General features: G+C 41.2%; 1 protein-coding gene across 4 annotated transcripts; it reads left to right on the forward strand.

Moving 5' to 3' along the window:
• Nucleotides 1-289: 289 nt before the first annotated feature.
• On the forward strand, nucleotides 290-53713 carry OCRL (OCRL inositol polyphosphate-5-phosphatase). Of its 4 annotated transcripts, none has more exons than XM_038588264.1 (24): nucleotides 297-533; nucleotides 802-884; nucleotides 6572-6651; nucleotides 10081-10119; nucleotides 18681-18791; nucleotides 19407-19493; nucleotides 20150-20270; nucleotides 20360-20521; nucleotides 21693-21794; nucleotides 22571-22685; nucleotides 23983-24099; nucleotides 24204-24391; nucleotides 26585-26696; nucleotides 28047-28156; nucleotides 29835-29970; nucleotides 35394-35504; nucleotides 36146-36311; nucleotides 36574-36809; nucleotides 44795-44818; nucleotides 47585-47701; nucleotides 48596-48680; nucleotides 49302-49429; nucleotides 50963-51074; nucleotides 51255-53713. In XM_038588264.1, the coding sequence occupies exons 1-24, from the start codon at nucleotides 495-497 to the stop codon at nucleotides 51374-51376; spliced, it is 2703 nt and encodes a 900-aa protein (XP_038444192.1). In that variant the 5' UTR covers nucleotides 297-494; the 3' UTR covers nucleotides 51377-53713. The 4 variants fall into 4 exon arrangements, with proteins under 4 accessions (XP_038444195.1, XP_038444192.1, XP_038444193.1 ...); XM_038588265.1 differs by having other exon boundaries at nucleotides 805-884; XM_038588267.1 differs by lacking the exon at nucleotides 802-884 and having other exon boundaries at nucleotides 290-512.
• The last annotated feature ends 18376 nt before the right edge of the window (nucleotides 53714-72089 follow it).

Raw genomic sequence — 72089 nt, forward strand, 5'->3', positions numbered from 1 at the left:
TCTGAGAGGTAGGATAACCAGTACGGTAGGTTATAACTTTAATGAGGACTTTTTTTTTTTTCCGTATGATGTGGGTCCTATTGACCCAAAACATTTGAGTTCTCTCATAGGTATGGCTGTGTTTTGTTTCTGTGGCAATCTTCGAAGCCCACAGAACAATTCTGGTGTCACAGGGTAGCATTTAAAACGCACTCCTCCTTGGACGTGGTCGAGACGCCCCCGGTCCGTCGGGTCTCTCCCTGCAGTTCCGCAGGTTGGCCGCAGGGGGCGAAATCTGCGGCGGCCTGGAAAACCCGCGCGGGCGCGAGGCGCCGCTCTCTCTCGGGTCGGGCTCTAGGCTCTCGGCTCCGCTCCCGGCTCCAGGCTCCCGTTGCTCTGCGCGGAGCTGTTCCCCCAAACGACGCGCAGCCGAGGACGGTGGGTGAGGACGCTGGAGGCAGAGTCGTCGGATCCGCCCGCAGCCCGCAGCCCCACCGAGCCCGGAGTCCGCAGGGATGGAGCCGCCGCTCTCGGTTGGAGCCCAGCCCCTTGCAGTATCCGCCTAAGGGAAGGGGGAGGGGAAGCTAGCAAGGTGGGGTGGTGGTGGTGGAGTGGGGGTCGGGGGGAAGTGCAGAACGTGGTGGAGTGATTAGGGGGCGGTCGGGCCCAGAGGACCAGCCGAGCGGGGGAAGGGGGCCAGCGCGGGAGGCGATGCCTTGGGCAGTGGGGAGGGCAGGCAGGGGGGTGGGAGCCTCCCTCTACCCCGCACCGCGCCACTTCTCCCTGGCCGCGCATCTGGAGGAGACCCTTGACTAGTGCCTGCATACTATCGAGGGTATGGAGATGAAGGGTACTCTCCGGGAGCCCTGCGCCCTGACGCTAGCCCAAAGGAACGGGCAATATGAGTAAGTAACCACCTGATTCCCACGGAGGAGGGGAGCCTGCCATTACCTCCCAACCCCAAACCGCGACAAGCCACCCATCCTCCTCCCCCTGAAGCCTTGTGGGCAACAGGTTCAGGCACAGGTGTGAAGTGCGAGTGCTGTAGCCTTGGGGTTTTTGTCCCCAACTTCCAAGTCGCCAGATCTCTCCTGGCAGTGTGGCTCAGTGGAAGGACTCAACAGGCGGGCGTTGAAGCAGGAAGCCTGGGTTTTTAGTTCCTGTCTCTGCAACTGACATGTGTTGTGTAACCTTGGGCAAGTCAGTAATGCTTTCGGGCCTTGGTGTCCTCATCAGTTAAATAAAAACATTAACTGCCTTTGACTTAACAGGCTTTGAAGTTTTAACTGGAAGAATAAGAAATGCAAAAGTGGTTTGCAAAAAGTAAAAGTATTATAGAAACCTTACAGAAGTGCCTTAACCCCATTCAACTGGTTCCTCCAGTCTCCCCACCCCCTTATTACACTTGCTTGAAGGCATTTATATTAATTCAGTAATGGTTTAGTGTAGGCCAGTAACTGCCTCACTTACTGACTTGACTGATAGAAAAAGTAATGAAATGTGTAGAAATATAAACAACCTTTGGCACTTTATCAGTGTGTGTTATCTTCCACTCTGCCTTGCATACAGAAGCTCAGTAAATACTGTTGACTGATTGAATAAAAGATTATTTTGAAAGGCTATCACTTTAGCTGCTGATCTCACTCCCTTTCCACTAATGCCTTATCCTGAAAGTATCCATGGTGACCACTTACATATCATAGACCCTATTCCTGTGTGCCCAAGCCACCTGCCTTGGTTGTTGATTGATTTCTCGACATCAGAGTTTAAAAATCGTTGTTCATTTATATCCCGTCTTCTCCCAACGTTGGATTCGGCCTAAAAGCAATTGTTCTCAGTCTCTGCTTTTAGATCATCCAGACTGAGTGTGTCTATGCTGTCTAATTAACACAGAAGAAATTCCTAACTAACTAACCTAGCCTGCCCTTTTCTGAGACTCTTGATCCGACTCTACCTGGACGCCAATTGGGCCTATGAAGTAGCTCTTCCCTAGGTCCTGTTCTGTCAGTTGTTAGCATGGTAAATTCATGTTGTTTTCCCCAGATTTCATCAAACCCTGGAAGACTGGTTTAATAGTAAATGCAACAGAAAAGTGAATTGAAAAGTGGAATACCAATGCCACTTCCAAAGGCTAGAATGAGATGGAGAGATGTGACCCTTGGATAAATCAGTAAATTTTTTGCACCTTGGTTTCCTCTTCTGTAAAAACAAAACGAGGAGTATTAAATAAAATTCTGTGGTTGAGAAGACCGCAGCCTAGGATGTGGTTCCTTGATTTGATAGGTTTAGAGCTCTAGTTAGCTATTACAGAAGTGAGCAGCTGGCATTGAGATAAATGCTTGGTTCTATCTGGCCTCCTGTACTTGGAGAACTTTTAAACTTGGAGTGGTAGCTCTCTTATTTGTGTCCTCTTCACAAAGAAATCAAAATCTTATGTTCCATTTCTGCTTAAGGCACGAGGGTATATCAACTACTAAGACTTAATGGCTTTGGTATCTGCCAGGTACTCTTCTAAGCACTTGCTTCTAAGCACTTCATTTAACTCTCCTGTGAGGGTTACTGTGAAATTATAATATTCTCATCATCATCCCCCTTTTCTAGATATAGGAATTGAGGCACAGAGAGATTAAGTCACTTGTTCACAGGAAGTAGCATACTTGAGATTCGAAGCCATGTAAAATTTCAGAATTACACTGAGAAGTTTCTTTTGAAATAATTTGTTGGGGACACCTAATACTGTCATACTATCTATAATCCTCAGATTCTTGTCTCATGGATACCTTCCCTGATTTGGGTTCTTCTCAGAACTTTTTTTACTTTTGGTCTTTTTATCCCAGAAATTGAAGCCTGTTATAATCTTTGGTTCTGTAGTTCCTGCTGTCAACCATTGGAGAAATTTGGTTGAGGGAATAAAATTATAATTAAAAATAAGGGTTTTTTTGTGATAGAGAGTCAAACAGTATTCATTTTTTCTAAGGAAAATGGATTTTGATGCCACCTGTTGTTTCATCTTTAACATTCCTTGAACAAAGTAAAGTATTTCTTATGGATAATGCTGTCCGCGTTCACAATTTGTTACTCTTTTCTGTTTAACAACTACCAAATTCTAACTTCTATTTTTTTTGCCATATACCTATTATTTTTCATCTTCCTGTTCTGAAAGTAATGATTACATTTAGGAAGAATTTTTATACTTATTTTTAGCCCTATTCTTGTTGCAATTTATTTGGTGACTAACACATAGCAGAAATTAGGGAATTGACTTAAATTCCAAGTTTATCTTTGTTTTGTGATGGATTTTGGGGAAGTTGCATTTTTAAATTGAGGCATAATTGACATATTAGTTTCAGGTGTACAACATAATGATTTAATATTTGTATATATTGTAAAGTGATCACAATAAATCTAGTTAACATCCATTACCACACAGTTACAATTTTTTTCTTATGGTAAGAATTTTAAAAATCTACTCTCTTAGCACCTTTCAAATATACAATACAGTGTTATTGACCGTTGTCACTATGCTGCATATTATAGCCCCATGATTTATTTATTTTATAATTGGAATTTTGCACCTTTTGACCTCTTTCATCCATTTAACCCATCCCCCCCTGACAACCACTGATCTGTTCTCTGTATCTGTGATTTCAGGGATTTTGTTTTTGTTCTTAGATTCTACATATAAGTGAGATCATATGGTATTTGTCTTTCACTGACACATTTCACTAAGAATAATGTCCTCAAGGTCCATCCATGTTGTCTGTTTCATGATGGCTTTTATTTTTATTTATTTTATTTTATTTATTTATTTTTTAAAGATTTTATACATTTATTCATGAGAGAGAGAGAGAGAGGCAGAGACACAGGCAGAGGGAGAAGGAGGCTCCATGCAGGAAGCTCGATGCAGGACTTGATCCCAGGACTCCAGGATCACGCCCTGAGCCAAAGGCAGACACTCAACTGCTGAGCCACCTAGGCATCCGTCATGATGGCTTTTAACAGTACAATCCAGTCGATGTTTTACTGCTAATGTCCAATACTGTATTTCTCATCTTCATTTCTTTGAGATTTATATTGTTTTGTGTTCTTTTTCTCCAAAGTAAGCTCTTCTTCCTTCACTCTTGCCTTGTCAGTCTTTATCTCGTTTCTGATATTCATCTGGGTTTATAGAACTTTTTGCTCAACTCATGAACTTTGTGGGCTGAAAGGAACCTGCCCAAGGGCTCCTGGGTGGTTCAGTTGGTTAAGCATCTAACTCTTGATTTCAGCTCAGGTCATGATTTCATGGGTCCTGAGATTGAGTTCCATGTCCAGCTCTGCCCTCAGCAGGGGAATCTGCTTGAGATTCTCTCTCTTTCTTTCCCTCTGCCCCTCCTCCAACTCATGTGCACATGTTCTCTCTAAAATAAATAAATAAATCTTTTAAAAAAGGAGCCTGCCCCATATTCTTCTAGTCACCTAAAAATATGAACTCATGCAAATTAGATAAGCAGAATCAGAGCAGAAGGACAGCATTAATATTTTTATTTCCCTTAGTTTGTCTAAGCAATTACTTTCTCCATGATATCTCCTTTAAAGTTAACACATTTGAAAAAATTCATTAAGCTAAAATTCATAAAGCTGAAAAAATTATTAAATAAATAATTCATAAAAATTCATTCATAAATATATATATTGTGAAATGATCACAATAAATCTAGTTAACATCCATCACCACACAGTTACAAATTTTTTCTTGTGGTAAGAATTTGTAAAATCTATTCTCTTAGCACCTTTCAAATATACAATACAGTGTTATTGACAGTAATCACCGTGCTTATTTATTTATTTTAATCACCCATGACTTATTTATTTTATAACTGGAAGTTTATAGACAACAAACTAGAAATAAAACCCTTCAAACAGTGACATTTTTTAATGTCAGATTGAACAAATTATGTTAAGAAATTTATCTCTTTATAGTTTAAACTGGCTCATTTATTCAACCAATATTTATCAAGCATCTATTAGCAGGAGGCAAAACAGTATAGTAGGGTCTTTGTTTTCAAGGAGCTCAAATCAGTGAGGGAAATAAGTATAACTGCAATGGAGGGTATAAATACTCTATTAAAGGGGCAAACAAAGAGGATCAGGGTACTGGTTCCTCTTTGGGGAATTAGGAGAAGCTGCTAAGAGGAGGTGATATTTGAGCTAGGTCTCAGGGAGAAAAGAAGAGTGTTCCTGGCAAAAAGAACCACCTGAAGACTGCTTGATTTGGGGGAGCTAGGAGATGTTCAGAATGGTTGTTTACCAGTAGGTCATATCTCGAATCTGGGCCACTAAGGATAAGTACTAAATGAAAATTAATATTTCATGGGATCCCTTGGTGGCTCAATGGTTGAGCATCTGCCTTTTGGCTCTGCGTGATTCCGGGTCCGGGAATTGAGTCCCACATGGGGCTCCCTGCTAGGAGCCTGTTCTCCCTCTATGTCTCTCTCTCTCTCTCTCTCTCTCTCTCTCTCTCTCTCTTCCTCCCCACCCCCCCTCCCCTCCCCCTCTCCCCTCTCCCCTCTCTCCTCTCTCCCCTCTTCCCTCTCTCCCCTCTTCCCTCTCTCCTCTCTCCTCTCTCTCTCTCTCTCTCTCTCTGTCTCATAAATAAATAAAATGTTTAAAAAAATTATTTCAGGAGTACATAGGAATTTAGAAGTCTTTTATTTCATACTGTGTGGGGAGGGCAAATTCAGTCATGTTTACCTAGAAATACCAGCATGAAGTTGGAAACCAGAGTAAAAACACAAGGAATATAAAGGCACTAGTTATGATATCTGCTACCTTGTTGGTCATGGGTTATTGTAACTGATCCAGCTGGCTGTGCACCTCTTCTTACTTCTCTCTCTCTCTCTCTATTTTTAAAGAATAGACACTCTTGGATTTTATTTATTCATGAGAGACACAGAGAGAGAGGCAAAAGGAGAAGCAGGCTCCCTCCGGGGAACCTGATGTGGGACTCGATCCCAGGACCCCAGGAACACGACCTGAGCTGAAGGCAGACGCTCAACCACTGAGCCACCCAGGCACCCTCTTCTTACTTCTCCATGAACCTCTATACTTGTTTGAAGAGATAGAATCATTTTTTGGTAAAAGTCATGGGAATATAATCTGAAAGCTAATTTATGAAATTTCTAATTCATTTATTCAACAAACTTTAGTGAGTGCTAAGTGTCAGGCACTGTGTTAGGTGCTAGAAATACTATGGTGAAAAGACAACTGTAGTCTGCCCTCATGGAGTTCACACTTAACTACGCTTCACTCTGGTATGCATACTCTAAAGATGAATGCACTGTAATTCTTGCTTTTAAGATCATAAACTGTTTAGGACATAGACTGCTATATATGGCATAGGACAATGTCGGTATTCAGATATTGATCATTACTAATATCCTCTTAGATTTAGAGTAATTTCTAGCTGTCATGATGCTCAGATCCAGGGAATGAGATACAGTAAGTCTAATGAATATGGACTAGATATGTGTAACAACACAGCAATATATTTTGTTGCTAAATGTTTGAGTTTTTCAGTAGCTATTCGTTGATGCATTCTTCTGTTTCCTAGGCTAATAATCCAGTTGCACGAGAAGGAACAGCATGTTCAAGAGGTCATTCCTATAAATAGCAACTTCAAATGTGTTCAAGGTACTAGCTTTAATTGCCTAGCTAGTTTTACAGTGTTTTTCCTTGGTCATTATTACATTATGTAATACCATACATATTTAAATTTGTCACTGCACATAACATGAAATGTATTACCCTTTGCATAAAATGATTACAATACTAAGCTACCATTGAGAAGATGGTAAATGCTTTGTAAGTGTTGAAGCGTTGCATTGAAATATGTATATAGTCTCATCTACTTCCCCGACTGGGAGTTAGAGATGTATGTAGTCTATTATCTGTCTAGGTTGTCTTTTATGCTTATGGACCTAATGTGGATTTAAATGACATTCTTGGGTTTAACAAACACACTGCTCATTGTAAAGTATCAAGGTCACTTGGATTCATACACATTCAGCATTTTCTCCCCACACTATTTGAAATTAAAACATTTGGCAACAAGTTTTACTAGCTTTTAATACCTTACACTCAATTGTGCTGATTCTCAGACCTTGACATTGGTGAATCATAAGAAAATAGACTCCAAGGAGGAAATACTTGGCTTCCTGCCCCCAAATTTGGGGACAAAGAACAGAAAATCTGTTGTTTCATCTGCTACAATGAGACTTAAAATTTGGGAGGTTTGTGTAGGAGGTATTGCTTCTGTTATCTCACATTGCTCTAGAAGGGAATTGATAATTGGAGAACAAATGCATTATGTTTCTAGTGGGTTCATTGGCTTCATCAGAAAGAAACATTCTGTATCAGCTGTAGCTTCTTGAAAAACTTGAATCTTACCTTGTGTGGATTTTTTGTTAATTTACATTAGACTTTTTTTTTTTTACATTGAACTTTTTTTTATCACAAAAGTAATACATATATCTGTAGAAGGTTTGGAAAGAACAGAAAAAGTATAAAGAAAATAAGTACATTCCCATCCTTCAGAGGTAAACACTGAACATTTTCCTTTTTTCTACACATGTAACTTTTAGGGCAGGTAGAACTCACAATATGCAGTTTTTTGTGTGTTCTGCATGCCCTCATATTATGATTGCTTTTCCATGCTATTGATAGGCATATATTATGCCATTTTATGAATAGTCCATAATATAGTTATTCCTGTGTTTGACATTTGGGGTTTTTTTTTTTGCTAGTTTAAATAGTAATGTGATGAATATCTCTATACATAAATCTTCTTGCACATCTCTCGTTAAGATTTATTCCTGTAAGTAGAAATGCTAAATGGGTATGACTTTTTAATACAATATATATTAAGAATTTAAAATACTTGTAATGAATAGCATCCACATTTATAGAAGAATGAGATTATAGCCATTTATAGCCTGTGTGAAAAGGACATATTGAATGAGGCACCTGCATGCCATAGTAAGTTGCTGTGGTCATTTCACTTTTCATGGTGGTAGCACCCTTTATTACATACTAGCTCTTTAAGAAAGAGAAAAGCCAAAGAACACAACCTTAGGTTTTAGTATACTATTAACTATACCTTTTTGTACTATTTCTACAGTCTCCTTTACCCTATTTCTCTTAGTATTCTTTTTAATAAGAAATAGATAGTGATTGTTAGATTGTAATCTAAGAAAATGTGTGTACATATAGTAGTTCCTCATAACAAAAGAAATGGTTACTTCCTTGAATTTTCTTTTTTTTTTTTTTACTTCCTTGAATTTTCACATCCTTTCTGTTTCTCAACCTGTGCATCTATTTTGATAAGTCTATAAATACTTGGGTTTTAAAGAATTAAAGTTACTGAAGAACAGTAGGGAACTTATAGTACTTATGTACTGATGCACTGTTGTCCCTTGCTTCATCATGCTAGTGAGAATATTGAGGCTATTTTTAAATATTAGACAATTTAACTCCTTGCCAGTTGCTACTGTAGTAACTGAATAATGGGGCCAAATATACAATCCAGGCTTGTGAGGGAGGTAGAAAAGGTTGAGACTACTCCATCTGGTAGATCCAGGCTAATCCTAATGAGCCAGTACCCATAGTTCATCTGGCCAGGAGGGTCGTACAGGCGCTGTTGGCCAAATTCAGGGAAGTCAGAGAGGAAGAGATGGGTTGCATGTAGACACTGGAGGTAAGGAAGGTAGTCCAGGAGAGCCAGCTGGGAGAAAAGAGAACTCTGAGCTCAGAGACTGTGCTTTGCCCTGTTTTATGCTTCCGTGTTAGGTGTGATAGGCCCGACCTCACATATTAATTGTAGCCTGAAGGTCAAGAAGTTTAGGTATTCTCTGATCCTAAACAGGGCAGAGGCAGAGGAAATGAGATCACTGGGCAGTTTTCAGAGACGAGATCTGGAGTTAAGAAAGTAATTCACCTCTGGGCCTTTGGGGTCACTTCCCTTGGCTTTTATTGTTTTAGATTTTAAAAATTTATTCATTTTTAAAGGAGGGGGAAGAAAGGGAGGGAGCCCTATGTGTGGAGCTGGATGCTGGCTGGGCTCTGTCTCATGCCCCTGAAATCATGACCTGAGCTGAAATCAACAGTTGGATGCTCAACCAGCTGAGCCACCCAGATGCCCCGTGGCTTTCTTTCAGAATTATCTAGGGGCACTTGGCTGGCTTAGTCGGTAGAGCATGTGACTCTTGATATTGGTGTTATAATTCCTTTTTTTAAAGATTTTATCTATTTATTCATGAGACAGAGAGAGAGAGAGAGAGAGATCGAGAGAAAGAGGCAGGCATAGACACAGGCAGAGGGAGAAGCAGGCTCCATGCAGGGAGCCCGATGCGGGACTTGATCCCAGGACTCCAGGATCACTCCCTGAGCCAAAGGCAGATAGTCAACCACTAAGCCACCCAGGCGTCCCTAGGTATTATAATTCGAGCCTCATGTTGGGTGTAGAGATTACTTAAAAATAAAATATTTTCTTAAAAGATTTATTTTTTTATTCATGAGAGACACACAGAGAGAGAAGCAGAGATATAGGCAGAGGGAGAAGCAGACTCCTTACAGAGGGCCCACCCAATGTGGGACTTGATCCCAGATCCTGGGATCATGCCCTGAGCCTAAGGCAGATGCTCAACTGCTGAGCCACCCAGGCATCCCAAAATCTTTTTTTTTAAGAGTTAACTAAATGACACAGCTAGACTATATTAAATCAGTATATTATAGTTGAGGGGAATTAAACTCACCTTCACTTGGATTAACATCTTCTTACATTGCCTACTATTGTCATTCCTTGATTTGCTTTGAGGTATTCCATTTGGTTATTCGTTCAGTTTAGTTTTCTTATAGTTGAATTGCTCCTAATCTTTAGAAGCCAGTACTTTCAAAATCCATTTTTAAAAATGCTAAAGAAAAAAGGAAAGGATTTTTTAAATGTTTTCTAAGACCTAGGACTGGTGACTGAGAGAAGCAGTTATTTACTTAGGCATATACTTCTTTTAGTTGTAATGAGTGGTTTTCTCTTCCCTGATTCTGGTCTTTCTTCTTTTCCCTCAGAAGCAGAAGAAACTCTTTTGATTGATATAGCTTCAAACAGTGAGTACTATTCTGAATGGAATTTATTTTCACTCAACACATATTTAATTGAATACCCACTATATTTAAGAACTCTTTTGGCACGTTTTTATTTTACCATCTTATCCTGTATTCTTCATTTTCTTAAGGCAGCCATACAAATTAACTTTGTCCCCCCAAAACATTTAGACTAAACATAAGAAAAAGCAGGTGGCTGGCAAGAACCTTTAGAAGTTGAAGATGTGATCTGCTTCTCTAAAGCTGAACTTCTTTGAGCCATCAGTATTTTTGCCATTAGTTAAATCATTGCTGTGGAATTGAAATTGTAGGAAGGGCCAGAAAATGTTGAAAGCACATAAGGTTTATGAGTGGTTTTATGTTTTTTAAAAACTGTTATATTTAAATTTTTTTCTCACTCACTTTTTATTTTTGCATATTAAATCAGAATGTTTTCCTTTATTCATTATATCATTTTGGGAGGCTATAGAGTCCCTCTTGTACTAGAGATGCCTTGCTTATCTTAGACTACTTTTTTTTCCTTAAAATAATTTTGGTCTTTTATTTAACTCTGTCACCTCAGGCATGGTGACAGAACATGGTCTTTCTCGCTGTTTCAGTTTTCTTATTTTTTATCTGTTTGAAGCAAATCATTATTGACTTTTTGTGCAAGCTGTTCTCTGTTTATCATCTAATTGTACTGCATTACAGAGAGGAGAAAATGGGCACTTGAATGCTACCTTGACTACTTGGTAGTTGCTATGGAAAAGAGTTTGTGACCACATGAATGTAAATCAAACTGCTTGCTTATCTCTTGGTTGAGTCCTTGGATGAGTGGGGTGTAGCCCTTAGCTTGGGGCCAAGGGTTATACATAATTTTGTTTAGAAACAGTCCCTATCCTTGCCACCATTCATTTATATTTAACAGTTTAGGTAGGATTTTTCTGGTTTGGGTCTTATTATTCTTTTCTTTGCTCATGGATTCTTGAAGTCTTAAGGGTTGATTCTGAAAAGCTAAATAAACCCAGCTGCTGCCTTGTGCAGGTATCCAAGAGAGCAAATAACTTGCTATTATCTATGTCTTACTGTGCTTAGAAAGAAGGCAGAAACAGCACTGAAAAAGCAGAATTTGAGCCCCAGCAGTTCAGTGGTGACTGACATTGCTGTCGAAATAAGATGCCAAAATGTCCTGTTCTTGCTCTAGAAATGGATATTTGATCCAGAGCCGAAAAGTTAAACTGAGCTGTGCCTTTTCTCTTATAAACACCTATTTATGGCATTAGTTCTATTGGTCTCTACTACATAGAAATTGGCCAGAGTTTGAGTTACTGGATCATAGCAGGTTAATAGTTGAGTAGCCACTTGAATACAATCCTTTGTTATTTCTCCCCATTTAGTAATGGTTGCAGTGAAACCAGATTTTATCTGGATCCTGGGGCTTCATACATAAACCTTTTTTTTTCATACATAAACCTTTAAAGCACATGATATGTTGCAGGAGGAAGGCCCTGGGTTTGCTAGGCAGGCCTGATTTTAATGTAAATATGTGTTTTCTTTTGTGTGGATCTTGATATTAAACATTAAATTTTTTTTTCTGATTATTGATGTAATAAATATATCTTCATTATATATAATTTGGAAAATTGAGAAAAGTTTGAAGTATCAAATTAAAATTAAGCTCCTGTAATCTAGAGACCACTACTGTAGTTAACATTATTACATATCTCCTTCAAGTCTTTTATTTATATTTTTATATGTTTGGAATCTTTATATGTAACTTTTGTGCTATATTTTCATTTAACATTATATTGTGACCTTTTTCCATGTAATTTAAAATTATTTAAAAACATGATTTTTAAGAGATTTTATTTATTTATTCATGAGAGACACAGAGAAAGGCAGAGACACAGGCAGAGGGAGAAGTAGGCTCCATGCAGGGAGCCCAATGTGGGACTCGATCCTGGGATTCCAGGATCACACCCTGAGCCTAAGGCAGATGTGCTTAACCGCTGAGCCACCCAGGCGTCCCTAAAAACATAATTTTTAATGACTAATATTTCACCATAGGTATGTGCCAAATTAAGGCCTTTATAAAATTAAGACACTGTCAAGGAACATGGTCTACTAACTTACTCATAGTCCTTGAGTTTTAGATATTTATCTTTTATCCAGCCACTTTATAGAATTATATTTTTAAATTTTGGGGTGCTGTTTGTTTTTTGGTTTTGATAGACAGCCCTAGTCATCTGCAAATAATAATTTTGTCCCTTTCTAGTACCTATAACTGTTAATTTTGTTTCATGTTTCATTATACCAATGAGAATTTTAAGACCAGTATTAAATATTGATGATAATCCTTGTTTAGCTCCTATTTTCAGTAAGAATGCCTCAGGTGATGCTTCATTGTTGAGGACATGATTGCTTGTTGATTTGGTAGAGTATTTTAAGAACCATATTCAGAAACTGCATTTATTTCTAATTTGTGTGGTTTTTAAAATCATAAATGTATATTCAATTTTATTAGATGTCTTTGCACTATTTATAGAGATGGTTATATTATTATTCCTTATTTGACCTGTTGATAGAATGTATTATACTAATTTCCTAATATTAAATCCTTCATTATTTATTCATTACTTAACAAGGATTTGTTGAGTGCCTTGTTTGCCGGGACTGTTCTAAGTGCTGCAGAATCAGTAGAGAACAACATAAATAAGATTGATGCTCCTGCTTTTGTTCTTGCTTCTGTGCTGTTTGGTACTAGATGTCTATAATCCATTAATTAATACTATAAAATATAAATACTTTTTATATACTAGGCACTGTGCTAGGCTCTAGGCATATATCAGAAAGCAATGTAGTCATGTTACATCATGAATCAGTTCAGTAAACAGGCTTTGAACGGATAGGCATAGATTCTTACATAATTGCAGTTTTGGTAAATGCTATCAAAGAGAAATACAGTTTGTAAGATGGTGGTCAGGGAAGGCCTCTTTAAGTGACATTTAAATTGAGACCAGAGGGGCTAAGTAAGAGAGAGGTAAAAATGGGGGGAGAGAAAACTATGCCGGGTAAAAGGAAACACATGTATAAAGATCCCAAATTGGGTAAAGATGTTGGTACTTTCTTTGAAATGAAAGAAGGTCAGGGTGGTTGGAACAAAGCTTAGGCATCAAGTTAGGATGGGCTAAGGCCAGATCCAGTGGGATCTTATAAGCCATGTTAAGGAACCTCGATTTTTACATTTAAAAAATGGGAAGAATATGAAGGATTTTATACCAGGATGTCATCATTTGCATGGAAGCCAGTTAGGAGGCTGTCAGAAGTTTAAGCTAGGGGGGCATCGAAGTGGCTCAGTCAGTTGGGTGTCTAACCCTTGATTTTGGCTCAGGTTGTGATCTCAGGGTAGCAGGATCTGGCTGCATAGCCTGTGGGCTCAGTGGGGAGTCTGCCGGAGATTCTCTCTCTCTCCCTCTGCCTCCCCCCAGCTTGTGCACACACTCTCTCTCATTCTCTATAATATAAATAAATATTTTTTTTAAATGTTTAAGCTAGAGAATAGGAGTATGGTGGCAGTATAAATGGAGAGAAATGGATAGATTTGATAAATGTTTTTGTAGGTTAAATCAATGGATTGGTTTAGACATGAGAGTGAGTTTAAGAGAAGTGTCAGAGGTGAATCTTAGGTTACTGGCATGAATGTGGATGATGGTACTATTTGCAAAAATAAGAACATTGCAGGAAGAATGAGTTTTCCTTTGAAGGAGTCATGAATTCAGTTTTGGCTATGTTTAGTTTGAGATTGCTTTGAGACATTTGAATGTAGATAATAAATTGGCAGTTGAATGTATGCATTTGAAACTCAGAAGAAAAGTCTGGGCCACTAGCGCATAGATGGTATTTGAAACCATGAAAAATGAAGTGATTGAAAATAGAGCTGTGCTGGGGCCCCTGGGTGGCTCAGCAGTTGAGTGTCTGCCTTTGGCTCAGGGCATGATCTTGGATCCCATGTCTGGGGATCCAGCCACACATCAGGCTCCCTGCAGGGAGCCTGCTTCTCCATCTGCCTGTGTCTCAGCTGCTCTCTTATGAATAAATAAATAAAATATTTTAAAAAAAGAAAATAGAGCTGTGGCATCAGATATGGTAGTTACTAGTTCCATGTGCCTGTTTAAGTTAATTAGAAATAAAATTAGAAGTTCACTTCTTTAGTCACACTAGTCACATTTCAAGTACTCATTAGGCACGTATGGTTATTGGTTACCATATTGGACAATGCTGATACCAAGTGAGTAAAAGGTTTTAGATTGAATTGTAAGGAACCCTGCTTTTTAAAGGTTAGCTAGAGGAGAAGATACCTCAAAGGGCACTAAAAAATTAGTGATCAAAGAGAGAGGCAAACTAAATAAGTACAGTATCATAGAAGCTTTCAGGAAAGATTATTCAAGAAGTGGTCAACAATTGATTTCTGCTGATAGGTCTAAGATGACTGAAGAGGATCCATTGGATTTAGCAACTTGGAGGTTATTGGTGACCTTAACAAAGATATTTTAGGGCATCCCAGGTGGCTCAGCGGTTTAGCGCCACCTTCAGCCCACGGCGTGATCCTGGAGACCTGGGATCGAGTCTCAGGTTGGGCTCCCTGCATGGAGCCTGCTTCTCCTTCTGCTTGTGTCTCTGCCTCTCTCTCTGCACCTCTCTGTGTCTCTCATGGATAAATAAATAAAATCTTTTTAAAAATTTTAAAAAACAGGGGATCCCTGGGTGGCTCAGTGGTTTAGCGCCTGCCTTTGGCCCAGGGCACGATCCTGGAGTCCCAGGATCGAGTCCTGCGTCAGGCTCCTGGCATGGAACCTGCTTCTCCCTCCTCCTGTGTCTCTGCCTTTCTCTCTCTCTATGTCTAGCATAAATAATAAATAAATAAATATTTTAAAAAATTTAAAAAACAAAGATATTTTAAACAGTTTTTTTAAAAAATTTATTTATGATAGTCACACACACAGAGAGAGAGGCAGAGACATAGGCAGAGGGAGAAGCAGGCTCCACGCACCGGGAGCCTGACGTGGGATTCGATCCCGTGTCTCCAGGATCGCGCCCTGGGCCAAAGGCAGGCGCTAAACCGCTGCGCCACCCAGGGATCCCAAAACAAAGATATTTTAGAAGGGTTATGGGAGCCAAGTCATGTTGGAATAGATTAACGAGAGAAATGGGAGGTAAGTAGTGACTGTTTTTCTTAAAAAAGCTTTACCGTGGAGGGGTATGTAGAGATGGACTGGAGTTGGAAGGAAATATGGGATCTAGGAAGGTTTTTTGTTTTTAAATAGGGAAGATTTATTATTTATTTTTTATTTGAGAGAGAGAGAAAGAGAGTGAGTGAACACACAAGTGGGTGGAGGGGCAGAGGGAGAAGGAGAAACAGACTCCCTGTTGAGCAGGGAGCCTAATGTTGGGCTCAAGCCAAGGACCCTGGGATCATGACCCAAGCTGAAGGCAACAACTTAACTGACTCAGCCACCTAGGTACCCCTAAAATAGGGAAGATTTAGACCACAATTTAATTTAATGCTAATGGGAAGGAGTCTGTGAAAAGGAGAGGTTAAAGATACTGAAAGGAGGTGTCTAGGGAATGATTATGATTTTAAGATTCCTGAAATAATCGGAGGGGTTATAAGTCAAAGAGGTGGTGGCCTTTCATAGAAGGACTCCTCTTCCTTATATCAAAAGGGAAAGGAGAAGTTGAGAACAAATACAGGTAGGTTTCCATGTGATGGCTTCCATTTTTTCTGAAGCATGAAGTGAAACAATCCACTTGGAATGAGAGGATTTGAGAAGAGAGATCCAAAAATTGAGGATAAATGAGGAGATGGGAAATGGTTGTTCCAGATAGTAGTGGGAGACTAGTTGACTTTCTATCATAGAGGGCCCAATTGAAGTTTATAATCAGTTTATAATAATAGGTGTGTGTGTGTGTGTATGTGTGTGTACTCCCTCTGGAGTAAGCTGGATTTCTGAGGGTTGAAAGTTAACCAGGTAGGCACTGTGGAGGAATGGTAGGGTGATAAGGCACTTCTGGGCTTTTGCAGCAGAGTTTAATGATGACATCTGTTTGACAAAATATGAAGTGAAAGCAGGAGTGAGCAAATGGATACTGAGAAAGTAGAGGGATCAATGGGCTGGAGGTTCCCATATGGGAAAATAAGCTGGAAGTAACAAGTCAGAGTGGGATATTTGGATTAGAGATTTATGAGGTGATGGTGTTTCTGTGATGAAAAGGTTCAGGGTATATCTAAGGGAATCCCAGTAGGGATTGCAGGTCTTAGTGGCTGAGATGGTGGGGCAGGGTCATTGGATGAGGAAGTTTAAGATGTTGACTGTGTTTTCTGTGCTAATTTGGAAGGGACCCAAATTTAAGGCAAGAGTTTGAGTGGAGAGGAAGTCTTATGAGTCAGGTATAGAATCCTGGATTCAGAAGTTTTAGGGAAGATGGTACATGATCTCATGGAAGGAGGGAAGGGAAGAAGCCAGTATAGCCCAATGGATGAACCTAAAAGGAGAAAGGATTTGTCCTGAGGGAGGAGAAGAGAATGGTCTGGAGATGGCATTAGGACAAATAAGGACACCAGTCTTCAGTTCCATCGGGTGTGAGAGACCATAAACAGCATCCAGGGACCAGCCACTTGACAGGTGGCTTTTTGATTTTCAGTTTGGATGCACATTAGAATCACCTGCGGAGTATTTTAAAAATTACCAGTACTTGGGCCTCACCCCCTGAGATTTTGCTTTATTGGGCTGGGGTGGGACCCAAATGTCTATTTCCTAAAAATGCCTCTGATAATTCTAATACACTCATAGTTGACAATTACTGAGAGATGCAGGGAATGATCAGAGAAGTTTGAGGATATAGGAGTGTTTGCTGATCACAAAGAGGCTAGGGGGTTTTGGAAGGAAGAATAGTAGAAAGTTGGGTCATGGAGTAATTTGTCCTCTTTCCCACACAGCATGGTGAGAGAACATCCAGTGTTATTTTGTAAGCAATTTCTGCAATTTTCCTTTAAATGAGTCAGTGTATTTTTTATATTTGCTAAAATATATCTTTCAAGGATTGTGGGAGAAAGAGAATATGTGTTCTTGTTTAAGTTTCTATCAGAAACTGATCTTTTCTTTTCTTTTTAATGTAAGTTATCTGAGAAAGGGAGGACTACTTGTACCATGAAGGAGGTTTTCCCTGTATCTTCAAGGCTGTGATAATTGACAGCCTTTATTTATGCCCTTCGTTTTTTTCTTCTCCCTCACTAATTTTCTTATCTGTGATCTACCTGAGTGCCGTATTTTTCATATTTTTCTCTATTTTTTTTATCTCTTTTCTTCTAATCATTAAATCTGTGAAGGTAGAAACATAAGGAAATGCAAAGGACGAAGAGAGATTCAGAAGTTGATTTCCACCATAAGAAATTAGGATTTTCATTTCATTTTCTCATCTCTTTGTCATTTCAAGTGTGAGGGAGTCCGGTTCAGCAGTCGCCTATTAAATGCCTTCTGTCTGTGAAGTCTGACAGCATTGTCACCAGTAAAGTCACCAACCATCCTGGTTTGCCTGGGACTTTCCAGTCTTAGCTTTGAAAGTCCCAAGTCCTGAGAAGCCCTTCAGTCCCAGACAACCCTGGGAGATCATCAAAAGTATTGTGTTGGATTACCTGTATGTGCAGCCTGCCTCTTGCTCTTGCTCTCAAGGAGCTTATGGTTTCCAGGGGCATGAGAAAGCAATATAGGTACTAAGTCGGTAAAAAAAAAAAGAATGTAAACAAGTATGTAGGTTTCCTGGATCACCATATCCAGATGATTGATACAAATCATAACTAGGGCATCAGAAAAAGGAATACAGTATGTTATATACATAACAAACTAAAGTCCTAGATCACTTTGCTGCTAATTCCACTGTTTTCCAATTGGCTGTGCTTGAACCAGACCACTCCTGATCATAGGTCGTTATATTGCTTTTGTACATTTTTCCAAGACATGCATTTTTTACTTGAGGTAATGAGGTATAGATGCTTCTTTTTAGAATAACTCAAAACAATCCCACCATTCTTTTCTTTTTAAATTAGTTTGTAAATTCAATTGCTTACATACAGTCTGTACCTAGGAGCAAACCATCTTGTTTTCTTTATTTCCTTTATGCTTCAGATACTCTTACTATGTGATCTGGATTTGAAATGGTAGGAATATCCAGCTAGGAGATGGGAGGATGATGGTTGGGGAATTGCCTTTTTGTTAGAATTTAGTCCCTACATTGACATTGGAGAAAGATATCAGAACATAGGAACACTGATTTTAGTATGTATCATACCACTCTAATTGGGCAGCTCCTTGACCCAGTTCATCAGCCCTTTAGATTTTTCTCCCTGTATTGTGTCCTCCACCACCCCCACACCAAATCCCCTGATCCTGTAGACGTATTTCCTACATTAGAGATCTTAGAATATTTGTGATCTGGACCTTTTCCTGTTAAACTGATAAGTTGAGAGTATGACCCCAAGAAAGTATGTATTCCATAGATATATGTGTGTGAATTTCACTTCTTTTTAGGTGGCTGCAAAATTCGGATTCAGGGGGACCGGATCAGAGAGCGGTGCTTTGAAATTCCTGATGAGGAACACTGCTTGAAGTTCCTCTCAGAGGTCCTTGCTGCTCAGGAAGGTAACTCAAGACTCAGCAGTTTTCTTTCTGTTCTTTGAGTGGCAGTGAAATGCTGACATGCTGACACAGAGGCAAGCAGCCATTAACAAAGTACATTACCCCTTCAGTCTTCGGTGCTGAACTTTCTGCCTTCAGGAATGAACCCAGGATTAGGTTAGGAAACAAGTCTACTCAGCTATAAGGACACTGAGCCATTTTCCAGAATCTTCAGTGTCATGCATGGACAACTTACTGAAGACTATATGATCCCAGATGATCCCAGAGTTGCCCTCATTTTCTTAGTCTCTTCCTTTATATTCAAGAATGCTCCTGGGGGATCCCTGGGTGGCGCAGCGGTTTGGCGCCTGCCTTTGGCCCAGGGCGCGATCCTGGAGACCCGGGATTGAATCCCACATCGGGCTCCCGGTGCATGAAGCCTGCTTCTCCCTCTGCCTGTGTCTCTGCCTCTCTCTCTCTGTGTGTGTGACTATCATGAATAAATAAATAAAATCTTAAAAAAAAAGAAAGAATGCTGCTGGCCCCTGCATTTGAGGAGTGCTGAGTGAATTTTGGTTATGGTAAATTCCATTCAGTGAAGGGCTCCCCTGTTTCTGACAATGACTCTTATCTCTCTAGCTCAGTCACAACTTCTTGTTCCAGAGCAAAAGGACTCATCTAGCTGGTACCAGAAATTAGACACTAAGGACAAACCTGTTTTTTCAGGTACTGGGACGATTCTCTTTTGCCTGGTTGCTATGATCATTGAAGAGTAAATAGATTTTATCTAGACAGATAAGATAAAATGGATTAATGTCAATCCTAGACACCTTCTCCTGTTAAGTGGTTTTACTGAGTCCATGCCCACTGACTACTGTTCATTTCTGATCATTTCTGTGGCATGTTAGCTCCTCAGGAGCCTGCTTAGCAGTGTGGTAAAAATTGCAGGCTCCAGGGCCTAACTGCTTGGGTTTAAACCCCAATTCTACAACTTGCTAGTTATGTATGACCTTGGTCAATTTACTCAACAATGCTGAGCTTCCATGTCTTTTTCTGTAACTTGGGAAGATTTTTTAATAATGCTGGCCTTGTGGGGTCTTTGTGATGATTAAAAGAGATAATGATAAAATCCCTTATTATCAGTCATTATGCTAAGTTTTCAATAAATGTTAGCTGTTATTATTCAGATTACGAATTTATGTAACTTGCTATTGTTCTAGTTAATATGTCAAGTCCTTCAGGATATCCTTATATTTGGTAATGCCATTGAGCAAATAGTGATCAAATAAAACCACTGATCAAAGTAAAGCTCTGTCTATCTTGAATAAGTTGAATATTATTTTTATTTTTCCCCCTTCGACTCTGGGTTATGTGTACTTTAGGGCTTCTTGGATTTGAGGATAATTTTTCATCTATGAATTTGGACAAGAAAATTATTTCACAAAATCATCCTACAGCAATTCATCGGGAACCCCCGCCCCCACCCCCTTCAGTGAACAGAATGTAAGTCCTATGTCAAAACATATTTCTCATTTTGGAGACCTTTTTATTATAAGGCAGTTTCACTTTTGAAATTCTCATTTATTTGCTAGGCTTCCACGTGACAAAGAAGGTTCTAACAAGGAACAACCCAAAGTGACCAACACCATGAGAAAGCTCTTTGTACCAAATACCCAGGCTGGGCAGCGGGAGGGTCTCATCAAACATATCCTGGCAAAGCGAGAGAAAGAGTATGTCAACATTCAGACTTTCAGGTTAGTCTCTTTTCTACCTACTGAGGTATGGCAAACAATGGCCATTTGTTATTCAAGGTATTTAATTAGCTTAATTAAGAATCAAAGCTTAATAATAGGAATGGTCAACTAGCTCAAGCCCCTGTCTCTATATTGGTCAATAATATACATATTCAACATAATGCAAATGCTACAATTTCCCTTGGATTTTCTATCTACTAATGATACTGTGTCTACTAATGGTACTAGCCACTCAGAACTAAATCAAGCTCACATGGATTAGAGAATTGTCTCCTAGCACATTCCTTAAGCAAGTGTGTTTATCTTTCTGGTCTGCTGAATTTTTTTTACTAATATTGGAAGATTAATGTCTGCCATTACCACTAGCTTAACTGACTTAGTACAGAACATTTTACCCAGTCCTCTTGATTGAGAGATCTTAGATTCTTTGTATCATATTTTTCATTTCACCTTTACTTCTTGCATCTTTTCTGGACCAGGTGTGTGCGGTGTGGCATGGCGCATATTCCGGTGTGCAAAGCAGCAACACTTCTCTTTGTTATTTGTGAACAGCATGTACCCTTAATAGTCTAAGATTCCAGCCCCATCTGCTTGCTATCCCATTATGCCTCATTTGTTCTAATTCAATTGTAATTATATCCCTATGTTAAAACCTGTAGTTCCTTATATTCCCCATGATGCTTATTTTTGTATGTAAACAGTTAAGACAATTATGAGTTTTCCCTTCTGCTTTCCCCCTTAATACTATATCTGCCTCAACAGAATTTCCTACACAGATGTCCTTGTAATCCTTCAGGAAATGAGTTTTTGGATTCAACTATAGCTCCTTATGGAACAGTTATCCACATTAGGTATATTTACAGCATGAAGATACCTTTTTCCCATCTACAAGCTCTCCCTTCAAGTATAAGTTTGGGTGGAACCATCAACTTTGTATTTTTTGAATGGAGACTTGGTCCTTTTTGTGGATTCACCTAATGTAAAATTTAGAGAATAAGCCTACTGCCTTTGTGTTCTACATGCAAGTGGTTTTTCTTATGTGCATAGCAAAACATTTTGAGAAATTATGTTGGCTTATTGTGAACATACCCTTGTATAAAAGTGAAGAGAGAACTTCATTGGTTCATACTTGAGCTTCATTTTAAAATAGTTTTTTGGTATTGTGTATTAGATTTTTTGTTGGAACGTGGAATGTGAATGGCCAGTCTCCAGATAGTGAGTTGGAACCTTGGCTGAACTGTGATTCAAATCCTCCTGATATCTACTGCATTGGGTAAAGAATACATCTGGAATTTCCTTTGGCTGTATGTTTGGTATTAGTTTATATGACATTTTGCCCTCCTTTTTTTCTTTTTTATCTATTTGGTAAAAAGCCACTGTAAGACTATATGTGAGAATTTACTTGTGGATCAAATTTGTGAGGTAAGAAAGGAATGATACCTGAAATGGTGAAAAGAAACATCTAGTCCTCTCAAAATGCAAAGAAAACTGCATTCTTAATACAAACTGAGACTTGAGGTCAATTGCAACAGTGACTGTTCCTAGGATATATTAAAAAAGCTCCACTGTTATCATTTGTGGAGGTTTTTTATTTGGTTTTTTTTTGTTTATGTTTTGCATAGTCTGTGCATATGCTTTTTTAAAAGATTTATTTACTTGAGAGATAATGAGAGTGCCTGAGTAGGGGGAGGGGCAGGGAGAGGAAAAATGTTTGAATTGGCTGTCCACTGAGCAGGGATCCCAGGACCCTGAGATCATGACCTGAGCCAAAATCAAGATTTAGCCTCTCAACTGACTGAACCACCCAGGTGCCTCTCCCCCACTTTTTAAAGATTTATTTTGCATAACATGTGCATATACTTATAGAAGGTCTTTTAAATAAGACACCTGCTTGTCCTTACTGATCATCTGGGTCAATAGAGCAGTTCTATAAAATTTTATCTCTTTTTCCATTTCCTTTTCACCTAATGTCTCTGAAAATGGGAGGTAGTCAGAGGTAATTATGGGATATGTATAGATCTCACATTTTCTTGTTTTGCTTTTTTGCAGATTCCAAGAGCTAGACTTGAGCACGGAAGCCTTTTTCTACTTTGAATCTGTGAAAGAACAAGAGTGGTCCATGGCTGTGGAGAGGAGTTTGCATTCCAAAGCCAAGTATAAGAAAGTAAGCTGCATTTAATTATCTTTTTAAATAGACACCTAAATAGAACTCACTAGAAGTTATTTTGTTATCTAGAACTTATTCCAAAAGAATGGTTTAATTGACTTCTTCCCTGTGTGTAATACTGCAATAGGCCAGACTAATCCTTTATACCTATTTTCTAGAAAAAAAATTTTCCTGAGCTTTCTGATCCTATATTTTCATTGCTTAGGTAGCTTTTAGGAGAAAAAAATTTTACTCTCAGAATGACAATTAGCTTAAAATAATTACTTGTAAGGTAACATTAAGAGTTTAAGATTGGAATTGTTCACTGACATGGTCAGAATGAGATGCTTTATGGAAAAGCAGTTTGAAGCATGTGGGTGCATAGGGTATGCTGTAGAATAAGCAAGAAGTATTGTAGAATTTAAATGAGTTCTAAAATTTGTTTTAAATTAAAAGTAGGGTTGACTTTAGTAAGGTGGGCCAGTTTGCTGGTCTTTAGAAAGCATGTGATAGAAGTTTCCAGAAGAGTTATTTTAATTACATGGCTACCGTAGTAAGCCCATTAAAAGCAGTCATCTGAATAATTTTCATCTACTTCTTCTAACAGTGGATATGGGTAATAAAAATCCTGAAGGTGTTACTCTCATAAAGGTCCCTGACTAACACATATTTCAGACATATTTCTAGCTCTAGTTCTCAGACTTAAAATAGTCAAAGTTAAAAAAAGATTGCTATTTTATAAATTTTAATTTCTTGAGAAATTGGAAATCAGAAACTAGGAAGGAAAGGCAAAAGGAGCAAGCTGGGATAGAGGTAGTATATCCTGGTAGGTTTAGACGTGATTAAAATAATTGGGATCCCTGGGTGGCGCAGCAGTTTGGCGCCTGCCTTTGGCCCAGGGCGCGATCCTGGAGACCTGGGATCGAATCCCACATCGGGCTCCCGGTGCATGGAGCCTGCTTCTCCCTCTGCCTGTGTCTCTGCCCCTCTCTCTCTCTCTCTCTGTGACTATCATAAATAAATAAAAATTAAAAAAAAATTAAAAAAAAAAAAAGACGTGATTAAAATAATGGATCCTAAAGCTGAGTGTAGAACTTGTCCCCAAAGACTTTTAACTTCTACTGGTCAGAGTCAGATAAGAGCTTCCCCAGAGAGATTTTATTTCCTTTGTATAGGGTCCACTAGGAAATTAGAGAATTTGGACTCAGATTTGAACCTTATTAATATCTTCTTGGTGGAAAATTAGTTGTGGGATTAGATGTGTGGCAAAGAGTGGTATTAACATGAACCTTTTCTAACTCCCTGAAACTCATAGGTTCAACTAGTCCGCCTTGTTGGGATGATGCTTCTCATATTTGCCAGAAAGGACCAGTGGCGATATATCCGCGATGTTGCTACAGAAACAGTTGGCACTGGAATCATGGGGAAAATGGCAAGTTACTTTGGAAATGAGCTTGTTTATTATTTATGTCCATGTGAAGTTCAACTGCTAGTTGCATCTTTGTACTAACCGTGAATAATTACTCTTGCTAACAGGGAAACAAAGGTGGGGTAGCAGTGAGATTTGTGTTTCACAACACTACCTTTTGCATTGTCAATTCCCACCTGGCTGCCCATGTGGAGGACTTTGAGAGAAGGAATCAAGATTATAAGGACATCTGTGCACGCATGAGTTTTGTGGTCCCAAATCAGACCCTCCCACAGCTGAACATCATGAAACATGAGTGAGTGGTTAACTCTCCTTTGGCCTTTGAATAGTGGGGTTGAGAAGAGATTAAATAGGAAATTATAGAACTGTGAAGAGTGAAGGATTACCATTTAAGGATTGTGGTCACAAAGAGGGTTTTGGGGGAATAGCGGATTCCTTGAGGCAGAGAAATCAGATTTGTTATCGGAGGTAAGATAAGTTCTCTTAGTGGGCACCAGAGAGTAATGCTGGAGGTGCCTGTCAACTGGAGTCGGTTTTATTGTTTTTTATTATAAAATAGAAATGTTCATTGTAAACATAATAAAAGATAAATGTAGAAATTACTCTGCTCTCCCCAGCCAGTCCCTCAAAGGAACCTGTTAGTTCTCTGTGTATCCTGGAACTATGCTGTCCAATGTAACAGTTAGTAGCCATAGGTGGCTATTGGATACTTGAAAGTAGGGGATCCCTGGGTGGCGCAGCAGTTTAGCGCCTGCCTTTGGCCCAGGGCGCGATCCTGGAGACCCGGTATCGAATACCACGTCGAGCTCCCTGAGTGGAGCCTGCTTCTCCCTCTGCCTATGTCTCTGCCTCTCTCTCTCTCTCTGTGTGACTATCATGAATAAATAAATAAAATCTTTTTTTTTAAAAAAGTAGCTAGTCCAAATTGAGATGTGCTATAAACATAAACTGTGCATTGGATTTCAGAGACTTGGTGGGAAAATTAAAATATCTCAGCTTTTCAATATTGATTACATGTTGAAATGATAATCTGGATATATTGAGTTAAATGAAATTTATCATTAAAGTGATTTTCACTTGTTTCTTTTACTTTTTAAATGTACCTACTAAAAAATTTAAAATTACGTTTGTGATGTGCTTTTTATTTCCTTTGAATAGTGCTGTTCTAGACCTTTCTCTATATGCATACAAACACATGCACTTTACTATATAGGACTATATTATCCTATTGTGGATCTCTTTTCAAGCCTGTGCGTGTGTGTGTGTGTGTGTGTGTGTGTACTATATTACATATATTAGTGTATATATTATGTATATATATTATATATATCTATATTCTTTTTAGTGGCTGTCATTAATAATAGGGGCAATGGAGATTTAGACAATGATGGATCAATAGAATAATATGAAAGGTTCATGGAGAATAGGACTTAATAAGGATAGAAGCAGAAATCAGTTGAGGGATGGGTTGGGTGGAAGAAAATGATTAGTTGTCAAGAAATTAATACTCATAATTGAAATTCTGAGAGTGGTTTGAGATGACAATTAGTAGGAAAACAAAAGATAGTTTAGAATATTAGAATCAGTAGAGTAGGGTAATTGAGGAAAGAGTATGGAAGGGTAGTAATATTGGCCTGTTACCATATTGTCTCAACAATTAGGATCATGTACAATTCTCTTTCATGGTAGCAAAGTCAAGGCCTTGACATTAATGGTCATAAAGTTGCCCTGAAATTCCTTAAATTTGTTTCCTCAGAATTCCAGAAATTTCGTGTTGCAGTTAAAATGAGCAAAGAGACCCATTCAAAACTTGAGAGAGCTCACAAGGAGAAACCCTTTTAGTGTAGTAATTTCAGGGTCTTCCCTATGGGGGTTCTCAAGACATCTAGGGGCCTGTTGCTTTGATTGGGAGCCTAAGAATCCTGGGGCAAGCCAGTCTCCTTCCTGCCTGGGACTTGGACTGTGGATCTGGGACAGGGGTAGGGAGATTGGCTATAGTAGAGAGCTGTGGACCTAGTTTGGCTTGCTAGGGTCCTGACTGGGAAGAGCTGTCACTCAGACCACACGGACCTTATTAGAGAGCCTGCAGAATGTCTGGGCTCAAAGAGGCAGAAAATGTTCAGATTCTCTTCCCCTGGAGACCTGGCAGGCAGCCAGACAAAATTTTGGCACTAGTTCAGCAAATAAACTACATGCTTCTTTTAGGCAATTAACTCCTTAGCTTCTGAATCCCACACATATGCTGTATTTCCCTGTCTTTGTTCTTTATGTATGGAGTGCCTATCTTCCCACCTATTTGGTAATCCCTAGTCTTTCTCATGTGTTGATAGTACTTCCCTCTGAAGGGTAAATTACAGCTTAAACCCCTTGTCTCAGTGATAAATAAATCGTTATCAATAATATACCTATTTCTCTTCTCTCCATTTTCCCTGATTGACTTTTTATGCTAATTATTGCTACTTTGTTCATGTTTTTCTTGATTTTTCAGTGTTGTCATCTGGTTGGGAGATTTGAACTATAGACTTTGCATGCCTGATGCCAATGAAGTAAAGAGTCTTATTAACAAGAATGACCTTCAGAGACTCTTGAAATTTGACCAGGTGAGTAAATTTCATGTTATAGGTACTTTCCTAGATAGCAGATAAAATTGTTAGGTTTATGAAATATGTGTGTGGGAGCTGTGTCTTACTCTAGGAATAGATGGAAAGGTCTCATTGTCCTGGGAAAACAGTGTGACTGGTGATGCAGCGAATACACACAAGGTTTGTAGTGCTTTTATTAAGTGCTTGTATAGAAATAGGGGAGATAAAAAGTAAATATAATATTTATTCATTGTCTTTTTCAAGAAGGTTCCAGAGATCTATATCCAATAAATTGGAGAATGGGTGGGGTTAATTGGAGAATACTTCCTGGAGGAAGTGGGCCTTCAGCTATGTTGATGTGGTTTGGCAGATGGAACAGGGAAAGTTGCTCTGTGATTACTTGGCAGGCTTAGCAGCAGTGTGGATGAAGGTAACAGAGGGAGGCCCTGGGAGGGGATTGGGAAGAACAGAAGAGAAGTGTGGGGCAAATAACACAGACTGTGGCCTAATGGGAACTGATTAAGAAGTTGGGGATATATGGCTTATAGATGTTAAAACCTGTGGGGAAAGCATTGATTAGGTAACATTTATATAAAACTTGATATTCAGGAACCTAGTTTTCTGTAAATTTGCTTTGGAACCTGGCACATGACTTGAATTTTTACTTCAGCTTGTGCATACTAGTTGCTAAAAGTGAATGCTTCTTAAGGGAAGAAAATGTTTCAACTTGATTTTAATGTCTTTAAATCCTTATGTAAGCCTTTTTGACCTTCAGACATGGTAAAAAATTTAGGAGTTTTGCACTAGAATGGTTTTTCATAGTGAGCCTTTTTTGGCTGTATCTTTCTTCATATTGAGGTTGGCTGGTGGATTTCTTTTCATTTCTTCTTCTGTCATGCTTCCAAAGGGGGTACAGTTGCAATAAATTCTGAGTTTAGGTAATTTTAGCAAAGTATTTGAGTGAGCATAACTTTCAGAACGATCCGTAATAATTCACTGAATTTGGCTTTTGGAATTATCCATTCAACATTTGTGTATTGTTTTTTTTTTAATTAAAATTGTGCTCGATGATTTCTGCCCAAATTTGGAGAATGTACAATTATTCATATTTCATTTTTCCATTTTACCCAATGACTATTAGCAATAAAAAATTAGCAGTGTGCTTATAATGAGCATCCTATCTGTGAATGAGTTAGATGCCTTGGGAATGGCAAGATTTTAATTCATAAGGTACGGAGATTTTATTTATGTATTCTGACATTTGCAAAAGCTATGGAACTAGATAGTTAGAAATGGCTGATCAACTTGATTATCACTTGTATTAAGATGGTGTTACCCTGCTTACATGATGCTTCTTTCTATCTCTAGCTAAATATTCAGCGCACACAGAAAAAAGCTTTTGTTGACTTCACTGAAGGTGAAATCAAGTTTATCCCCACTTATAAATATGATTCTAAAACAGACCGATGGGATTCCAGGTAAAGTAACAAAAACCTCCTTCTGGAGTGGATTCAGGCCTGGTCTTATTTCTTTCCCTCTGTGTTGGTAAAGGGCTAGGAATTTTTTCAGTCATGCTAGAAGGAGACATAAACTTAATGGCTCAGTGCTATTACAGAAGAGTTTTTAATTCATGTGTACTAAAGGTGAGCTTATCTTAAGAAAGTATTACTTATGTGATTAATTATACTGAAGTTTTATGGACTGCCTGCAATGCCTTATTTCTATCATCTCAATAGACTTACTTAGGTTTTTACTTTCCTGATCCCATCCCTATTTCCTTACCAATTATCCTGTTCTGATTGTTTTTTCCAAATTGCTTTGCAACTCTTTAACTCAGAACACCAGAAAGTGATCCAAGAAAGGTTCTTCCAGCACAGTGGTTCTCAATCCTAACTACACATTAGAATCTCTTGGGGGACTCTTAAAAAATACTGATGCCTGGGCCCAACCTCTCAACTGCCAGAGAAAGCTAAGAACCACTCTCTAAGGGTGGGGGGCTTTGATTTCTTAATTACCCCTAGTAAAGCACCCCTGTCAGTATGTTCCTAGTAACAGTCTTGTACCTACTATCTCTTGTTTCCTATGGTGTCCTAGCTGGTTGAGCCCAGAAGCTTGAAAGAGAAAGAAAATCTCTGGGCATGTTCAACTTCTTTAGACTCGGAGCACTGGGGTGGGGGTGGAGAGGAGTCTGTGTCCCTATGCCTGAGGGAGCTGGTTGGCCAGCAAGTGAAAAATGACACTGATATATCTTGTACACTTCACCTTGTTTCTTCCATCACCTGACTTGAGAGTCACTTGAAGAGCTACTGATAAGAACTTATTTGTGTCACCTTCTGGATCAGGTGTACAGGGTATTGCTTATTTTAATAGAATGATGAATAGGCTTTTTACCCTACCTTAGTAATCTATGGGCTGTTATATGTTCAGATTTGCATGCTGTTTAAATGTTAGTTCATCTCTATTTAAAGAAGCTAGACTGGTCATGAAAGTCCAGGTGTAAAGGAGAAATCTCTATTATTATTTCCAGAAATTAAGCCCAGTCTAGGAATATAGGATTGGATTTTTAGATTTTTTAAAAAGATTTATTTATTTATTTATTCATGAGAGACACACAAAGAGAGGCAGAGACATAGGCAGAGGGAGAAGCAGGGAGCCTGACATGGGGCTTGATACCAGGTCTCCAGGATCACACCCTGGGCTGAAGGCAGGCACTAAACCGCTGAGCCACCCAGGCTGCCTGGATATTTAGATTATTTATTAGTTGTCTGTTGTGAAATGTCATTGCAGTTCATTGAGCAAAGTGTGCTGAATATAATCCTGACCTTCTGAGGATATTTTAAGAAGGGGCTATTATATTTTCCCTGGGGCAATGTTGTTAAAGATGTAATGCTAATTTTGGGAGCATTGTTTATTCATTCATTAGATATCTATTCATTGAGCACCTACTTTGCCCAAGATAATGTGCTAGGGGTTGGGAATTCAGTGGCAAACAAGCAGACACAGATCCTTTCTTAAATATAGTAGGGAATATTATAGTTGGAATCATTAGGGAAGGAGAAGCATATAAAAGATAGCCTAACCCAGTCTGAATCAGTATGGTAGGTATTACATTCTTGTATGGTATGTTCCCTTTATACTTCCTTTCTTTATTTGCAGTGGGAAATGTCGGGTTCCAGCCTGGTGTGACCGGATTCTTTGGAGAGGAACAAATGTTAATCAGCTTCATTACCGGAGTCACATGGAACTAAAAACCAGTGACCACAAGCCTGTTAGCGCCCTCTTCCATATTGGGGTAAACACTTGTTTGTTCATTTATTTGTGTGTTAAGTATTCTTAGAACATCATTTAGACTCAGATCAGTAGTTCACTGAGCCATAAATGTTACCATAACCAAATAATCATTTGCAACATTGAGAAATGAGAAACCTCCCAAACGCTGTCCATATGGTTCTTAATGTGCTAAGCCTTTTAATGACACAAATGTTTCTCATGTTGCATAATGGCTGGGTGGTAACCTTAGCCTACTAAAGTTGTTATACATAAGGAATAATTAGAAGCTAGGTTTTACTTTTTTTATTTTTAATTTTTTAAAAGATTTTATTTATTCATGAGGGGCACAGAGAGAGAGGCAGAGACATAGGCAGAGGGACAAGCAGACTCCCTGCGGGGAGCCTGAACATGGGATTCAATCCCAGGACTCCAGGATTACAACCTGAGCCAAAGGAAGATGCTCAACCACTGAGCCACCCAGGTGCCCCTAGAAGCTAGGTTTTAAAGAATGAGTAGCCTCTCATTAGATAAATAGTAAGGAGGGGAAGCTCTGGGAGAGAGGTTTCAGGTGGAGGGGTGGGGACAGCAGGAGTAAAGGCATAGACTGATGAACATACAACCAAATCTGTATCTTACCTTAAAAGGCATGCTGTTGGGGTGCCTGGGTGGCTCAGTGGTTGGGCATCTGCCTTTAGCTCAAATCATGATCCTAGGGTCATGGTATTGAGTCTCACATTGGGCTCCCCATAGGGAGCCTGCTTCTTCCTCTGCTTATGTCTCTGCCTCTCCCTTTCTGTCTTTCATGAATAAATAAAAGCTTTAAAAAAATAAAAAGGCATGTTGTTAGCCGTAATTTTAGTGAAATTTTCCTGTCCTGGAGCATAAGTTTAAAATTTATTTTAAGATTTATTTATTTTAGAGAGAGAGAGCACGTGCACACATGAGCAGGAGGGGCAGAAGGAGAGGGAGAGAGAATCCCAAGCAGATCTCACACTGAGTGTGTGGAGCTTGATGTGGGGCTCAATCTCAGATCCTGACCAGAACCAAAACCAAGAGTCAGACACAACCGACTGTGCCACCCAGGTGCCCCCGAGAGTACAAGTTTTAAATTTTTCTTTAACTTTGTTTCATCCTGGGCTGGATTGATGGCCAGTTACTGAATTTTTATGTGTCTGTTGTGAGTAGTTTTCGTTTTCACATTGTATATTCTAGCTACATATTAATAGTATGTTAATAGTATGCAGGTTATGTCTTGGGATCTTATTGATTTATTACAGCTAGTATATTCAGATTATTTTGGTTTTTTTTAAAGATTTTATTTATTCATGAGAGAGAGAGAGAGAGAGGCAGAGACGCAGGCAGAGGGAGAAGCAGGCTCCATGCAGGGAGCCCAACACAGGACTTGATCTTGGGACTCCAGGATTACACCCTGGCCTGAAGGCAGGCACTAAACCGCTGAACCACCCAGGGATCCCCCATTTAGATTATTTTGTGTAGATTTTCCAGACCAACAGTCATGTAATCTGTCAGAATCTATATAGTGCTTAATAAGGTGGACTTGATAGACTGCTTGCATCCCAGTTCAACCACTTTCTAACTATGTAACCATGGGAAATTTATGTAACAGCCCCGTGCTTCAGTTTCCTCCTCTATAAAATGGGGATGACAATGGTACCACTTATGAGGATTAATGAGGTAAGACATGCAAAGAACGTATTAGGTGTATGTGTTGATTCTTTTGGCTTTTCAGATAGATTTTCGCCGATATATCTTGTGCTATTCCTGTCTTAAAGGGGGATGACTTTGGGGTATTTCCTTTATTTACAAAAGTAGGTCTTAGTCTTAGAATACAATCTAAATTTTACCGAGGCAATCATGACTTTTGTCCATTTTGAAATTTTAAAAGAATTGTAAATAATACTGTTTCTCAAATAATAGCTAGTATGTACCAGAGATGGTGATAGAGAATTTATACACATCTCATTTACTCCTTGCAGCAGTGCTTTGGGTTAAATATTTCTCATTTAACAGATGAGCAAATGGAAAACCAATGAGTTTAAATAACTTCTTTACAAGCATTCAACTAGAAGGAGAGCTTAGATTCAAATCTTGAATAACTCCTAAGCCTATTGAGGTTCTTTCCACCAACCTTATAATGCCTCTATAAGATCCAAAGAACTTATAGGCTAGATAAACCTTTAGATACTAATTTTAGCCCACCTAATTTCTCATTTGTACTGGCGGGCTGCCCTGTATTCTTCATTTGAGTTCTCTTAATCCATTTTTAAAAGGATGTCTTTCCCCAGACACTAACCATTTTGGTTTAATCAGCTATGCTTGGCTTTTTTGTTTGTATTTCTTTTCAGAACCTTGGAATGTTTGTAATATTACATATTAATCTAGAGCTCCTAGCAGGATATTTAAAAAATTTTCATGTTTCCTGTGTATTTTTGTATATCTTTGATAAAGGTCTACCTTTCTAGTTTTTAATACTATTTAAATTCCTTAGGAATTCAAAATTGCTTCTTTAAAATAAAAATGTAAGCAAAATCTACAGATAAGGCTGGAGTTCTTTAATCCCTGTTCTGTCCCCCACTCCCACCTTTGTCCCAAACCCCTACTTCCCAGCCAGGCCGACTACCGTTATGAATTTATGTCTCTCTAGACCAACAGTCCAATAGGAATAGGTCTTTCTGTGATGATGGAAATGTTATAGGTCTGTCCTGTCCAGTATAATACTACTAGCTTTAGGTGGCTCTTAATCACTTGAAGTGTGGCTAGTGTATCCAAGAGAGCTGAATTTTCTATTTAATTTGAAGTAGTGTAAATTTAAATGTACATTATGTGGCTTCTGGCTATTATCATGAACAACACAGTTCTAGACTTTTGCATATGCTTTTCTGTTGCGCCATACACGTTAGAGTATTGTTCTGTGTTTTGGTGCATATATTATAAATGGTCTCGTACTGTATGTATTGGTCTGCAGCTTGCATTTTTAAAAAAAATTCAGTGGTGTGGCTTGGAGAACTATCCATGTTATTACATAAATATCTAGCTCATTAAAAAAAGATCTAGTTCATTGATCATCTAGCTCATTTTTAAATACTAATTTTGTTGGTAATTTCCTTTTTTAAAGGGTTATATCAGGTAGTGACATTCTATGGTGTTTTTCCCCTTCATTATCCTTGATGTACCATTAAGGAGTGTGATCTTGATAATCCATTGAGAAAAGGCTTTGAGTTTATTGAGTAACCACCCCATATTTTGGTCTCTTTGGCATGCTATGATTAGAGGTTTTAAAAACCACATTATATTTTTACCACCATTGTCATCAGTGACTGTTAAAAAAGAGACCAAATGTTCAATGGCCAATTAACTTTAGAAGACTTTCTGTGGGGTGGCTGAGATTAAGCTGAGATAGAGTTTCCACCCCAGTACTTGATAATAGGATCTGTTGCATTGGTTCTCAGACTTTGGTAGACATAGAAATTGCCTAGAGAGCTTTTAAAAAATGCAGTAGGCCAAGTCATCTGTATTGCCTACTTGAATTAATCCTGTTGTGTACCTGGTATTTTGGATCTTGTACTAGAGGTCCAGATACAACTTCTGGTATTAACTGTGGCAGTGAGCAACTTAGTTGATCTATTTGTATCTTGATATTTTCAACAATCAGAAGAAATCGTTGGTAGCTTTGGTAGCTTTGCAGGTTCTTGTGAAAAGATGACACATGTAAAATACTTTATGAAAACACAAGTTCTTGGGCAGCCTGGGTGGCTTAGCAGTTTAGCACCGCCTTCAGCCCAGGGTGTGATCCTGGAGACCTGGGATCGAGTTCCATGTCGGGCTCCCTGCATGGAGCCTGCTTCTCCCTCTACCTGTGTCTCTGCCTCTCTATCTCTCTGCATCTCTCATGAATAAATAAAAAATCTATTTTTTTAAAGATTTTATTTATTTATTCATTAGAAACAGAGAGGCAGAGACACAGGCAGGGAGAGAAGCAGGCTCCTTGCAGAGAGCCCGATGCAGGACTTGATCTTGGGACCCAGGGATCATCTCCGAGCCAAAGGCAGATGCTCAACCTCCTGAGCCACCCAGGAGTCCCAAAAAATCTTAAAAAAAAAACACAAGTTGCAAAATTTTTTTAAAATTTTATTTATTTATTCATGAGAGACACAGAGAGAGAGGGGCAGAGACATAGGCAGAGGGAGAAGCAGGCTCCATGCAGGAAGCCCAATGTGGGACTTGATCCCGGGACTCCGGGATCACTACCTGAGCCAAAGGCAGACACTCAACTGCTGAGCCACCCAGGCGTCCCACAAGTTGCAAAATTTTATAAAAATACTTGAAAGTATAAAATTCTTCTTATAACCTAACACTATAGTATAGACTCTCATGACACTAGTGATTGCTTACTTCTCAGTTCTCCAGGCATTATGGTTTAGATATGTAAAAACCTTTCCAATCTTTGAGATATTTGGCTCAGCTTTGATACTCTTATTTTCCACATTTGATTTACAACCTCTTCTAAATGCATCAGTCCTTTTCTTTTGGCATTGAATTTGTGAAGTTTCCTTTTCACAAAAGAAACTGGGATTTCAATAAGTTAAAATGCTATGTTAATTATGACCCTTTTTTTGCATTGATCTGTATGAAGCTTTAATAGTGAAAAAACCACAGCTATATCGGGAAGCTGAAAGTGCTGTGTCAGATGGGAGATGTTTTTGATCTATTAGTTGAAATGATTTGTCCGTTGTCATACTTTTACTCTAATCTAGGGCATTTTGTATTGGCTGTTTTCTAAAATGGCCACAGGATCTATTTACTAACATGCTTTTATCATTATATAATCTGTGCATTGACATTATGATTTTTGGCATTATGCATAGCAGCTAATAGAATTTAATACTTTAATCATTTTTTTCTGCTGTTTCAATGCTTTGTGTTCAGTGTTAGAAATGGTATCAGGTATGTTTTGACACTTACTTTGTGCAATGCAGGAAATAATTTTTACCACAATTGTCACATTTCCCCCACCACTAAATAACTTAACATTGGATCAAGATAATATTCTTCCCAAATATGACTGCCAAGCTAGCACAGAGGTTTAACTTTCCCAGGATGTTACCCAATTAACCTTACCTTTACCATAAAGTGAGTAATGCTGTAATATTTACTTTAATTTATATTTGTTTTAGTGACATTTTAAAAATTGTTAGACTCTTAGAGATTCAGGCTGAGAGCACACAAGACTAAAATAAGGATCTGTTTTCTTTGAGGTAAAAGTTATGTATGGAATGATATTTAAGAGAGTATTTGAGGATGTTATTTACACCACAGTTTATTTTAAATGACTGTTGTAACAACCCATTTTAAATTGTTAGGTAATCTCAAAAAAAGATGAGCTAGGAACATATAAGACTGAAAAGAGGGTTTGTTTTCTTTCAGGTGAAGGTTGTGGATGAACGGAGGTATCGGAAAGTGTTTGAGGATATTGTACGCATTATGGACAGGATGGAAAATGACTTCCTTCCTTCCTTAGAACTCAGCAGGAGGGAGGTGAGCAAAAATACATGGCTTCCCCATTTACTGGCCATCATGTTTAGTACAGGGGAAATCATGTTTGTTAGAGGAGGCAGCACAACAAAATGGTAAAAACCATGTGTGCTGAAGTCAGACTGCCTCCATTCTGATTCCAGCACTGTCATTTAGTAGATGTGTGATCACAGGTACATGTCTGACTCTCTCAGAGCCACAGTGTCCTTTTCTGGTTAAAGGGGTGGTTGTGAGGATTACATGAGTTAATATATGTGAAGCTCTTAAAACAGCTCCTGATACAAAGCCCTCAGATGTTAGCAGCTCTTATTTAATATTTCAGACTTGCTGGTTAATTCATATTTCAGGAACTAGGACTTGGTCATGGGATGAATGTCCTGAACCCTAAGGTTCAGTTACCCTCTTAGGATCTCAGGAACAGTCAGAGAAGTAGCAAGAGCTGCCAAATTCCGTCTCTGCTGGTGTGAATACAGTAATAAATGAAAGGGCATGGTGTACAGCTGGCTCAGTTGGTGAATGCATATAGCAATTGCACACCTGGTTAATAATTACCTTATTCTTTATTCATATTCTCTATGGAATAATCCAACTGACATACCTCCCCTACTAGTGATGCATGTTTGTGTCTGTCTGTTATTCCCCAGTTTGTGTTTGAGAATGTGAAGTTTCGGCAACTACAAAAGGAGAAGTTCCAGATCAGCAACAATGGACAGGTTCCCTGCCATTTTTCTTTCATCCCTAAACTTAATGACAGCCAGTACTGCAAGCCATGGCTTCGGGCTGAACCTTTTGAGGGCTACTTGGAGCCAAGTGAGTTGTCCCTTTACCATTGTCTCTGCTTGCAACGTTCCATCTCCCCATGACTCCCATCCCTCCCTTTTTTAACTTCTTGTTTTCTAACCACATGTCTCTTACCTTCACTGTCATTATATTGGGGAGATATCTTTTGTGTGTCCAGTCTCTCTTCCATCACTTGGTGATTTTTAGAGGACACTACGTCTGTTGGTGCTTCTCTCCCTTTTCCTTTTCCACCAGAAGTTTCTGTTACCATGTGTCATTTCTTACATTTCAGATGAGACAGTGGACATTTCCCTTGATGTGTATGTCAGTAAAGACTCTGTGACCATCCTGAATTCAGGGGAAGATAAGATTGAAGATATTCTAGTCCTTCACCTGGACCGAGGCAAAGATTACTTCTTGACCATTAGTGGAAATTACCTCCCAAGTTGTTTTGGTACATCCTTGGAGGCCTTGTGCCGAATGAAAAGACCGATCAGAGAAGTTCCCGTCACCAAACTCATAGACTTGGTAAGAAACATCCTAAGACATGGAACCTCCTCTGGATGTAATTTTCACAATACTTAAGGAATGTCCTCATTGTCTCTGTGCTTTTTTCTCTTTTGTCAGGGTGGGGGGAATTGTCAGGTGAATAATAGCAAGAATGTTGCTTTACTCTAGCATTACTTTCATTAGATTAAGCCTAAAAGGAAAGAGGAGAGTGATCTGTAATTGGCTGTTGTCAGGAATATAATATATAATACTAAGTTCACTGAATTAAAGGCTCCCTTCTCAAAGGTCTAATGCTTATTTGTTATGCTCTTCATACTTTTGTAAAAATTAGCATGTATGCAAGGAACAGTAAGTGGCAGGGGGCAATATTATCCTCATTAAACACATCAGAAAGCTGAGGCATGGAGACGGTAACTTGCCCAAAGTGGAATAAGTTAGTGACAAAACTGTCCCCAGACTTTCTTTTTTTTTCTTTTTTTTAAAGATTTTATTTATTTAATCATGAGAGACACAGAGAGAGAGAGGCACAGGCAGAGGGAGAAGCAGGCTCCATGCAGGGAGCCCGATGTGGGACTCGATCCAGGGTCCCCAGGATCAGGCCCTGGGCTGAGGGCAGCACTAAACCACTGAGCCACCGGGGTTGCCCTGTCCTCAGACTTTCTGATTCCCAGTCAACTCCTCACTGTATCATCATATCTAATCCCAAACTTGGCTGCATGTTGCAGCCCAGACTTGTAAGTGAACCTCAGAGTACTCATCATATCTAATCCCAAACTTGGCTGCATGTTGTAGCCCAGACCTGTAAGTGAACCTCAGAGTACCTGTGTCAGAATCCCCCAGGGGTCTTTGGACAAGTACAGATCCTTCCCCCTCCCCCTGCTCACCTCTGGCAATGGAATCACAGTCTTGGGGTGCAGGGCTTAGGATCCTGCATTTTATCAGCATCCCAGATTATTATAATGTGCACTGAAGTTTGCTGCATGTTTAATGGGACTCACTTAAAAAGGGAAGGAGTAGGATTTCCCCTCCCTGACACCAACCTCTAATATCAGTGTCCTTAGGGAAGAAATGCTTATTATCTTCAGTAACATAAACTGATTGAGTAACAAGTTCATTCTATTAAGAACTTTTCCTCTAAATGAAAACATTGCTGGGTTTGTATGTGGACCTCTTTGAGCTATAAAAGCATACTCTTTGGTCTTTTACCAAAGAAAATGAGGTGATGTGACAGCCATACTTTATCATTAGTATTAGTATTCATGTTGATCCTTTCAGCCTCACCAGAGCAGTGACTTTATCATCTAGCAAGGAGGGCTAGACCAGCGGGTAAGCTGCTGGCTCGTCTGAGAGTGATCTGTTCTGTTGCCATGGAATTGTTTTAGCTATGACTCAAATGGCAGATTAAAACACTTGAGTCCAGTCCCAGCATTCTTTCTTGGAACTATACTTGTTTCCCTAGAGCCCTCATGACTGGGTGTATTACCTCTATTTAAAAGAGAACCATTTTCTTCAGAAATTCACATCCTTACATTCTATTATTTTTATACTTTTTTTTTCTCTTACCACTATATTCTGTCTTTCAAATTTACTATTTCACCATTTAGGATATATTCTAAATGAAGTTTCCTTTTTTTCCCTACCCCCATCCCTCCATCCTAAACACCATTTTCCAGCTTTCTTTTTCCCAAATTTTAATTATGAAAGTGGCAAATATGCAGAAAAGTGGAAAATAACAGTACAATGAACTCCTATATGCCTTACATATATAGACGTGTATTTTTTTTCTTGCTATACTATTTGCAATGAAGTAGTGATAAGTTATTTCACTGGTGAACATGTTAGCCTGCCTCTCAAGAAAAAAGACAATTTCTGTATTATCACAATACCATTATTATGCCTAAGAAAACTAGCCACTCCATATTTCAATTTTTCCAGTTGTCCTAGGAATTTTTTGATAGCTTTTTGAAGCCAAAATCTCATCTGGATTCATGTAATACCTTTGGCGAGGTCTCTGCAGTCTCTTTTATTTATTTATTTATTTTTAAAGATTTTATTTATTTGAGAGAGAGAGAGAGCATGAGTGGGGGGAGGGCAGGGAGAGAAGCAGACTCCTCTCTGAGCAAGGAGCCTGACACGGGGCTCCATCCCAAGACCCCTAGATTGACCTGAGCTGAAGGCCGATGCTTCACCGACTGAGTCACCCAGATGCCACTCTGCAGTCTCTTTTAGAGTAAAACAGTTCTCATCTTTTATTTCTTTAATGACATTGACTTTTTAAGAGTCCAGAATAGTTGCCCAGTGAAGGATCCTGTTTCCTAACATTGCCTGTTTCCTCTTGGTAACTGTTTAAATTTAATCCTTTCATACTCCTTCCATCCGCTTTATTTCCTGTAAACTGGAAACTAGTTTTATTTTTGGTCAGAGTTGGCAGAGGCATTATGATACCCTTTATTGTAATTGTTCTGTATTAATTAGAGTGATTGGAAGGAGGCTCAACCAGTGTGAAAACGTTTCATTTCATTTGAAATATTATCAGATAATTCAATGTTTGACCATGAATAGGAAGTAGCCAAAATCCTTAATGGAGTTAGTAGAATGGATCTGTAGGAAGCACTTTTCTTTCCTTTTTTGTGCACAAATGATTGAAGGTTTAAAAAATAGAACCCTGATAATTTTTCATTATGAAATTGCTGAGTTCTTATTAAATTGTACGTTTGTGGTCATCATTGATTCTTTTAAACTAAGCTATTATCGGTAGGGTATAGGGTTCTGATTTTTTCCAAAGCCTGTCACATTTTAGTATTACTAAATTCTTGTATCTCATTGATGAGGAAGTTATCCATATTAGCATAGGGCAATAAACAAGAAATCAAAGATTATCTGTATGCCATTTATAATATCTTCTCACTCTGTTTTGACTTGATATTGACTTTCTGCAATGCTTTATTACATTTGTTCTTATTTGTTCCAAGACCTAAAATGATATTTCAGATACCATGAGATGATGCTATTAATAATGATACCTGTTATCCTTGATTGCATTATTCATTCTAAAATTTTGGTGAAACCAGAAATGAGTTCAGTGCCTATGTTGACTTTCCATGTACTGTTTGAGAAAGATTGTTATGTAACACCATCTTCCCACCAAATGTGGAGTGAAATAATTGGCATATGTCCTTTTCATTCTTCTTGTCCTTCTCAATGACAGTGACTTTGCCATTATTAGAATAGTTGGAATTAGCACAAGTGGTGAGCAGAGGAGAATTTGTTTGCAATTATCTTTATTCTTTTCCAGAATAAAGATTGATTTTTCTGGTTTGTTAACTAGCATATTAACCAGCACATAATCATCAATATTTATTCATTACACATTGAATACAAAGTATTATGGAGTTTATGTGGGTTCCTGGAATTTAGTGGTGATAAAAGTTTACTTATATATACAGTGTGGCTGAATTCTAAATCAAAGTTAATAGGGAATTTGGTTAAAGGTAATCTAAACATATAACTACTTTTACTGGCTAATGTCCAATGTGTTTGGTAAGTCAATATTTTGGAAAGGCATTTAGAATGAGAGTCGTGGAGCTTGTAATTTGTATTAACAATAGATTCCTGTGCTTGTTTACTCAAGCCTTATATGCTATAAAAGCTTATTGACCAGCTAATTTCTGTAACAATCAACCTCAGAACCAGCCTATTTTGGCTTTTTGAATATTTGTTTTATGTAACATTAACAACTAGAAACAAATTCAGCACATAAGAATAAAGTGGACTAGAAAAGTGATTTGGGGTTCATCATAGAAGTGTTTTGAGTCAAGTCCAAGTACTCAAGAAATATGTATTAACATATTGGGTGAGCAGGTTCTTCCAGGTATAAGGGACATAATGAATAAAGGCTAGGTGAAAGTAAAAAAGACCATGTTTGAAAAATTTTAAGATTTCCCTAGGAAGAGTGAAGATTAAGGAAAAAAAGAGTATGTGAGGCTGATTGGGTAGGTTAGGAGCAAGGGATAGAGAGTCTTGAAGTCAACAGATGAGTTTGTGCCAAATCCAGAGGCATCAACAACTATCAGAAGGCTTTTATGAGTAGTATGAGGTTGTAAATTGACATTTGAAGGAATAGTCTAGTGTTGCTTATAGATTGGACCTAATGGAGAGGCCAGGTTTGAATTTACCAGATCTGGTTAAAGGTTTTGCTGGTAGATACAGGAACAAAAAAAGAGGTTGAGGGATGGGTGGACAGACTATATTTGCTTGGAGACCTGTTTATTTCAAGATGATATCAAAGTTTGAAATAACAAAAATAACAGCTTGGTGATTAATTCGTCCCCAGTGATCTTTTCACTAAGTATTTACTTCATCTTACTGATCCAACCACTCATTTCTTATCCTGTTAGGTGTATGGTTTGTGTTTCTTCTCTTTATAGTTCACATGAACTAATCCTTTCTAGAACTTTGATATTCATTCAGTTTTCTGTTTTTTATTTTTAAATTTGAATCTGCCTCTAAATGACTCTTTTACATTATTTTAACTGCACTTACTACTGGCAAAATTTCTTATGGATGAATGTTGGAGTGAATAATGATTTGCAGTGCATTTGTAGCATACCTATGTTGCTCCACCAGGGAATCCTGAATTAGGTTCCCTTTTTGAATGTGATCAACACACAGCCTTTTGCAGAGTAGGCAAGTCAGTTGAGCTAAGTGATTATCAGCAACCTTAGGACTACCTTAGGAGTATGCTGTTTATTAGTGGAGGCTAAGTGGTGTTTTTATTTTCAGAATCCAGCCTACTGTTAAAAATAAATATTTACATCTACTATATGCCTGTAGCCAGAGAAGTAAACTCTCAATGTAAATGTGCTGCTCCTCCATCAGTATCTAATCAAAGTCCTTTTGATTCTTTTTTGTTTTCTTTTATCCATTCATTTAAAAAATATTATTTTCCCATCATTAAAGTGTTCTCCTTTTTGACCTACCTTGATAGCCTTTTAACAATTCCCTTTGACTCTATCACTACCCTTTCATTTTTCCTCTTCAGGGCTGTCAGACTGATCTTTCTGTAATACAGCTTTTGGGCCTATCACTTCCTTAAAGGTAGTGCGTGGCTCCCCCATGCCTACTAAATATAATCTGGATTGCTTTACCTGTCATTCAAGTTCCCCCAAAGTCTGACTTCAACATTCCTTTTCATATTTATTTCCCATTACTTATTTTAAAAGATTTTATTTATTTATTTATTTTTTTATTTGAGAGAGAGAGAGAGGGAGCAGAGGGAAGGGCAGAAACAGAGGGAGAAGCAGATTCCCCACTGAGTAGGGAGCCCAATGTGGGGCTTGACCCCAGGACCCTGAGATCATGACCTGAGCCGAAGACAAACGTTTAACTGACTGAGCCACTCAGGCACCTCTATTTCCCAATAGTTTTCTCAACATCCTCCCATGCTCCCTGCAGAATAGATGACCACTTTTCCCTACTCTCATCTTGGGATTTACCTTCTCTGAACCTTTATTTATTTTGGCCCCTTCCACTTGTAGTGTGCCCATCCCATCTCTACTCCTTTAAAATCCTATGAATCAAAAAATAAATAAATAAATAAATAAATAAATAAATAAATAAATAAAATCCTATGAATCTTTTAAAGGCTAGTTAGGTCCCATCTCTATTGTGAAAAGTCCCCTGATAGCCCCAGCTGAAAGCCATCTTCTTCCTTTGAACCCCAGTTTTGTTTGTTTTCCCTATTAGCCATTTACTGAGAACCCATATGTGTGAATTTTAACAATATCAGGCTATAAATTCTGAGACTTCTTACTCCAACTCAATTGCAAACCCGAGTCAGGGACCATATTGTTTCTTCTATATAGCCTCATTTTCATCCTCCACCCCAACACTCCCCAAAGGCATGCTTTGCACTACTAGTAGATGGCCACTGAAGAAAACTTCCTTGAGGGCCTGGTTTGATAGGTTAGTATATGAAAACTCTACCTAGTTTTATTCATCGTGTCATGTGGCATTTATTCATGGAAGGAAAAATAGAGAAGTCTGTTAGGCAAGCAGGTTCTACTATTTCTTTTTTTTAAGATTTTATTTATTTATTCATGAGAGACACAGAGAGAGAGAGGCAGAGACACAGGCAGAGGGAGAAGCAGGCTCCATGCAGGGAGCCTGACATGGGACTCGATTCCAGGTCTCCAGGATCAGGCCCTAGGCTGAAGGTGGCACTAAACTGCTGAGCCACCCAGGCTGCCTTCTACTATTTCTTAATAAGTAGTCCTAAATTTTAAAAAAGGTCATACTCCAAAATTGTGTTAAATTAGATGTTTGGTGCTCAGAATTTAACTTTTAAATTAAAAAATATTGTAATTACAATACTATAAATATTGTATACTTCATAAAGCAATATTACTCTGATTATTTTTATTTCATTTCCTATGTTATATATAAAAGTGTAAATAAACCTACAAGAGCCTATTTAATTCAAAATGTAATAATACTAAAAAATCTATCCACCATATATATAAGAGTCATTTATAGGAAATGCATTTAGCATTGCTATTTGAAACATGAGGGAACACACTCCTCCGCCTCCAGCCTCCTGCACATATTTCATAGTAAGATAGGACTTCTCCTTTTACTATCAGACCTGAGAAGTATGATTTATACTCAGGTTCTTGGTGGCCCATGGCAGAATTGGGAGGATTCCAGTTGGGAGTTGCTGGGGAGGTGATTGCATGCTATACTACCACTGCCCTACCATGCCTGGATTTTAGGCTGCTTCCTTGACCTTACAAAGTAGATATTATTCTCTCTGTTTTGGAAATGAAGAAGCTGAGACTTTACAAAGTTTAGTAACTTTCCTAATGTCTGTACAGAAGCAGAACAAAGATTTGTACCAGGTCTGTCTACCACCACTGCCTGTGCTCTCTCCTGCTAACCATGGTGCTTTGTTTCTCACTGTCTTTTTCAGTTTTTCCCTGCCTTTGTCCAGGAAACAGCCAGATTGTACTTTTTGAGTTGTCTAGGGGACTATAGTGGTAATTTCTGTAGTCTCAGACCTGAGTTCTGATCCTGATCCTGCCACTTAATGCCTAATAGTGTGACCTAGGGCAAACAGTTTCACCTCTCAGTGCCTCAGCTTCCTCATCTGTAAATGGGAATAATATTTACGTTACACACTTGTGCAGACTGAATAACACTGTATATGAGCACTTTACATGGTTTCCACTACATGGTATATGCTAAGTGATGTCAGTAGTTATTGTTGTGGTGGTTGTTACTGGATTTTAATAAGAGCACAAAAGACAGAGACCATTAAGAAGGTGCCTTCTTCCCTCTCCCTTGCTTCTCCTTTTCCCATTATACCATATATAACACAATAGGTGATAATGATGGGTATTCTGGTCTACAAAGGTCTGGAATGAAATAAATTTACATTTCAGTGGGGACTCCATATTTGGGGACTCTAGGGTCCTTTGAAGAGGTGAGTGGGTATGGGGCAAGGGCAAAGAGTGTGAGATACTGCTTAGGGGGCCAACTAGGGTGAGAGGAATTGCAGTAGAGAGGGGAGAAGCCAGTCGTCTCCTTTTGAATGGCCACTATCAGACTCACATTCGCCCATCAGGTGGCATTAGGATGAGGTAGGAAGCTACAGAGTGTAGCAGCACAGCCTGCCTCCAAGCAACATGGATCCGTCACTGGGCATTTGGCCAGGTCAGCTGGCAGCTGCCAAAGGACACAGAAGTCTAGGACTACACATGTATGTTTCTTGAGTAATAATCTCAATAAATAAACTGCATGAAAATTAATATGTACAATAGAGAACTTTGCAAATGAGAACATGTTGCGTTTTCAACAATAATGATTTACTTGAAAAATATAAAGCTGTTTAAAGTGGATGTATCTAGTAAGCTAGTGAGTTCTATTAATACTGATCTGTTTCTAATTCTGTAAATTCTAATAATTTTCTGTCTGTCAATGACTTTCTTTTCCTGCTCTGCTCTCAGGAAGAAGACAGCTTCCTAGAAAAGGTAATACAATTAATTGGTGGTTATGTGTTTCATGTGCCTGATTAAGACTTAACTGGTCCCTGGAATTTGTCCCTAGTCTTTCCTGTATCAGATACCTCTGACTCCATGAGAATCTACCAATGTCCTGCCAGCTGTTTTTAAGCGTGTCTGAAGTATGGAAAAGTATTTGTTGTACTGGTCATCATTGAGACCTAGTACATAAAAGCAATAGTACTCAAGGTTCCAGATTTGTATTTTTGAAATGAGAAGTAACTAAAGAGCTACTTTGATTTATCTGAAAGCTCATGAGGTGGAGGAGGGTACTGTTCAGCTGTCCTACATTTCCAATGATAGTAAAACCTGAAGTGGATTTCTGTTGCTTTAAGAGTAAGTTGGGGTTAGTGACCATATTGATTACCGAACGAATGCATAGATATATGGTTAAGAAATAGAACATAGAATTATCATGCTGAACGAGATCATAAGTGGTCATCTGTTCTAGCACTCTGCCTTCATACAGGGTAAGGTGTTTTCTCCATTCTAATAGACAAGATAACCAAGGCCCGAGAAGGTTGAAACACTCACTAAAGTCATACTGCTCCTGATATCAGAGGTGTGGGACAGAAGGGACTAGAACCCAGTTCTTCTGAATATCTAGTGAAGGAACCTAGTAAAGCACTCCTGCAGTGCTTGGCCACCTTCCATCTTCAAACTGGAGGGTGTCTGACTCCATACATGGCTCTCAAGTAGAGAAACGTGGGCTTGAGAAACGTTCTTAAAGCACTGTCATACTGTGTAATGTGATCTCCCCATTTTGGTGGAGTTTAATGCATTTTGATGGTGGGAATGATGTACTGTTTTCTGTATTAGTTATCAGCACTAAGGTTGCAAAGTGTGGGCTTATCAGGCACCAGATGTGTCTCATTAAAAGAAAACAAAGTGTGCCTGATTTCCCTTTGATAATTAGAGTTCAGGATAATTTGTGGACTTTTGAGAAAGTATTGTTTCTTGTGCATGATCTTTCTCTAGACTTCAGAGACACAAGTATGACATTTCGTATGATCACACATGAATTTGAAAATGGATAGTGGATGATGTATATAACCTACTGACATTTTATTAACCTTTTTAAACCACTAAGGATTGGGACGGTTCTGCTTCCCAGCCCTTCCTTGTTAATAGCAGGCCATGTTGTCTTTTCATCTCAGACAGTGACTTGTGTTGCTGTAATGCCTTAGTACAGGAAAAGCGCCAGTTGGATGTCAAATTTTTAAAAAAGTACATGAATCAGTGCTGAATAATTTATATGTGGTAAGTTTGGAGGCATCTGCTAAATCTATACATGTGTTTGGTTCAGAAAGTGAGCAGAGTGCATTATAGACAGTGCTTTGGTTCAGATACCATGTGGATGCCTGGATTTAACACTTGCAACTGGAAAGAAGTTAGTGGATGAGCCACTGATAGAAATTCTGGCAGCTATAGGGAACATGAATATCAAATGATAGAATCCCAGGGAAAGAAAGAGAGAAAGCAAAATGAATGTGAAGAAATGAGATTTGAAATGGTAATCAACTGTCATGCTCTTTTCCTTATTCTCTTAGAAAGGTACAGTGACTTTAAAAGGTCACCAGTGCTTATTGAAGAACATAATGTTAAGCAGAGCCCTCAGCTTGGCTCTAGTGTACAGTCTCTGGAAGTAGTGAAACACTTCTTTTCTTTCCCATGAAGCAACATGGCTGGGGTTTGGGATGGAATCTATAGAACTTCCTAAAGTTGAAAGTACACAATATATATATAACCTTAAGCTGGAAGTGGAGAAGTGAGGAAAATGAAAAACTGGGTCACCGTTTTCGACACTGGGATTTTTCTGTAGGCTGCCTTCATATGACTTTTAATTTGTTTCAGGCACCTTTTTGATATAATTTCTATTTGACTATATAAACTTAAGATAATTGAGTTTATTTCCCCAGCTATTTACAAGTTCAGATTTAGTCATTGTCACTTTTGGGTTTTTCCCTGAGATACTTTCAGGAGAATCTAACAGAGTAGAAAGATAATATGAAAGGGGTCACAGCCCTGAGAAATCTCTGCTGGGTTATTAATATAAAGAATAACTTCTGGACTCAGACCCTGAACTTCTCACAGTATTTCTGGCCCTTGGTATGCTGTATCTGGTTTACTAATTTTGAATCTTAATTGTTATGAGTTTTAGAGCCTTAAGATTAGGTCTTCTGTTGAGCCCAAAATATTTGCAAACGTAGGTATAATGTGGAGAATTGCCTTCAGTTTCTGAGGACCAGAGAGCCTTCACTTAAATCAGCAGTGAAAACTGTAATATTTGTGGTAAGACCTGACAGAATAGTAAGTTAAAAGTCAACTGAATCCTAAGTAGACGCTGCCCTCTCAGAGGATCATATAGTCCATTGTACTGGAATAGTCCCCAGATTTCGAGTGGCATGTGACCATGCTACTGCAGCACTGGTTCTCAGTATCACCCCTGAAAGGATTTACAACACACAGTGCATCCATGTGGTAAACAGAATGATCCCAGATGGAGTGCTTAACTATTAAGTGAAGCATTTGGAAGAGGAAGGCGATCTGCCTTAACTGTGACAATCGGTATCAAGTGCCTTCTGACCAGGGGTGTCTCCAGTAAGAAAAAAAGGAAAAAAAATCCTAAAAGATGAAGACCAAATTGTACCTACATAAGCAGAATATGAAGGAGATTAAATTACACACAAGTTTTTATTGAGACCGCTTTGATTCTCCTCCTTTTTTATCTATTAGGAGAAATCCCTTCTGCAGATGGTTCCCTTGGATGAAGGTGCCAGTGAAAGACCCCTTCAGGTCCCCAAGGAGATCTGGCTCCTGGTAGATCACTTATTCAAATATGCCTGTCACCAGGTAAGTAACTGTGGCCTGCCTTGCAACTTGGAAGGTGTGTGAATCCAGTGGGAAATAATAATACTTCATGTCAGTAATAGGGCTTATAACTTTCCCAAGCTACATTCACAGAGCAACACTATCAGGTTATCTGGCAGATGGAAGTATCCCTATTTTACAGATAGGAGAATTGAAGCCTGCAAACTAAGTGATTCAGCTAATACCACAGCCTAAGTGTAATGGTGGAGTGAGGCCCAAACTGAGCATGCCTGTTTCCTGGCTACGCACATTTTCCCCTGGACTACTGTGTACCTCAGTCTATAATGCCTGCTTTCAGTCTCACATAGACATTGAAGATTTTAAGTCCAAAGCAAACTTCAAGCCCACTTCTTTAATTTGATTTTCATTTTTTAATCCTATCTAAAATGCTAGCTTCCTCCAACCCAACTCCCCAGATAGAGAAATTCCTGGAACTAAATTGAAGGAAAATGTTTTCTTACCTACTGAAGAGTAATAGAACTTGAAAGCAAGGTTTGGTGTGGGCATGCCATTTATTCCTGCCCTAGCATTCCCTAGTATCAGTATCTGAGCATGATTCAGCTGTTTGGACTCTGCCTTCTACTTGTCAGGAAGCTAGAAGTGGGAACACCTCATCTCCCTAGACAGCTGGTCTTCTGCCATCTAAGGTATAGGGTAAAAGCTTTGAAGATCATTTTCTGGCTTGAAATAAAATTTCACGCGGATTTTACAGATGATAAATGGAAAAGATGCCATTGTCATACCTCCGTTCCTAATCACAAGTATGCATATTACCCTTCCATTTGCATCCTGCTACTCTTTCGATCCCTGGGTGGTCTTCAGAACTGTAGGGCCGATTATCTTGCCTTGTTCCATTCATTGTGACCTCTCTGGTAGGAGGACCTGTTCCAAACCCCTGGAATGCAGGAGGAGTTACAGCAGATCATTGATTGTCTGGATACTAGCATTCCCGAGACAATCCGTATCCTTTTTGACAAAGGCTTATTAGGAAGCCGGATAAATTCTTTACCAAACTTTCCTTTCCACCTGCATTTGAGTTTTGTGTTTCCGTCTTTACTTTCGTTCTGTCTTCTATTATAAGGTAATCATTGACTCTGCAGTTGTTTTTCAATTCCTTTTAGGAACTTTTGACTTCTCTCTGTATCAGACTCATACTGAAAGGAATCAAGGGGTAGGTAACAACGACTTTTAATAAACATGGAACATAGGACCCACAGCACTGGCACTGTTTTGCTTCAGGCCATTGATCACTCCTGCCACCACATGTGTTGTCACTAGGACACAGAAGAGGATGGGAAACATTGGTGACTAGTTTAAAGGACTGATCAAGTGTGAACATCATTCTATATGCCATATTCCCCTGATTCTCACACGTTGAGCCAAACCTCCCAAGAGGTTGATAAATTCTGTAACAGCTCAGCTGCATACCTGGACCACTAAAATATCAAACCCCAATTAGGATTAGTCTGCCCTGAATAATAGGAAGGAAACTGTCCCTGAGGGAGCTGGAGGAAGAAAGCAAATCGGGTCTCTGTGTGGTTTTTTTCCTGGAGCCACATTCCCTTGACTTAAGGTAACCCAGCTGGCAGTAATCACTCTGTGGCTGAAGCACTGCTCATTTTCCTGGAAGCCCTGCCAGAGCCTGTCATATGTTATGAGCTGTATCAGCGATGCCTTGACTCTGCTCAGGATCCCCAGAACTGCCGACAGGTGAGTTTTACTGTCCTGTGTGTCTGAGGCAAGTGCCCCCATAGAGAAATCAATTTAACAAGGCCAGGTGTATATCTAGCTGTGTGGTAGGGTGGATCTGAATCTGTTATTCATGACAGGACACCAGCATTGAGAGTTGGGACTTTTAAATTTTAGGTTGTGTTATTTCCTGTTATATTTGCCACACTTTTCTAGTTGGCCTATTGAATAGGGCAGATACCTCTGCTCTGGCATAGGATTGGTGAAGCTGATCATATATAGAATTCTGGCTGAATTACCAGAAAGGGTCAGTGATGCTTGTAAGCCTTTCTCCTTTTTGTCTTCTTGGTGTTTTTTGGTTTGGTTTGGCGGTTTTTTAGATTTTATTTATTTATTTGAGAGAGAGAGAGAGAGACCATGTGCACATGACTGATGGGGAAGGGCAGAAGGAGAGAGAGAGAGAAGCAGACCGCCTGCTGAGTGGGGAGCCTGCCACAGGGCTCTATCCCAGGACCCTGAGATCATGACCTGCGCCAAAGACAGATGCTTGCTTAACTGACTGAGCCACCCAGGCGCCCCCTTGGTGTTTTTTAAAGATTTTATTTCTACATAATCTACACCCAATGTGGGGCTCGAACCCACAACCCGGAGATCAGGAGTTGCACACTCCACTGACTGAGCCAACCAGGTGTCCCTTCTTGGTGTTTTTTTTTTTAAGATTTTAAAAATTTATTTATTCATGAGAGACACAGAGAGAGGCAGAGATATAGGTAGAGACTCGATCCCAGGACTAGACCTAACCCTAACTAGGACTAGATCTCAGGAATAGACCTGAGCCAAAAGCAGATGCTCAACAATTAAGCCACCCAGGCATCCTTGGTGTTTGTTTTTCTTTTATTTTTTTTAATTTTTAAAGATTTTTATTTATTCATGAGAGATACAGAGAAAGAGGGGCAGAGACAGGCTGAGGGAGAAGCAGGCTTCATGCAGAGAGCCCGATGTGGGACTCGATCCTGGGACCCCAGGATCACACCCTGAGCCGAAGGCAGACGCTCAACCGCTGAGCTACCCAGGTGTCCCGGTGTTTGTTTTTAATTCTGAAATAATTTTGATGCACAGTAGCTAAGAATACCTCTCAGTCAGACTAGTGAGTATTGGGAGGAGCTCCCATCTATGTTAAATGACATTGCAGAGAAAACCATTGAGCTTGGCAGATGCCATGGCTACCTGTCTGAGGAGACTGAAAAAGACCAGATTAATAGTAACCTGCTTGTAAGGTGGGATGTGTTTGTGTAAATGTGTGATGACCACATCACACATGTGAATATGGCCTGGTCTTTGAGTGGACAGGGGCCAAACAGTATGACCATTCTGACTTGGAAGTTATCATTTGGCATGTACTCTGTTAATCATGAGGAAATAAAAGAGAGTCGTGTCAGATAAATGGGGTCCTGTATGGGTTGAATTATAAAGTACTGTGGCAGCTATGAGCTCTTCTTACTCCCTTCTTTCACTTGTTCTCCTTACTGCCCACCCCCCTTTTCTTAAAAACAGGTGATTTCCCAGCTTCCAAGATGCCATAAAAATGTTTTCCATTACTTGATGGCATTCCTTCGAGAACTCTTAAAATTCTCTAAGTACAACAATGTCAGCGAAAACATGATCGGTAAGAGTACTTCATTAAAACGACAGCATGAGCAGGAGGGTGGGCTGGTTGGGACAGCCTTCCTGTCCAGGTGCATGGCCTACTGCCCTCATCCAGTGGTCCCCCAGTTCCCATTCCTGAAGTTTTGCATAGATTGTATCTGACAAAGGGTTTTCCCCTTTCCTTTTTCTCACCCTCTAGCTACTCTCTTCACTAGTCTTCTCCTAAGGCCTCCACCCAACCTTATGGCAAGACAGACTCCAAGTGACCGTCAGCGTGCTATCCAGTTTCTTCTGGGGTTTCTTGAGAGTGATGAAGACTAATAAGCCTTTTCCTCTTACTACTCTCCGAGATTCTAGAGGTGGAAAATCTTGGGCACTAAGTATTTCAGAATGAAATGAAAAGTCATGCCACGAGAAGGGTCAGTTGCAGAATTTTGAGGCTTTTGGCATGAAAAGGTTATTTCTAGTACAAGAGGAAGAGAGTTTCCTAATCCCTCCCTTACCATATCCTACACAGCAAAATACTTTTAGACTTATATTGCCAAGCCAAAGGTACCATATTTTGGTGGTTTTGTGTTCTCTCTTTATAAGGCAAAGAGATCTGTATTTACACTCCTTTATCTGGGGATGTGTTTGTTGCCCTCCTCCCCAGCTGTCATGATTGTCCTTAGCACCTAGGCCTAGATTCTGAGATGTTCCTATTCTAGGCCTACATGCACTACGTGCTGTAGCTCAGACTTGTCTGTAGTCCTTCGTCTAAAGCACTTTTGCCCGACCCCCTCCCATATCACCCCTTTGCACTCTACTCGACTAACTCTATTACATCGAAGGAAGTCTGAGTGAAGCTAGTAACTATTCAGATGTCCCCAACAGTGAGTTTACCATCTTCATGTGGTTGTGACATGGCATTTGTGCATTTCTACTACAGTGGCATTTGTATGTCTCTGTAACATTGGCCTTTTCATGGATCTGCACTGGGTGGAACCGTATTCTTTTGTCTCAGACCATGTTTACTAGCAGAACTTTAGAGATTACTAGAGATGACATCCCATTGATGTGAGAGAATCATGATCAGAGTGGAAGCACTTTGAGCATTTTAAAAGTGAGAATATTTATGTTTGACAGGTCTTGCTTTCTACCATCCCTTTCTGTTCTTATTCAAATTTCACGTGAGAACTAATACTAGTTGTCTGGAGGATCCATTCCCCACTTAGAAATCCACCTCCAGAGCAAAATCCACCTCCATCACAGTCAGAAAGGCAGTCTGGACCTCAGTTGGGCCTTTCTGGTGATTCTGCTTCTTCCCCCAGCAGGGTATTGTGGATAATCCTTAGAACACCCTCTCTGGTCTCCTGAAATACCAGGGGGTAGATGATGCCCCCTCCCTCATCAGGGCTGGCTCTGGGTTCTATGACCAGCTCCCCTTGGCTCCTAGTCACCTTACCCAGTGTTATATAAAAGAGACTGTGCAGTGGGACCAACGAAGCTCCTTTCTCTCCCACCCAAGACAACCCTCTGAGCTTTTCATTTACTCAAGTTCTGTGGGGCAGCATTCTTTTTTTAAATCATTCTGTGTGTTGGTCGGCAAACCAGCCACCAGCCATTGACTGCAAAACTGCCTGCTGCAGTTGGCTTCTTCCTGGGTTTCTTTCATTAAAACCACACTAAGTCAACTCGTTCTTGACTGTTAACATTAAATCCAAGGAGCCTAACATATGGACTCTGTGTCTGGTCTTGGGTATTGACTCCTGACTCCTCTAACATATTGAAGGAGAGGGCCAGGGGAAACACAACTGCTGAATGGTTCTTCGGTTCCCCCCATCTCTCGTAAGTTGAGTTCTGTGGGGGAAGAAAAGGTATGTATCCTGTGATATACTGGTTAAATCCTTTCCTGATTGGGAGTTCTAGAACGAAGAGTCTAGGTCTTAGTGCCAAATAGTTGCAGATCTGCTAGATCAGAACTTCGTTAATGGAAGATTATGAGAAGACTGCTTTTGCCATCTCCACTAGGCCAGAAATTGATCATAGAAGAGGCAGATTATAGAAGCAGGGGCAAGGTCATGACACAGAGACAGGGAGATGCCTGTCCCGGGCACATTGTCTAGTATGTTGCAACCTGGGACCTTTGGGTTGTCAAGGATAGGGTTGGTAGGGAATGTATGCAGCATCCTAGCTCTTTGTTCATAAAGCAAATGCATTAAATTTGTTTACTGCCTCTACATTTTTCCAGCTCTGGTCCTGGGATGTACACAGCATTAAGGGTTTGAGACAATCTCTAGGTAGGGGAGATAGAAATAGAGTAGATGTAAGAAGTCTGCTCCCCCACTGTGCCTACTCCATCACGCCAACCTCCAATTCCTGAGTAACTCTAATGTGCTATTTATTTCATAGCTCCTCTGAAGTAAGGAGTTCAGATCCATCTGATAGAGAAGAACTCTGCATCTATATTGTTTTAGGGAAGAAATGGTTTGAACCCATGTGGTGATATTGCATTAGTTTCCCTTTCACTGTTTTCTGATTCTTATTCTGTAATTGTTATATTTCCCAGAAATGTCTTGGTCACTAAGCAAAGCTGCTAGTGGGATTCTGTATTTTGTGTCATCTTTTTTATTATAATTTATTGCAATTTTTCTGAATAAATATATGTTGTGTGAAAAATAAGTGTGATCTTGGTAAGGAGGAACTGAGGGGGGAGGCTTATGTCACTGAGTCCCCCTTGACTGTAGTCCTCACAGATGCAACTATACTGTCATTTCCTGTCTTAACAATAAAATATAAGAATTCTCACTATATTTGCCCTTGGAGGGGAGAAGAAGCTACGTATTTTCAGAGGCTCAGAAAGAAGTCACATGTTTCCAGAGGCCAGCCCAGGATTCTTACTGTAACCCTGGGGATCCAGGCAACAAAATAACACTGTTAGGAAAAGAGATGTTGATTCTTTATGCATGCAAATGTCACACTGTGTCAGATCCATGATCATCCCACCCCCAGAAATCCGACAAACCCCAACATACACATCTTGAGAGGACCCAGTGTTCTTGCCAGTGTAGCCTTAGCAGTTTAGACATGCCCCCACAAAGAGCCTGTTTCCACAGGATTCATTTGACAACTTTTGAAAGCCAGTTTTGAACTTTTACTACCTCTTGAGGGGATGAAGTCCATAAATTCAGTACTTTTGGAGGGGTCTAATTTGAACTCTAGTATTTTAAGAGGAAACCCCTAATTTGAGCATGGTGCCTTTTATTCTGCTGCCGGTCTCCATTTTGGTTTATTTTTTTTTTTTTTTTTTTTTTTTTTTATGATAGTCACAGAGAGAGAAAGGGAGAGAGGCAGAGACATAGGGAGAGGGAGAGGCAGGCTCCATGCACCGGGAGCCTGATGTGGGATTCAATCCTGGGTCTCCAGGATCGTGCCCTGGGCCAAAGGCAGGCACCAAACCGCTGCGCCACCCAGGGATCCCTCCATTTTGGTTTAATTCCCTTTGAGGCCGAAGAGGCCTGAGCTAGAGCTTTCTTTGCAACCAGGGCCCTCTTCCAGTTCCGCCTAACTATGAGCTTGGCTCTGATGAATGTGCTGATTCAGTGTTGTCATGAACAGTTTTTTTAGCCCCACCCGAAGCCTTGGCAGAAGAAGGTGTTTCCTTGTGAGAGAGATTCCCCCCAGTGGATGGAGACTGACACCCAGCAGCTTTTACACAGAACAGGCAGTGTAGCAGAATAGCCTCAGTGATTACCTTTCCAGAGGTTACAAACGCCTCCGTGGCTGCTGCTACAGGACAACCACTAGGGTCTTCCAGACCGCAGGGCAAGTGGAAGCCCTTGCTCTTGGTGTATCCTAATAATTAAAAGCTATGCACTGCCAGAGTGGGATTACCAAGTGTTAGGGAGACAACCTTAGTGATGATCTAATCCAATCTCATTGTTCCTATGGGCAGTCAGGCTCAAGGGGGCAATGAGGGATTCAAGGTCACCTAGGTCAGGGACACAGCATGACAGAGTGGAAAAATCGAGTCTAAACTTTGGTGTTAGACCTAGTTCTTTTTTCCAACTTTTTGTTTCAAAATCTTTCAAACATGTAGAAAAGTCACAAGGGTAAAGTGAACACCCGGTACCCTTAACTCGCCACCTGTTAACATTTTGCCACCGTTCATCTCGGAGAGGCCTGATCTTCAGTCTGGATTCCGCCACTTCCTCGTGTGTGACCCCGCACCGGCTACCCTGTAGTTTCCTGGCCTATAAAATTGAACGGGCATAGTACCGCACTTGGATGACTTAACTACATCTCACTTCCCTCTTAAAAACTCCCCAGTGACTTCCCAGTGCCTTTAGAAGGAACTCCACACTTCCCATGGCCTAGCAAGCCCTGCATTACTAAATGAGAAAGAAACGAAGTGGCAGGCACAGTACCTGGCACGTAGTGGCTACTATGTAGATGTTAGCCTATGCCCTGTGCCCCTTAGCTCTTCCCTATATTTCATGGACTCTCTTGCGCTGCCAGAGGCTTTCTGGCTTTCATTTGATGTTAGCCTTGTCAACTAGACACCATCAGACCCCATGCTCAGCTTACTCCACTGCCATCCTTCCCCCAGCACAGACTCACCACCATGCCACCTTCTGCACTTCTCTGTTTTGCCCTTCTGCTGCACTTCTGTGTTTGGGGAGTAGGGGTGAGGTGTACATTGAAGGATGAATAATGAGATGCCATCACCAGCATGTAACACCTGGCTGTTGTTGAGCCCCAGGAACCACACCCCCTTTCTTGCCCATCCCCACCAGCAGGCTCCTTTTGCTCTTTCCTGTGCTTCTGTGCCTGGTTCCTAGCCCTTCTTTCCTCTCTCTGCCTTGTAGATAAATCCACTGCCTGCTAGTTTCCACCTTAGCTGCTCCTACCCGAATTGGTTCTTACCCAGCTGATGCTACTTACCTTCTCTTTCGCCTGTCCCGTGGAAGCTCCTCCCATCCCCTAGCTCCCCAAGTGGAGAAGAGGGGTTTGCCTTTTCTTTCAGTCACACTTTGAAGTGGTGGTTTTTCTGCCATTTAATAGCCTATCTTCAATTTAGATGAGTGATTTTCAACCCTGGCTACTCAGAATCATCTAGGGCATGTTTCTCAAAGTGCAGTCCCCAAATGAGAATTACCTGGAAACTGGTCTAAATCAGTGGTTCTTAACCCTGGCCACATGACGTAAGGTTTAAAAAAAAATACCAGTGCCTACACACCCTACCTTAGAGTGTTTGAATGCTCACCAGTAATGCTTGCCTGCCTCCACCACTATACTCTGACACTGTCCTTTCACTCCTTCCAATTAGCTAAGCTCTTCCCCCACCTCAGGGCCTTTGCACATGCTGTTTTCCTCTACCCAGAAACCACCTCTCTCGTGCACTTGGAATAGCTCAGCTTCCATCTTTGCCATGCCTAACAAAGTCACCACCACCCCTGGCACCTCCATCTCATTTTTTTTTTTTTTGCTCCCATTCCTGGGCTTCCTGGCATAGCCTGGTGACTGGCTGACTGCTCCTAGGGTTCATATATCATTCATTCCACAGTCCTCCTCTTCCTCTCTTACCCTTCATAGACTTGCACCTCAGGGATTGAGAGGCAAGAAATTGCTGTGTTTCTTTGCATAGGCTCCAACAGCGAGATTGCCTGAGTTCAAATCCCAGCTCTGCCACTTCTCGATGTCTAGCCTTGGACAAAAGTTAATTGACCTCTCTAGGCCTCAGTTACTACATCTTATTTATTTATTTGAGAGACAGAGCAGGGGCAAAGAGAGAGGGAGAGAGAAAATCCCAAGCAGACTCTAAGCACAGAGCCCAACTCAGGGCTCCATCTCACAACCCTGAGATCACGAACTGAGCTGAAATAAAGAGTCGGACAGGGGCGCCTGGGTGGCTCAGCGGTTGAGCGGCTGCCTTCAGCTCAGGGCGTTATCCCGGGATCAAGTCCCATGTCGGGCTCCCTGCATGGAGCCTGCTTCTCCCTCTGCCTGTGTCTCTGCCTCTCTCTCTGTATCTCTCATGAATAAATAAAATCTTTTAAAAAAATAATAAATAAAGAGTTGGACACTCAACCAACTGAGCCACCCAGGAGCCACAGTTACCACATCTTAAAATGGAAGTAATAATAGTACCTTTCCTCATAGGATCGTCATGAGATGGTATCAGCTAGTATGTTTCAAGGGCCGGGAACAGTGCCTGGTGTGTAAGTGCTAAACAAATGGCAGCGAGTATAATTATTCCAAAACCTTCCACTGGCCTCAGGCCCAGGCCTCTCTATCTCAGCCCTTTGGCTCTTAGGAGGTGGCCACACACTTTACTTTGTGGAAATCTCAAATCGGTAGAAGGAGCAGTCCTCAAAGCCCTGTTCTACAAATCAAAATGTCACAGCTTTACCTCATCCCTCTCCTTCCTGTCTGTGTCAGAAATAAGTGGTCTTCCTTCTTACCTAGGCTAATTCTTCCACTGTGCTTTTAGCCCATTTCTTCCCACCCTCAGTGGACTTGCTCCCATCATTTATCACTGCCACCACCCCACATTGCATCTTCAATATCAGCCATTCACTCAACTGGTATTTATCGAGGCCTCCTGTGTGACAGGCGCTGTTCACGGTGCTGATGATAGAGGTGCCACAGTGCTTTCACTAGGAGGGTGGGGTGGGGTGGGATAAGCAGACAGAAATAGTGCACAGGGTAACTAGAGAGCATGACAAACAGTCTGGAGAGAATAAAGTAGGGCAATGTGCCCAGCAAACAGACTCGGTCAGGGGAAGGTTGCTTTGAGGAGATGACGTTTGCTGAGACCTAAATTTCAGGAGGCCAGAATTTCCCATATCTTTATTTGAATGATGATCATACAGTATATATGCCCCTGCCTCCCCCTGAAAAGGCAGCTATACCAGATCTGGCAAAGAACATTCCTTAAAAAAAGAAAAAAGGATTCTATTTATTTACTCACGAGAGACACACAGAGAGAGAGGCAGAGACATAGGCAGAGAGAGAAGCAGGCTCCATGAAGGAAGCCCGATGCGGGACTCGATCCTGGAACTCCAGGATCACTCCCTGCGTCAAAGGCAGGTGCTCAACCGCTGAGCCACCCAGGTGTCCCAGGCAAAGAACATTCCAAGCAAAGGAAAGTGCAAATGCAAAGACCTTAAGGCACCAAAGCAGCTTGCTGGTTTAGGGAACAGCCAGGCAGAACCCAGGGGGCAGGGGTAGGGCTGCTGGACAAGAGGCCAATCAGGCCTGTGGAACCCGGGGAAGGAGGCTGCCTTTTATGCCACATGCAACAAGAAGCTGTGGATGACTTTACTTGGAAATGACATAATTTATGCTTCTCCTAATCTTAGTAATAGTCACTAATACCTACAGCTATCATTTACCCCAGACTCTGTAACTAATATATTGAACCTCACTTTCAGCCTTGACAACCACTTTATTAAGTACTACTTTCATCCCCCTTTCATAGGTGTATAAAACAGGCTCAGAGAGACTACTTAACTTGGTACTTGGTTAGTGGCCAACTAGACCATAACCCCAGACCAAAATTTGTGCTCTTTCATATAGCCAGCATCTCCCAAGTTGGAGTGGGGATAAAAATGGGAGTGCTCCTTGGACTCTCTCTTTAGGCTACACCCCAAGATTTCAGGTTAACTAGATAACCTGCCAGAAGCTCTAGTTAACCTAACATTAACCCTCACCAGCTTCTCTTGGCATCTTCCTCTCTCCCATCAGCCAGGCTTGATTGGTTGACCTTTGCTTATTTTTGGTCCTTGCCCCACCTCTAATCAGTCACCAATTGCAGTTGAACAAATATTTATGGAGTACCTGCTAAGTGTAGGCCACTATGCAAGGTTCTGAAGGAAATAAAAATGAGTAACGCTGAACATCATAAGGCATACGTAATATTTTTTATAAAGAAGGAGGAAGAAAATAGGGAAGGAAAAGGAGAGAGGGGGAAAAAGAAAGGAAAGGAAGGAAGAGGGAGAAGAGGGCAGAAAAGATGTGATGGGACATTGTCAGAAAGGGGGCCAAATTCAGGTCATTCATGGTCTCGTCTATCTGGCCCCTCCTTTCCACTGCCCACTTCCCACGCCCTGCCACCAAATTCAAACCCTCATTACCTCAGGCCTGACATATTCTGTTTAATCCCTTTCCAACTAATTTTTCAGCTCCCTTTCAGTGTATTCTACTCACGTCACTGCCATGCTAATCCTCTCAGTGCACAGCTTTGATGTCATCCCCCTAATCAAAACCCCTCAGAGTCCTGAGTCTCCACTTACCACAGAAATTCCAGTAAGATAGTCCAGCCTCATAGTAGAGCTCTCCTTAGAGTCTTCTGCCCGCCTTTCTGGCCAAAACTCCCACTCTTGACCTTGTCATGCCCTTACCTTCCCTAAACTCACATACACTCCACTTGGGCTCAGTCTGCATCAGCCACTTGGAACTCCCTGGCCCCTACCACTCCACCTTCCCAAACCCTATCAAAACCAAATGTTACCTCCTCCAGGAAGTCTTTTCCCACAACTCTCACTTCCTCTGAACTCTTAGAACCTTCCCTTTGTACCACTATTTTAACACTTCCTGCTTCCTCTGAACTCTTAAAACCTACAAGTAGTGGTACAAAGTGATGCTTCTAGCCCATCTGGGACTAGAAGCAGGGCTAGAAGCATCATGAGAGTGGGAACCAAGCTGGGCATATTTTGGATTTTCCCATAATACCTCAGACCGAGTAGGTACTCAACAGTATTTGGTTAATAAATAAAGATTGTCCTTCAAAGCACTTAAAGACACAAGCCTGTATAAAATAGGTATTTCTGAAATGTGAATACATTTAATTATTCACACTGAGCTCTATTTAGAGGAGTTCACTTGTGCGTGTATGTACTTAGTAAATTATATTAATGGCATCCAAGAAGTTAATAGCTTTTCACAGCCATCCAATACTATTTTCTATTGTTTTGTAGCCAACAAAATCGGCCTTGTTGAATTTGCTTTTTAAAAGTGAATGCTCAAGGTTCCTCAAAAAAATTAAAAATAGAACTACCGTATGATCCAGCAATCACACTTCTGGATATAGGACCCAAAAGAATCGAAAACAGGGACTCGAACAGATATCTGCACACCCACTTTTAGCAGTGTTATTCACAATAACTAAAATGTGGACGCAGCCCAAGTGTCCGTTGACAATTGAATGGAGAAACAAAATGTGGTATCTGCATGCAGTGGTGTATCACTCAGCCTTAAAAATGAAGGAAATTCTGACACATGTTATAGCACAGAAGAGCCTTGAGGACATTATGCTCAGTGAAATAAGCCAGTCACAAAAAGACAAGTACTGTATGATCCCACTTACATGAGGTGCCTAGCATTGTCAGATTTATAGACAGCAAGTAGATGGTAGTTACCAGGGGCTGGGGGGAGGGAGAAATGGGAAGTTGTTGTTTAATGGGTATAGAGTTTCAGTTTCGTAAGATGGAAACATTTTGGGGATCTGTTGCACAACAATATGGATATATTTCACACTACTGATCATACACTTAAAAATGGCTATAGTGGTACATTTTGTTACCTTTTTACCACAATTTTAAGAATTAAAATGGGTTTTTAAAATATTTTATTTATTTATTCACGAGAGACACACAGAGAGAGATAGGCAGAGACATAAGCAGAGGGAGAAGCAGGCTCCCTGCGGGGAGCCAGATGCAGGACTCGATCCCGGATATGGGACATGATCCTCCACCCTGGGATCACACCCTGAGCCAAAGGCAGACGCTCAACCGCTGAGCTACCCAGGTGTCCCAAATTTTTTTTAAAAAGTGATTCTCAAAGGGCAAATTTAATCACATCACCCCTCTGTTTAAAGCCATTTAGTGGCTTCCCAGAACTGGGACTCATAAGGCCCTGTAGATCTGAGTACCACTGACTCAACCCTCCTCCCACATCCTGCCACCTCCACTCTCTGCTTCAGCTACACGGGACTTGTTCCTTGACTGCTCTCAGCTTCTTCTCACCACAGAGCCAACTCCTCCCATGCTACGCTGTCCCCCGGAGCATCATCACAATGTGTACTTATTCATTATTAGATCAGGCCGTTCTCCCATTGGGTCAGGAACCGTGGAGGCAGAGACCATGGTTTATTTCCCTTACTATGGTATTCCCAGTGCCTAGCCTACAGTCTGGCACCCAGTAATTTGTGTCATCCACGACTTCAGTGTTTGTAGAGGCAAGGGAAAACGTGTGTCTGCTGCTTGTTGAAGGGTAAATGAGTGTCACCTTTCTAGAAGCAATATGGTCATATGTATCAAGAGCCTAGAAACACTCATAGTAGCAATTTTGCTTCTAGGAGATGACCCTAGAGGAGCAAAAAGGGTAAATCCACAGAAGTTCATCCTAGCATTATTCATTAGAGCAAAAACCTGGCAACAATCTACATACCCTTCAGGACCAGAAGATGGGTAAATACATTATATATTTTATGGACAAAAAATCATGCAGCCTTTACAAATAGTGTTGCTGAGGAATGGTGACAGGGAAAATGCTGAGGTAACATTGAGCGAAAAAAGCAGGCTTCTAAGTTGGTCTGTACCAAATGTCCCTAATTTAAGAAGTCAGATATAAAGACAATACATAAAGATAAACATGCAATGTATATAGCATGGTGAATATAATCAATAATACTGTATAATATATTTGAAAACTGCTAAGAGAGTAGATTTTTTCCCCAAGTTTTTATTTAAATTCAAATTAGTTAACATATAGTGTAATGTTGGTTTCAACAGTGGAATTTGGGGATTCATCACATATATAACAGCCAGTACTCATCACGAGTGCCCTCCTTAATGCCCATCACCCATCTAGCCCATTCCCGAACCCACCTCCCCTCTGACAACCTTCAGTTTGTTCTGTATCATTAAGAGTCTTTTATGGTTTGCCTCACTAAAAGAGTAGATCTTAAAAGTTTCCCCTCACAAGAAAAAAATGTGTAACTCTCTGGTGATGGAGGTTAACTACACTCACTGTAATCATTTCATAGTATATACAAATACTGAATTATGTTGTACACCTGAAACTAATATAATGTTATATATCAGTTATATCTCAATAAAAAGGTAAAAATTTAAAAAGATAACAGACACAAAAATAGTGGAAGTCGATGCTGCATTATGTAAATAGCAGTCACCCCTGTGGGCCACCATTGTGGGCAGCCCTGGCTCCAGAATGTCTATAAAGGAAAGTTTAGAAGCCATTCAGAAGGAGGCTAGAAACTTTGTCTTGAAACTGCAAGCTGTATTTGCATAGCAAGCAGAGTTTTTCCTTAAATTGCATATATATTTGGAATTTCTTTGGGGGTGCTGCTAGGGGTTAAGGTAAAGCCCCCAAGCCACCCTCTGATGCCAACCTAAATTGTTTTTTTACCTTCATATTTGCCTGCTTCTCTAAATATTTTACAATGAGCATGCACTACTTTTTATCTCAGAAAAAGATTTAAAAAAACATTATTTCATAAAAGAAAGAAACGTCTGTGTTTTGGAATGAACAGACACAGTGTCCTGCTCAGGCTTGTAGGCAGCTGGAGAGGGCCTCTCGGGCACGGAGCCCGGCCCACCCCACACCACTCCGTCACATCCCAGACCGGCTCTGTCCCTAGCGTCTGCAAGCTTCTCCTCTCTGGCTTCTGCAGGCAGAGCAGCACAGCCCCGGCAGCCTTGGGGCTCTCCCGCCAGCCTCGCAGCTCTCTGGGGCATGATGCTCCAAGCCACAACCCGACACAAAGCACACTTGCAAGGGCCATTTGGTGACCATGGGCCACTCCTCTACCTCCAGTGGTGAGTCACCCTGGTTGGAAAGAGCAAGGGTCATTTATTGATTGTAGCTGTGGCCAGTAGGTGGCAGAGGAGAGTTCCCAGTTGCAAAACATATTTAAAGCCGCAGTTTTCTGGTTTCGTGATTTATTTCTATTTTGAGGAACTTTATGGACTGTTCCCCTTACAATCTCTTACTTACGGCCTAAAAAGTCAGCAAAAACAAAAACCATTTTTTGGAAATTATCTAAAGGCCATGGAACTTTCAGCCCGTTCTCAGTGAAAACAGGCAGAATTAAAAAACATTTTCCTTTCTTGCTTCCTTCACCATCCCTCAAATGTTGCAGGTTATTTGGAAAGTTTCAACAAAGGTGGGAGGTCATATTGCTGCAAAAAGTTGATGAGTTAGATCTTCTCCGGAGAATGGTAAGCAGGGAAGGAGGGATGGAAGTGATGAGGCAGCTAGAGGAGGGGGAGGCACTGATCTGAATGGGAAAGAACAGAATAATCAATCCCTGGCCAGACAACTGGAAAGGAAGTGGAAAGAAAAGAGACCAAAAGGCTTCTTATAAGTTGAATTGTGCTCCCCCCCCCAAAAAAATTATTATTATTATTAAAGATTTTATTTATTTATTCATGAGAAACACAGAGAGAGAGAGAGAGGCAGAGACACAGGCAGAGGGAGAAGCAGGCTCCATGCAGGGAGCCCGATGTGGGACTCGATCCCGGGACTCCAGGGTCACTCCCTGGGCCGAAGGCAGGGGCCAAACCGCTGAGCCACCCAGGGATTCCCCCCACCCCCCCAAAAATATGTTAGGGTCCTAACCTCCAGTACCTTAGCTGTGACCTTATTTGGAAATAACATCATTGTAGATGCAATTAGTGAGGTAAAATGAGGTTATTTTGGAGTAGGGTGTGCCCTAATCCTGTATGACTGATGGCCTCATAGAAAGGGGAAATTTCGGGGCAGCCCAAGTGGCTCAGCAGTTTAGTGCTGCCTTCGGCCCAGGGCCTGATCCTGGAGACCCAGGATCGAGTCCATGCGTGGAGCCTGCTTCTCCCTCTGCCTGTGTCTCTGCTTCTGTGTGTGTGTCTCATGAATAAATAAATAAAATCTTAAAAGGGGGGGAATTTCGATAGAGATGCACATACACAGGGGGAAGCTCATGTGAAGACCAAGGTAGAGATCTGGATGATGCATCTACAAGTCAAGGAACACCAAAGACTTCCAGCAAATGACTAGAAGCCAGAGGAGAGGCCTGGAACAGAGTCTCCCTTGCAACTCTAAGGAGGCACCAACCCTGCCAACCTTGATCTTGAACTTCTGGTTTCTAGAACTGTGAGAGAATAACTGTCTGTTGCTGAAGTCACCCAGTCTGTGGTACTTTGTTATGGTAGCCCTTGAAAACTAGGCTCTTGGGGACAAGGTTCTAGGAAAACTGGGATGATGGCAGAAAATGGTGGAATTGCTTTGCTCGCCCCCAGGACTGTATGCCCTGGTCTGAAGGGGTGATGGCTGACTGAGAGAAGCCTTCCTGCTCTACCAATCTGTCTCCCACAGCCATACTTCTCAAAAGAGTTGTCTCCACTTACTGTCCCCACTTTGTCACATTCACTGGCAACCTCCCTGTTTCCAAAGCCAAAGGTCATTTCTTAGCCCTCACCTTCTGTAACTTCTCAGCACTTCACCATTTCTGGAACACCCCCTCCGCTAGGCTGCCAGGGCCCAAACTCCTCCTGCTTTCTCTCCCACTTCACCCACCATTCTGTCTCAGGCTCATCTTCTTCCCTGGTCCTATCGCTAAATGACAGCACATCCTAGCCCCTAAGCCTCTGGCTTGGGCCACTTCTCTTCATACTCTATACTTGCTCCGTAAACCCCACTCACTCTTCTGTCTGCTGTTGCCACCTAGCCACTAGTGAATCCCAAAACTCTGAAGCAGTGTCCCTCTCTACTGCCTTCTACTTCAGACACATTTACAGTGGCATCACATCCCATTCAGGATACACTCTACAATTACTTCAGGCAAAAATTGAATATACCCAGAAAAATCCCTTAAGTACCCCCAAAGTGAAATAATGCTCCCGGGAAGTATGTCTCTCTCTCTCTCTCTCTCTCTCTCTCTCTCTCTCACACACACACACACACACACACACACATACACGAACAGCTTTATTTTTTCCTCTTTTTTAAAAAAGATTTTATTTATTTATTCATGAGAGACACAGAGAAGTAGAGACATAGGCAGAGGGAGAAGCAGGCTCCCTCTGGGGAGCCTGATGCAGGACTTGATCCCAGGACTCTGAGATCACGCCTTGAGCTTAAGGCAGATGCTCAACCACTGAGCCACCCAGGTGCCCCGAGAAGCTTTATTTTTTTTAAAGATTTTATTTATTTATTCATAGAGACACAGAGAGAGAATGAGAGGCAGAGACACAGGCAGAGGGAGAAGCAGGCTCCATGCAGAGAGCCTGACGTGGGACTTGATCCAGGGTCTCCAGGATCACGCCCTGGGCTGCAGGCGGCGGTAAACCGCTGCGCCACCGGGGCTGCCGGAGAAGCTTTATTTTTTTATAAAGATTTTACGTAATCTCTCTACTCAATATGGTGCTTGACCTTATAACCCCAACATCGAGTTACATGCTCTACCAACTGAGCTGACTGGGCACCCCACAATAACAGTTTTAAATACGTGACCCCTGTCAACCCAAAGAGATGGTCATACCATGGCAGGAATGGAAGAACAGACTCACTGAAGGAGCAGCAGACCCACTTCTTTGTCTCACTTTATTCCAGAGTCTAGGCTTACTTAGCCAAAGGGCAGGTGGGATCACTAGAATACTTTCTGTCGTCATCTTTTCTTTTTTTTTTTTGGCAGCATGAGTAGACTTGAATTCAGGTAAATCAAGTGCTTGTGTGAAACCACCTCCTGGACATCTCCATTGGGACATCCCACAGCCATATTAAACTCAACATAGCCCAAACCAAAGTCACTGTACCCCTATAAACCTCCTTATCTTCTGTGTTTGCAATGAATGGCAGCACTATCCCACTCGCAATCCTCACGTCCTTTCTGTCTTTAGGCAGGGAAAGGGGTGGCCCAGGTTGACTGGTGGTGTGCTTGGCATCAGCCAGTGAGCTAACACAAATGGTTTGGTGCAGGCAATGGACCAATACCTACGTGTAGTGGTCTTGGTTGAGATTTAGACTTAATTCAGTGATAATCTAGGAGACCCAGGATGCCAGGATGGCCTGCTCTATGAGGGTTGGCACAGGACATACTATTGAGGAACCTAAGCCAAATGCCTTGTCCACCTACCCAGCCAGTAAGGCTCTAATTAAGATGTCCATGAAGACTCTCAATGACCGTATGTTTGATATGGCACTGTCCTGTGTGATTGATGTGTAATTTGCCTTTGGAGAAGTCTTGTAGAATTATGTCTCAGGTGTTCTCAGGGGTTGGGAAACTATGGCCCACCATCTGTTTTTGTAAAAACGGTTTATTGGAACACAGCCATACTTACTTCTTTACATGTTGTCAATGGCTGCTTTCGCCACACAAAAATGTTTGCAACAGAGACCATATGGCCTGCAAAGTCTAATATATTTACTATCTGGTCCTTCACAGAAAAAGTTTGCTGACCCCTGCTCTAGGCTGGTAGTATGAACCTCCCGTGAACGGAGGCTGGGCTCCTTAAAACAGAGCACCCACAAACCTGGAGGTTGGCCTTGATAGTAAGTACATATCATGTAACATTTAACTTTTAGGAATTTATGTATAATTTAGAATATATGTATATGCTCAGAACCAAAAATAAGATAAAAAAATGATTTAGTGCAGGGATTTAGGTCTCCTACCACTAAACGAGCACATACCTAAAAAGAGCATGAGCTTCATGGGGGTTGTGAATCGGCTGTTCCCTCAGTCGCTGTCCCTACGTGCTTTTCCCTGCATGAGCATCTGCCTGTGTTGGGTGTGATTCGACTGTTTATTCTTCAACGAACCACATTGAGACAACTCCAGAAGAAAATATAGTTGGATCCAAAGCTTACATTTAGACAAGGCAAATGCCCCTTAATCAGGGACTGAGAAACTCCTCCCCTGCCCAAGGAGGCCACTGGCAGGATGGTCGGGTTGCACACCTCGCAACTCAGAGACTGCAAGGAATTTGGGTATTATGGAGCTGGTCTGCAGCAGGTGGAGCCGTTGGCTGGACAGAAAACACCCACCTGGGCTTCTCAAATGTGTATGTCTCAGCGACAGCCAGGAAGTAGGGCTATAGCAGACAGTGTAGGATGGAGCAGGCCGGTGGCTCATGTAAAGTTTGGCCTCAGGAGCATATCTTGTTGTCCTCAGTAGACCATAGCCCTTCAGCCCAGGAAGTCAGGCAAATTCTTGTTCATTAGTTACCAAAAGATTGCTGGAGTGCTGCACAACTTAATGACCATGATGATTGGTCTCTCCAACTGCCCAACCTACCTTGATCCACAGAACCTCCAGAGGTCCTCATTCTGGAAGAGCCACAGCCCATGCAAAAGATGAAGCAATTCCTGTTTCAAGTCGACAACCGGAGACTCAAAGGGGAAAGGAAAGGGAGAAAGTTGAGTCACTTTGTACCCAAGCCACATCAATATCCTTGCAGGGGCTCAATCTCAGACCCTGAGAAGTATTAATCACAACAAACAACAAAACACTTTAGGGGCACCTGGGTGGCTCAGTCAGTTAAGTGTCTGCTTTCAGCTCAGCTCATGATTCCAGGATCCTGGGATCGAGCCCCGCATCAGACTCCCTGCTCAGTGGGAACTCAGCTTCTCCCTCTTACTCTGCCCCTCCCCCTACTCGTGTGCTCTCTCTGTCTCTCAAATAAAATCTTTACAAACAACGAAGCATTTTATGTATATTAACTCATGTAGCCTGGGTGACCACCCTATGAGGTGAGTGTTATTATTATTCCCATTTTACAGATGAGACACATGACAAATTGTAGATTTCTTCAAAGTCATAGACCCAGGACAATAGAGTCCATGGCCCCCAGGAGCCATGACAAAGGCTGATGGCTAAACCCTGCTGGGAGGGAATGCCATTTCTTGGGGATAGCTCACCATCTCTAGCCAGACGGTGCAGGAGACACCAGGAGTGGGTCAGTGATCACCTCAGCCTCAAGGATACAGCCTGGGGTGTCTGCAGACCCTCATGGCAAGTTCCTGGAGTCAGAAGGCAAGGAAGGGGGCTATATTTCCTGAGCCAGTGTCCTTAGAAGACATTTTCAATTACTCCAGGCCAGCCTCATGCTACAGCACAGGATCATCTGATGTCTCTCAGCTCCCCAGATTAGGGCATAGAATGTGGGCTCTGGCCACACACTCACAAGCTCTGGTGTGGAGGGCAGAGAGGGTGGGGCACTTGGTAGGTTCTTTCTGACTAGGTAGGTTTTCTCTGGCTATAACCCCAGAGAAGGTGATGGCATGCTGGAGAGTGCCCAGGTCCACTGTTTGGCTAGCAACATGCCTACCATGGGGAGTGCAGTTATGAGACCCACTCTAGTTTTCTGAGTGGGAATGTCCACAAGCCGTTGTGGAATGGACCTCAAACACAGCTACTTTTAGATAGATATCAGGAGTGTATCTACCAGATATGGAAGGCTGGGAATTTTGAAGACTATGGCCAGTTCAACCTGGAGCCCAACTTCCTGAGTTCAACCAAGAACAGAGACCTCAAGGCCTAGTTGTTTAGTTCTTTGGATGCCATCTTGGGCCACCTCTCTACCAGCAGATCCACCACACAGATGTGTTGTTCAGATTCATAAGAGCCGAGGAGTATCATGGATGGATAGCCACCAGCAGAAGCAGGACCCATGTGCCCTGCCAGGGGAGAGAGAGGAATGTAAAGCTCTTCCAGTGGTCTGCACACCAGTCTCACATCTCACCGTGGCCTGCAGTGTGCTGTGTGACCACTAGGCGGCACTGTTGGGTCACAAAAGCTCTGAGAAACCAGGCCACCTCCTAGCCCCAGCCTTCTGGAGGTGAAAAAGCCCCTAGGGAAACCTGTGGTGTTCTGGGAATGTTTGGGATTTTCCTCCCTGCCAGGAAGGATCTGTTCTAGTCAGTCATGGAGGCCTGTCCTGAGCATCTCATGCTAGCTGTTGCAAAAGGTGAGGCAAAGAACAGAGGCCTAAAGCGCCATAGCTTGATTCCAGGCACCAGACCTTGACCAATTAGCTGGACCGAGTAAGGGGTAAGATCAAAATGCAGAAGCAAGCAGGTGTAGAACCAAAAGGAGCCAGGTAGGAGGCCAGCCAGAGCAGGGGAGGACAGGGGTATGGAGGCTGTCCTGGCTCCTGGGTTCAGAGGTTCTCTGGGGTGTTTTAGGAAAGATCTTTGACCTCAGGTTATGTGTTAACTGGGTGAGGTGCAGTTAGAGGACCCAACACAGAATAAGCAGTCCAAACAGGAGATTTCGTGTTATGTTTGACACCTCCCTCTTGCTTTTTCTCATCCATGTCATCTCCAACTTCTTCCATTTCTATCTCCTGAATACCCTTTGAATTTTTCTACTTCTATCCAACCACACTACCTCCACTCTAGTCCAAGCCCCCATCATCTCTCCTTGATGGCTCTAAGATAAGGTTGCCAGATAAGATATGGGATGCCCAGTTAAATTTGAATTTTGAATACACAAAGAATAAATTTTAGTATATCTCATACAATATTTGGGATAGACTTATAGTAAAACTTGTGTATCTGAAATGCCAATCCAGTGGATATCCTGTTTTCTTTCTTTTGTTTGTTTGTTTTCTTTTGTTTCTACATCTGGCAACCCACCCAAGAGCCTCCCCCAGGCTTACCCTTCTACAACTCATTCTCTACAAAGTGGCCAGAAGAAACTCGCAAAAATTCAAATCTAACAATGTCACTACCCCGCTCAAAGCCTTTCAAGGATTCCTGATGACCTAGAGATCAGGTCAAAGCCCTCCACATGGCACGCAAGGCCCTCCAAGACCTGACCACCAGCCGTCTCTTAAGTTCATCTCCTGCTGTCTCTCCAGATGCACACTATGGCTGCAGCAAACAAAACATTCTACAGGCCTTACATGTGTCCCCAAGCCTTCACATATACCCATCTCTGTCCAGAAGACCTTTCCCTCCTAAAGAACTCAAAGTCAATCAACCAAACTCAACCACCACCTCATCTTGCCACACTCTTCCCGACATGTCCCCTGCCTCACCTAAGCCAAGAAGTCCCTCTTTTGCCACGTAATGACCTTTAACAAAATAAACGACCTTATTTAAATGCATCAAATTGATCTTTTTGTGTGTTTATCTGCCCCACTAGACTACAGCACCCTTCAAGGATGGGTCTCTGTACTATTCATGTTTGTAGCCACTGTGTATGGCACAGCGCTTAGCCCAGAGTGGGGCACTTAGTAAACGTGTGGGGCATGAATAAATGGTGAGTGAATGAACGTAAATGCTACTAAATCTGAAACCTAGATGGACCAGTGGCAGTGACTGCAGTGACAGAAGGAGACACCAGGGGGCAGAATTGCCTTAGTTTTGTTTGGCTTGTTGGGGAGTGGTACAGAAAGCCGCCTCACTGGCATTGGTGGCTCCCTCTCCCCTATGGGAGAGCCTGTCTGATCTGGGCCTGTCCATCCCAGTCAAGGACGGTGCCGTGCTAGCCGCAGATCCCTAGATCCTCAGCACCCAAGGCTAGACTATCCTCGTGGACCTGAAAGGTTCTGTGAATCCCAGAAAACCGCTGGGCCCTGGCCCAAGCCCCATGGCAGCTACAAGCAGGACTGGGATGAAGGTGAGGCAGGTGAGGTGCCTAGGGTGCAAAATTGAGGAAGGTGCTCACCCACTGCAGGGTCTGGCTCACCCAGCCAGATCAGGGCTGGACAGTGAGTACCTCCTGACAGTTTGTGCCCCAGCCCTGGGCACAGCTTCAAAACAGAGACCTTGATCTCCATCCAGCTGCCAAGCCCGCCTGACCCCAGAGGAGCCACAAGGAGGCAAGGGCCATGGGAGCTCTTTGAAGGCAGGGCAGATGGATGGCAGGTGTTTGGGGACAGCGTTCCATGCTGCATAACTGGTTCATTGGATCTTAACTCAGCGGGGTCCACACATACCATGATTTTCTTCTTCAGTCACTATCCCCAACTTGGGAGGGGTCTGGAGGCCTCCCCACTCCAGAATTCCCTGATGTGGGAGAAGCTATTGAGCCACTGCTTTTTCCAAGCAAGCCCCCTGCCCTCATGCCCACACTTCTACACACTTGCTGCCAGTGTATTGCCAAAAGCCTTTGCTCCCAGGGTCCCCTCATCCAGTGGCCAGTCATCTTGGGTAGTATAAGGTAAAACAACTCAAACCTCACTACCTTCTGAGGCATCCACCTGACCTGAGGAAAGAGCCACGAGTCTGCCACGCAAGCAGTTGTCCAACCAGGAATGAGATGCCATTCTGCTCTCCTTGTGGGCCCCCCAATCTTTTTTTAAAAGATTTTTATTTATTTTTTTCATGCGAGATACACAGAGAGAAGCAGAGACACAGGCAGAGGGAGAAGCAGACTCCCTGTGGGGAGCCCGATGCAGGACTCAATCCCAAGACCCTGGGATCACAACCTTAGCTGAAGGCAGATGCTCAACTGCTGAGCCACCTAGGTGCCCCCCCATCTTGATGGCATTCTCTTGGAAGCTCCTTACCTGGCTGGGGGCCTGGGAGAGAGAGAGAAGCTACAGCACCAGTCCAAAGCTTCCGGATCCCAATGATGCCCCCCCTTTTGCTTACATAGATGGGGTGGGGGGACTGGGAGCAGTGGAGCCTGTTTGGTAGGCTCTTGAGAAACTCTACAGAGCATGCTGGCCCCCCACTGCTAGAAGTCCCTTAGCAGTTCTCATCTGGCGTCTGACCTCAGCTTTAGGCCCTAGTTCCCAGCCCTAGAGCTGCAAGAGAGGTCCCACTCACATCCTCTGTTGAATGTCAACTATGTGACTCTGTACACCTGTTTCAGCGACCCAGGATCAGAAATCAAATGAGTGACTTTATCAGTCCCAGATATTCTCAACTGGGCAGAAATGAGGCATAGAACACCTCCAAGAGAGGAAAGAGGGATTAGGTAGTGCCCAATTCACCAGTGAGAGGCACCTTAGGGTAGCAAAAAAGTGACTGGTTGTCATTCATTGGATACATGCCTTGTGTAACTCGTGGACCTCTCTGAGTCTCAGTTTCACCTGTA

This window comes from Canis lupus, chromosome X (genome assembly GCF_011100685.1).
Source record: "Canis lupus familiaris isolate Mischka breed German Shepherd chromosome X, alternate assembly UU_Cfam_GSD_1.0, whole genome shotgun sequence".
In the NCBI taxonomy this organism is placed as follows: Eukaryota; Metazoa; Chordata; class Mammalia; order Carnivora; family Canidae; genus Canis; species Canis lupus.

Excerpts from the sequence above, each read along its gene's own strand:
- OCRL (XM_038588264.1), top strand. The coding sequence starts at position 495 with ATGGAGCCGCCGCTCTCGGTTGGAGCCCAGCCCCTTGCA. Across the intron at positions 20,522-21,692 it reads GTCAACATTCAGACTTTCAG|ATTTTTTGTTGGAACGTGGA; the intron begins GTTAGTCTCTTT and ends ATTGTGTATTAG. Across the intron at positions 51,075-51,254 it reads TGTCAGCGAAAACATGATCG|CTACTCTCTTCACTAGTCTT; the intron begins GTAAGAGTACTT and ends CTCACCCTCTAG.